Source organism: Abramis brama, assembly GCF_963993115.1.
Source record: "Abramis brama genome assembly, chromosome: 19".
Lineage (NCBI taxonomy): Eukaryota > Metazoa > Chordata > Actinopteri > Cypriniformes > Leuciscidae > Abramis > Abramis brama.
In genome coordinates this window covers 33,494,671-33,546,757 of record NC_139981.1, presented here as the reverse complement: position 1 = coordinate 33,546,757, position 52,087 = coordinate 33,494,671, and the positions used below count along the sequence as shown (strand labels likewise).

At 42.5% G+C, this 52,087-nt stretch overlaps 2 protein-coding genes across 2 annotated transcripts; one reads left to right on the top strand and one right to left on the bottom strand.

The window, feature by feature from the left end:
* Positions 1-6,865: 6,865 nt before the first annotated feature.
* Positions 6,866-35,051, bottom strand: gtpbp2a (GTP binding protein 2a). Its single transcript, XM_084093426.1, has 12 exons — positions 34,718-35,051; positions 33,393-33,419; positions 30,374-30,558; positions 28,063-28,171; positions 26,710-26,907; positions 24,231-24,405; positions 17,731-17,950; positions 16,091-16,226; positions 14,595-14,653; positions 12,450-12,621; positions 10,325-10,489; positions 6,866-8,726 (listed from the first exon to the last, which is right to left on the bottom strand). The coding sequence occupies exons 1-12, from the start codon at positions 34,865-34,867 to the stop codon at positions 8,559-8,561; spliced, it is 1,764 nt and encodes a 587-aa protein (XP_083949552.1). The 5' UTR covers positions 34,868-35,051; the 3' UTR covers positions 6,866-8,558.
* Positions 35,052-47,451: 12,400 nt separating this feature from the next.
* LOC311069246 (otoraplin-like) lies at positions 47,452-50,601 on the top strand. Its single transcript, XM_084092267.1, has 4 exons — positions 47,452-47,907; positions 48,755-48,894; positions 48,978-49,088; positions 49,180-50,601. The coding sequence occupies exons 1-4, from the start codon at positions 47,778-47,780 to the stop codon at positions 49,201-49,203; spliced, it is 405 nt and encodes a 134-aa protein (XP_083948393.1). The 5' UTR covers positions 47,452-47,777; the 3' UTR covers positions 49,204-50,601.
* The last annotated feature ends 1,486 nt before the right edge of the window (positions 50,602-52,087 follow it).

Below are 52,087 nucleotides of genomic sequence, written 5' to 3'. Positions count from 1 at the left end.
ATACCAATCTTTCATTTGAAAGCCACATTTCTTGCATCTATAAAACTGCATTCTTCCATCTTAAAAATACAAAATATGCTTTCAATGAAAAATGCGGAACAGTTAATTCTTGCGTTCATGACCTCAAGGCTAGATTATTGTAATGCTCTTATGGGTGGTTGCCCTGCACGCATAATAAACAAACTACAGTTGGTCCAAAACACAGCAGATTGAGTTCTTACTAGAACCAGGAAGTATGACCAAATTAGCCCTGTTCTGTCAACACTGCATTGGCTCCCTATTAAACATTGTGTACATTTTAAAATATTGGTGATTACTTACAAAGCACTAAATGGTTTAGCTCCGCAGTACTTGAGTGAGCTCTTAATGCATTATAGTCCTTCACGTCTATTGTGATCTCAAAATTCTGGCCAGTTGATGATAAAAACTCTGGAAATGTCTTCTTAACATTGTCCGGGAAGCAGACGCACTCTGTCAGTTTAAATCTAGACTAAAACTTGAAATAGTCTCCACCCTCTGGCTGGGTACCTCAGAGAGCTCCCATACAGTGGGGAGAACAAGTATTTGATACACTGCCGATTTTGCAGGTTTTTCTACTTACAAAGCATGTAGAGGTCTGTAATTTTTATCATAGGTACACTTCAACTGTGAGAGACGGAATCTAAAGCAAAAATCCAGAAAATCACATTGTATGATTTTTAAATAATTAATTTGCAATTTATTGCATGACATAAGTATTTGATCACCTACCAACCAGTAAGAATTCTGGCTCTCACAGACCTGTTAGTTTTTCTTTAAGAAGCCCTCCTGTTCTCCACTCATTACCAGTATTAACTGCACCTGTTTGAACTCGTTACCTGATTAAAGACCTGTCCACACACTCAATCAAACAGACTCCAACCTCTCCACAATGGCCAAGACCAGAGAGCTGTGTAAGGACATCAGGGATAAAACTGTAGACCTGCACAAGGCTGGGATGGGCTACAGGACAATAGACAAGCAGCTTGGTGAGAAGGCAACAACTGTTGGCGCAATTATTAGAAAATGGAAGAAGTTCAAGATGATGGTCAATCTCCATCGGTCTGGGGCACCATGCAAGATCTCACCTCGTGGGGCATCAATGATCATGAGGAAGGTGAGGAATCAGCCCAGAACTACACGGCAGGACCTGGTCAATGACCTGAAGAGAGCTGGGACCACAGTCTCAAAGAAAACCATTAGTAACACACTATGCCGTCATGGATTAAAATCCTGCAGCGCACGCAAGGTCCCTCTGCTCAAGCCAGTGCATGTCCAGTCCCATCTGAAGTTTGCCAATGACCATCTGGATGATCCAGAGGAGGAATGGGAGTAGGTCATGTGGTCTGATGAGACAAAAATAGAGCTTTTTGGTCTAAACTCCACTCGCCGTGTTTGGAGGAAGAAGAAGGATGAGTACAACCCCAAGAACATCATCCCAGCCGTGAAGCATGGAGGTGGAAACATCATTCTTTGGGGATGCTTTTCTGCAAAGGGGACAGGACGACTGCACTGTATTGAGGGGAGGATGAATGGGGCCATGTATCGCGAGATCTTGGCCAACAACCTCCTTCCTTCAGTAAGAGCATTGAAGATGGGTCGTAGCTGGGTCTTCTAGCATGACAACGACCTGGAGTGGCCTAGCCAGTCTCCAGACCTGAACCCAATAGAAAATCTTTGGAGGGAGCTGAAAGTCCGTATTGCCCAGCGACAGCCCCGAAACCTGAAGGATCTGGAGAAGGTCTGTATGGAGGAGTGGGCCAGAAAATCTGCAGTGGGTGCAAACCTGGTCAAGAACTACAGGAAACGTATGATCTCTGTAATTGCAAACAAAGGTTTCTGTACCAAATATTAAGTTCTGCTTTTCTTATGTATCAAATACTTATGTCATGCAATAAAATGCAAATTACTTAAAAATCATACAATGTGATTTTCTGGGTTTTTGTTTTAGATTCCGTCACTCACAGTTGAAGAGTACCTATGATAAAAATTACAGACTTCTACATGCTTTGTAAGTGGGAAAACCTGCAAAATCGGCAGTGTATCAAATACTTGTTCTCCCCACTGTATGTATTCCGCCTAGGTGGTTCATATGTGTATTCCTAAGTCCTCCCTATGGGTAGGCATCATACTTGCATTTTCCTCATGGAATTTGCCACCCGATGTACTTTGGTAACTCTTGCGTTTAGCCTAGCCCTTTGCTCGTGCTGGCCTCAGGACAGGGAGCTGTGGCTAGCGCAGGGCACTGGAAGAAAGCCAATGTGCCGTTTTGGACAGGACCCCATTCGTCAGACGTTCTGACGCAACGTTAGAACGTGACTGATTGAAAGGGAACTTCTTGGTTACGTATGCAACCCTCGTTCCCTGAAGGAGGGAACGGAGACGTTACGTCCCCTTGCCACAACTGCTGTCACGGGACACACCTCTCAGCTCCTCAGCGAAGAACTTAATGCGAGTATGCACACGCTGCTTCTTATATACCCAAACTGCGGGGCGGAGCTCGCAATGCAAATTCCACAGACCAAAGTACTTTGCGTACCATTGGCACGTTTTTTTAAACAGTGCTTTTCAGGTACAGAAATAATCAAATATAAAATCTATTCTTCATTGTATAAATTAAATATATAAAGTTACAAAAGTTATGTAGTCGAGTAGCGAGTGATTTTTTTTTTTTTTTGTGTGTCTTTTGTTTGATTAACATTAAAACACAGCAGTGCAGCAGGAATATTAGGCTGCTGTCACTTTAAAAGCTGCATGGATCCAATATACTGATACACAATTTACATCTCTACTGTTGACCCCTTAACCCACCCTTAAAACCTACCCATACCACCAAACATGTCCTAACCATAGACTGAATCCAAAATTGCCCACGTACCCTCAAATAGGGCACTATTCTAGTGCCAGTGGCGGAGCCAGGATTTTTTCATAGGGGTGGCCAGGCAAGGGCCAGCAACCAGTTTGGGGTGGCACAGAAATCTTAATTATTTTTTGATAAAAAATAATTTGAATATAATGTATTGGACTGTTTTAGTGCCTACACAACTGAATAAAGTTAATTTGTACTTAATTGTAATTGAGTTAGTAGTGAATTAGGAATAATGGAATACTGAGTGAATTTTATATATTTTTTTATTATTACCCACCACCTCATATTAAAATTAATTAAATAGTAATAAAAGGGCACACACTATAGCTAAAGTTCAACTTGCTTGTTCTACATTGTTGCATCTTCATGGATGAGATAGCATGCAGATAATACAGTAGTCCAAAGATTATTCAACCTTCAATGCGTTTATCAATGAACTCTTCAACCAATTCCGAGTTTGTCAAAAAAGTTTAACTTTCTATATTAGTTGTCAAAATAAATAATTGCAACAGTTCTATCATACCTAAATTAAAAAGGAAAACAAAAGTTCTCTTTTGAATCCCCATGTGCAAGAATGTGAACAAGGCGGAAGTCAACAGCACATAATGTAAAATTAACAAATTACAAATTTTAACAAATTAACACAAAATTAATGCATATCTTCTAGTACAAATGCACAGTGCTCACATTTATTTGGACATTAAAATATTACATATCAGTTTGTGCCTTATATTGTGATCTCACATTGCAGAATAATTTAATCCAGACACATGTGACGCATAGTATAACAAATACATGCATGCAGTTTTGACAGCTTTAATCGCCTTTTTGATTCTTACATGAGTTAATTAACGGCAACTATGGCTACAGCACACCGCATTTACCGCAAGCGCAGTGCAACAGCTGTCAGCCGTATGACAGAAAAGTTAGTTTTACTGACATTTGGCCTGATAACATCTCATTTTACCGAAGATAGCCAACTGAATAAGGACAACGCCGTTTTCTCAGCATCTGACAGAAGTGTCACAAGCTTTCACACACACCTTCTAAAATAAAAGTAGCATGAGAAAAAAAGAGAACTACGTTTGTTGTTGACTGCACTCTATTCGACTTACTCAAAACGTTCTTGCAACCAACCAGTTGAGAAAGATTGACTCTATATTTACTATGTGTGTGAGAAAAGTCTCACGTTTTTTGTGATCTTAAAGAGACGGTTCAGCGTTTTAAAAAACACAATTTTTGTCAATAAAAAAATAGACAGAAACAGCAGTTGTGAGAGGGGTGGCCAAGCTTAGACCAAGGGTGGCCACGGCCACCCCTGGCCACCCCCTAGCTCCGCCAGTGTCTAGTGCCCTAATCCCTCAAATAGGGCACTATAGTGGTGTCCGAAACCACAGTGTACGTTATTTAGTGCACTCACTTTATCCCACAATGCACCGCAATAACGAATGTACAGCTGATGTACGCTCAATGGCTGTCCGAATTCGCTCACTTGTTCTCATTCACTCCTTCAAATGTACAGTATTAGTGGACTAACGTGGGGAAGAGTGATTGAAGGTTTAGGGGGCGATTTATTTCGGATTCGGCCAAAGACTGTAAAAATAAAAAATTGGACGACGCAATGACGCGGTGAAATAAAAAATTGGACGACGCGGGGGGAAGGCCCCGCCCACACTCTTGCAGAATCCGTTAATACAGTTTACTGCAGAACAACTCATTATGTCTGTGTGAAATGATATCTCGGGAACCGCACTCCAGTGGTTCAAGTCTTACCTATCAGGTAGGTCCTTTAGGGTGTCGTGGAGGGTTGAGGTGTCTAAGACCCAACATCTAGCTACTGGAGTGCCTCAGGGCTCAGTGCTTGGACCACTTCTCTTCTCCATCTACATGTTATCACTAGGATCTGTGATTCAGAAACATGGCTTTTCCTATCACTGCTACGCTAATGACATACAACTCTACCTCTCATTCCAGCCTGACGATCCGACGGTAGCTGATCGTATCTCAGCCTGACAGACAGACATTTCTGGCTGGATGAAGGACCACCACCTTCAACTAAACCAGGGTTCCTCAAACTTGGTCCTGGAGGGCCACTGTCCTGCACAGTTTAGCTCCAACTCTGATCAAACACACCTAGCTGTGAGTTTCTAGTGATCCTGAAGACATTGATTACCTTGCTCAGGTGTGTTTGATCAGTGTTGGAGCTAAACTCTGCAGGACAGCGGCCCTCCAGGACCGAGTTTGAGGAACTCTGAACTAAACCTTACGAAGACTGAGCTACTGGTCCCGGCCAACCCAACACTCCATCACAACTTCTCCATTCAGCTAGGTTCGTCATCCATAACTCCATCAAGGTCAGCCAGGAACCTTGGAGTTGTGATTGATGATCAATCAAACTTCACAGATCACATTGCTAGAACTGCCCGGTCATGTAGATTTGCCTTGTACAACATTAGGAGGATCAGGCCCTTCCTATCAGAGCTACACAACTCCTTGTCCAAGCGCTTGTTCTATCCAGACTGGACTATTGTAATGCTCTCCTGGCTGGTCTTCCAGCTTGCTCTGTCAAACCTCTGCAACTGATCCAGAACGCTGCAGCTAGAGTGGTCTTTAACAAGCCGAAGAGAGCACGTCACTCCTCTCCTCACAAACCTGCACTGGTTGTCAGTTGCTGCTCGCATCGAATTCAAGTCACTGACGTTTGCCTACAGAACAACCACTGCTCTGCTCCCTTTTACCTAAACTCATAACTTCAGACGTGCCATCCAGAAACTTGCGCTCTGCAAATGAACGTCGTCTTGTGGAACATCATCTCAAAGAGGCACAAAATCTCTTTCTCTGACCTTTACCTTGACTGTCCCCTGCTGGAGGAATGATCTAACTCAACCAGAGCGGCTGAGTCCATAACCTCATGGCTGAAGACGCATCTTTTTCAGCAGCACTTGATCCAGTAATACTAACACGTTCTCTTCTTTTCTATTTATTAAAAAAGAAAAAAAGAAGGGTCATAGCACTTGCATATTGTTGTCCTATTGGTAGTTTCACTGCTTCTATTGTTCTCATTTGTAAGTCGCTTTGGATAAAAGTGTCTGCTAAATGATTAAATGTAAATGTAAAAATGTATAAATTAAAGTTAAAGCTCCAATCTCCTCCTCCTTAAGATCCAGAAAAAAGTCTGTTGGCACCTCAGTGAGTGAGTGACTACTACACTCAGAGAAGCTGTCAATCATGATGTCACACCCCCGTTTTTATCAAATATAATCAACTAAAACTTATTTAAAGAACGAACACTTGATTTAACATCAGCGTGATTAAAAACGACCTAAAATGACAAAAAACATCTTTGGAAAAAATTATTTGAAGTGATATTTGATTGATTGGTTTGTCTCACGTCCCATTACATGGAGAGGGCGGGGTTTAAGAGCTATACTGCATCCAGCCACCGGGGGCGATCGAGAAGAGGGCGGGGCTTAAGAGCTATACTGCATCCAGCCACCGGGGGCGATCGAGAAGAGGGCGGGGATTAAGAGCTATACTGCATCCAGCCACCGGGGGCGATCGAGAAGAGGGCGGGGCTTAAGAGCTATACTGCATCCAGCCACCGGGGGCGATCGAGAAGAGGGCGGGGATTAAGAGCTATACTGCATCCAGCCACCCGGGGCAATCGAAAAGAGGGCGGGGCTTAAGAGCTATACTGCATCCAGCCACCGGGGGCGATCGAGAAGAGGGCGGGGTTTAAGAGCTATACTGCATCCAGCCACCAGGGGCGATCGAGAAGGCAGACATTTTGAGGAATATGGGTAACCAGACAGTTGATGGACCCCACTGATGAATATAGTACAGAATATATATATATATTGTAAATCATGAACCGTCCCATTCAAGTTTATCCATTTACATTTAAGCAAGACCATCTACATTGAGAGTTGATAGAAAACAAGCATTTTGCATCACATCTCAATAAATCATTGTCAATCATAAACTTTAATACACTTTTATTTATGTACATCACAATATACAAACAAATCTGTACATAAATCCTCCAATTCACCAAAAAGTAAGGCTAAAATATTTTAAAATACCTAAAAAAAAAAAACCTTCAGTGACATTCGGTGTAAAAATGAGACGTCACTCAAAAAAACAAATGCATATTAGAAAGGAAATTATTACAAATCTATGAAACTAAAACATCCAGATTTTGTCCCCCTGACATTCTTTATAAATGTCCAATTCTTTTTGGTTCAAATTTTTTTCTTCTAAAACTGCACAGAGAGAGAACAGTGCTGGAGTAAACCTGAAAGTGGAGGTTAATGATGAGACGCTCTTCAGTACTGGAGCTCTTGGAGACGAACACGCATGCAATGGTTACAGGACAGATTTTAGGCAAGAACATTTATCTAACAAACTTTATCCTCCCCTTCCAACATTTAAAAACATGTAAATCAGAAGCATTAGCACCAAACCAAGTGTTCATGTGGGAAACACCGAGGGAGAAAGAACAGATAAACGAGTCATTTGCATAATTCGACAGTGATGTGTGTGTCTGAACGGAAGGAGGAGTGTAGTTCTCCAGTTTTCCTGAGCTACTCAAGGCAGGAACGAGCCGTTCTGTCTCTTCAAGACTGTGAGAACGGAGGGACACTTGGTGGTAAAGCAGCAGATTTATATCTAAAGGCTGTGCTGTTCACGACTGATGATGCCACTTCAGTACAAAAAACCTCGTTACACAACGATAAAATAAATTAAAAGATATCAGAGATAGTTTCTGGCATTTGGTGATGATTTCAAACTCTAGCTGCCACGAGAAGAAACCACTCTCCATTGACATCGGTTATAAAAATGTCCACTTAAAACAAAAGAATAATCTTTGGCAGCCACATTTAAATACACAATCTCTGTGCTTTGGTTACTGAATGATGTCATAAACTGTGACTGTGTGTGTGTGTGTGTGTTATTCAGTGCTGTCTGAACACTGAAAAGAAAGATATAAGCTGTTTGATATGCAGACACACTGCAAACACAAATCCTCAGCGTGTCTTTTCTGTTTTCCAGCACAAATATACAAACATTCTTATAGGAATAATTCACTTAAAAAATGAAATTTCTGTCATCATTTACTCCCCCTCAAGTTGTTTCAAACCTGTATGAGTTTGTATCTTCTGCTGGACACAAAGGAAGATATTTTGAACAATGTGGGAAACCAAACTGTTGTTGGACCCCATTGACTTCCATAGTAGGAAAGAAAATACTATTGAAGTGTTTCGTTACAGACTTCTTCTTCAATATCTTCTTGTGTTCAGCAGAAGAAACTCATACAGGTTTGAAACAACCTGAGGCTGAGTAAATGATAGAATTAAAATTATTGAGTGAACTATTCCTTTAAATCAAGATAGATTTACTGGAGAAGCAAAATGACTGAAGATATTTTTGTTTTGTGAAAATTAAAATGAAGTTTGTACTTAAAAAAAACTACTCTGGCAGATTTTGTTGTTTTTTTAAGCACTAAATTTGTGTCAGAAAACAGGACTTCACATCATTTAGCTTCTCCGGTGAATGTATGTTGATTTAGGAATATTTCCTGTAAAGCTAGACAGAAACAGTGAGAGATGCAGTGTTTGTGAGTGTAAAGGCATCTGTGTGTGTGGATGAGGCGGGTCTGCTGAGCACACACTCAGGGCTGCTGCTGCTGGTACTGGCACGCGGGCTGTAGTTTGGTCACCTGACCGATGCCTTTGGTCACTCCCTCTCGGAAGAGCAGCTTGGCGCCCAGCTTCAGATACTCCGGGTGTTTGATGAACCTGAACCCGACCACAGCTTTCTCTCCGGTGCGCAGCTCGTCCTGAAGCACAAGATCACAGCAGAACATCAGAGTCTCAGAGAACCTGATCTCTGCTTTCATCTGGGGGAGAGCGATACCAACAAAACCTTATAATCCCGATACTAGTCTCGAGTAAAATGAGGTTATAATAGTGCGTAAAGCTGTGTTTGTGCATCAGTAACCTGAGAAAACACTTCAACACACAGCGTAATGAACTACATCAACACACAACAGCAAACTGTAATTCAGAAACACTTCTACTCACGACATCTACATATTGATCATCAGAAACACCAGACGCTCTTGATCTGAGCGAGTGCTGAGCGCTCACACACACACACACACACACACACACACACACACACACACACACACACATGCTGAGCTCTTTCTGTTGACGGTGTTTCCAGCTGATAAACACACACACACACACACACACGCAGAGCTCTTTCTGTTGACAGTGTTTCAGCTGATAAACACACACACACACACACACACTCACTCACACACACACACACACACACGCTGAGCTCTTTCTGTTGACAGTGTTTCAGCTGATAAACACACACACACACACTCAGCTCTGACCGATGTGCAGGTTTGGTCAAGCGTGTCTGCATGATTGTTGTCTCTAACAGAGGGTTTGTCAGCAGGGAGAGTTTTCCCGCCATTTTTCACATTAACAACGCAGCCGTTTACACTGTATACTGGATAAGAACACTGTATTGTAACTCTAATTGTATTCAAACTTTTAAAGGTCCCGTTCTTCGTGATCCCATGTTTCAAACTTTAGTTAGTGTGTAATGTTGCTGTTAGAGCATAAATAATATCTGTAAAATTATAAAGTTCAATGCCAAGCGAGATATTTTATTTAACAGAAGTCGCCTACATCGAACGGCCCGTTTGGACTACCTCAACTCTACCGAAATTCGTTTATGTACTTTCGCACTTCTTATAACTTACTGTGTTTACTCAGCTCTTACAGTGATTTTCTGAAGTAAAACTGACGCTTCATCTTTTGTGTGATGTACAATAAACTTGATTAAACTCATCAGTATATGTTTGATCATCATTCAGACAGCAGACTTGTAGGCTATTAATAAATAATGGATACATACAAGCAGATGACAAATACGTTATAATAACCATAATTAAACTACTAAACTATACCTGTTTCATCTCTATACAGCACTCTGACTCTGTAGGCATTATTGTCCGACTCGAAATGAACACCGTTACTGAGAGTTTCTGATATTATCATCATTCCGTGAGATGAAATTGTCCTGAGAGACTGAGCGCGAGCTCATGAAGCTCCGCCCCCTGGGTCGTCCAGCAGCAGCTTATTTGCATTTAAAGGGCACACACTAAAACAGCGCGTTTTTCTGAGCCCCAAAAAATGACAATTTAAACATGCTGTAAAAAATGATCTGTTGGGTATTTTGAGCTGAAACTTCACATACACACTCTGGGGACATCAGAGACTTATTTTACACCTTGTGAAAAGGGGCATAATACGGGACCTTTAAATGTCATTTTGGTGATCGACCACAGCGGGACTACAGCGGGACTTTAACCGTTTATCTAACTATCTGTCAGACAGACGGATAAAAACTACTCACCTTTCCTTGCAGAGCCTCGACTGTGGCCGTCTGTCTGACGTTGCCCACGTGGACAGTCACCTGGAAGCCCTTGTGGAAAGTTTTGGCATGGAAGAGTAAAACGATCTCGGCCTCAAAGCGCCAGCAGATATCGGGGTTCATCTCGGGACTAACCATCACCATTCCCTGCCGGAGAACAAACAACTTACACCGGCTCCAACACTGAACGCTTCAGCGGGAACACTTACACAATCATCCTATGTTAAACCTAGATCAAATCAAGATTTATCTAATAATTCTGTTGCAACAAACTTCAAAATTAGTTTTAATTTCTCTTCTCTGATGATGTGGGCGGGGCTATAACCTGTCACTCACACGAGATCCTCTAATAGCAAACCACAACCATCCAATCAACTCCCCACGGACACAATCAAGCCCCGCCCACATTTGTTTTGGTTTCAAAAGTATGCAGATTTTGAAAATGTGCACTTACATTTAATTCATGAGTTTGATCCTAGTTTTAATGTACATTTAAGATGGAATGACTTTAATCCTGCTACTGCATTACTTTAAATCTCAATTATGGATTAACTTCAAACGTGCAGGTGAAGAGGTTTAAACAATAATAATACAAATATATCACCTACAGTTAAAATGTTGCTGACTGAAACAAAAACAGAAACTAGGAGTGGCTTCAGGTCTCAGAAAAGTGTTTATTACAAATAAACTTAAAAGCGCTTGATCATCCCTTTATTCTTACGATCTCTTTGAGTGGTGTTTTATAAAGACAGCTGGCGTTTTACACGTTTATTTCCCTGATCTGCAAGAGCTGCTTGTGCCAGAGAGAGAAACTCTGGTAGTCAATCGAAAATGGAACTTTATGATGTTTAATTATAATGATGAATTCTTAGATAAAGGTTTAATTGCAGATTAGAATTTTAATCTCTGATTTGTTAATTAGGGTTTAAATTTACAATCAGGGATTACATTTGTTAATTGAATCCCTGATTGTGTTAATGATAAATAAAGTGGTGCAACACAGCTTGAGTTAAATTGACAGACTGGGAAGAGACGAGCTGCAACAATGGAGAATATGTTTTTTGTTTTTTTTTAAGATTCAAGCATGAAAACCTGTTCTAGAAGAGCCCAAAAACAACATCAAGACTTTGTAAAAGAGCAGAATATGGCCTCTTTAAAGAATTAGTTCACTTCAGAATTAAAGTTTCCTGATGATTTACTCTCCCCCTCGTCATTCAAGATGTTCATGTCTGTCTTTCTTCAGTGGAAAAGAAATGAAGGTTTTTGAGGAAAACATTCCAGGATGTTCCTCCATATAGTGTCTTCAATGGGGTCCAACGGGTCGAAGGTTCAAATGTGAGTTTCAGTGCAGCTTCAAAGTCTCGACACGATCCAGCCGAGGAATAAGAGTCTCATCTAGACAAACCATTGGTCATTTTATAAGAAAATAAACATTTATGTACTTTTAACCACAAATGCTGGTCTTGCACTAGCTGAGATGCGACACACATTATGCAATCAGGTTGAAAGGTCACGTGTGTTCCGGTTTAGAAATGTAGAGTAGGGCGAAAAACTCATTCATCTCATTTTCTCCTTTAACTTCAAAATTGTCCGAAATCATTGTTTTACATTTATTTTATTTTTTTGGGTAAATGCCGTTTGACTTAGTCTTTGCATGTTGGCTTTGTAAACACTAGATCAGTTCTTCCGCCTACGTCACGCTTGACCTTTCAACCTGATTACGTAATGTGTGTCGCATCTCAGCTAGTGCAAGACCAGCATTTGTGGTTAAAAGTACATAAATGTTTATTTTCTTATAAAATGACTAATGGTTTGTCTAGATGAGACTCTTATTCCTCGGCTGGATCGTGTCGAGACTTTGAAGCTGCACTGAAACTCACATTTGGACCTTCGACCCGTTGGACCCCATTGAAGACACTATATGGAGAAACATCCTGGAATGATTTCCACAAAAAAATCTTGGATGACGTGGGGGAGAGTAAATCATCAGGACATTTTAATTCTGAAGTGAACTAATCCTTTAATAGTTACTGGTGCAGTCCACCCCTAGTGTAACAGCTCAGATTCAGATTCAGTATCTTCTGCATCCACCAATAGAAATGCTCACCTTTCGTAACAACGAGCGGTCGAAATCTCCGAGTGCGAGAGTAGCGGCCTGTCCCGCTCTGAGGACCCGACACCCGGAGCGATTCCTCTGGATACTGAGGACCGCCAGCTCCCGAAACTCCCCGTCATCCGTGGGTCCGACCACCAGCTGCTCCCCCTCGCGGCAGATCCCACTGCACACACACACACACACACACACACAAACACACACACACACACAGGCATTAGCAGTGTTGGCGGTAACTCGTTACAAGAACTTGAGTTACGTAATCAGATTATGTTTTCAGTAACTACTAACGCATTACTTTGTTTTCCCATTTATTGACTGACAGCTCTCCTGTCCCCATGTTGAGACAAATCAAGTGCAGAGGCGTTGTGTTTAAACAATGTTATTGTAGTTCTAGACTAAATGTAAGCATTTACTCATCTCACTGCAGAATCAGAATACTATACAAAGAATATATATTTTTATGCATTTAATCTCACTTTACTGACCAAAGTACTTGCTTCTGACCTTCGATGATTCAGTTAAACCATTAGCAAAAATTACTATAGATTTTTTTGTTTTTATTGGTAAAGTGTTAAACTTTCTTCTCCTGCATCTATTCTTCTGTTATCCAGAATAACACCAGCTGAAAGGTATGTTTGAGCCTCTACTGTACACTACTGTACTCTACCTCTACTGTACTCTACCCCTACTCTACTGTACTTTACTGTACTATACCCCTACCGTACTCTACCTCTACTGTACACTACTGTACTCTAGCTCTACTGTACATTGCTGTACTCTACTGTACACTACCTCTACTGTACATTACTGTACTCTACCTCTACTGTGCCTCTACTGTACTCTACCACTACTGTACTTTACTGTATTCCACCTCTACTATGCACTACTGTACTCTACCTCTACTGTACACTACTGTACTCTACCTCTACTGTGCACTACTGTACTCTACCTCTACTGTACACCACTGTACTCTATCTCTACCTCTACTGTACTCTATCTTGACTGTACTCTACCTCTACTGTACACTGTACTCTCCCTCTACTGTACACCGCTGCACTATACCTCTACTGTACTCCACCTCTACTGTGCACTACTGTGCTCTCCCTCTACTGTACTCTATCTCTACTGTACACTACTGTACTCTATCTCTACCTCTACTGTACACTACTGTACTCTATCTCTACTGTACTCTACTGTACTCTATCTCTACACTACTGTACTCTATCTCTACTGTACTCTACTGCACACTCCCTCTACTGTACACTATACTCTACCTCTGCTGTACCTCTACCGTGCACTACTGTACTCTACCTCTACTGAACACTACTGTACTCTATCTCTACTGTACACTACTGTACTCTATCTCTACTGTACTCTACTGTACTCTATCTCTACCTCTACACTACTGTACTCTATCTCTACTGTACTCGACTGCACACTCCCTCTACTGTACACTATACTCTACCTCTGCTGTACCTCTACCGTGCACTACTGTACTCTACCTCTACTGTACACTACTGTACTCCATCTCTACCTCTACTGTACACTACTGTACTCTCCCTCTACTGTACACTATCTCTACATCTACTGTACACTACTGTACTCTATCTCTACTGTACTCTACCTCTACTGCACACTCCCTCTACTGTACGCTATACTCTACCTCTACTGTACCTCTACTGTACTCTACCTCTACTGTACACTACTGTACTCTACCTCTACGGTACTCTACTGTACTCTACCTCTACTGTACACTACTTTACTCTACCTCTACGGTACTCTACTGTACTCTACCTCTACTGTACTCTACCTCTACTGTACAGTACTGTACACATGTGAATTTGCATTTCCTTCAGCCTTATTATTTCCCTTTCGGTGTAAAAGGGTCTTTACATTTGCCCAAAAATATAACTTTTTTGTTATAAAAAAACAAGCCCAGCCCAGGTGAAAAAAAAGTAACGTAATGCATAACTTTTCTAAAAAGGTAACTAAATAACGCAATTAGTTACTTTTTAAGGGAGTAACACAATATTGTAATGCATTACTTTTCAACGTAACGTTCCCCAACACTGATCATTAGACACGAACGGTGTGTGTTTGGACACCACAGTCAACAGAGGAGAGAAGAGGACGTACCTGTAAAGAGTCCCACCAACTACTGTCCCCACATCTGGCACGGTATAGATCTCATCAATCTACAGCATCACAACACACACACACACACACACACACATTCATCAAAGAGTTACACTCCATCTGTCTGTCTGTTGGGTTAAATATCTCTATATAGTCAGAGAAGACAATGAAATTTCAGTTTTGGCCAACAAAAAAAGTCATTGACTGAAATAGTGCTTCTCCAATGGCACGTTTTGACTCTGTTTCGTGCCACAACATGGAAACTACAACAGCTGTGTGGATTTTTAATTGATCTTCATCATTATGTGTAGCGCATACCATCCAATAATAGCTATAAGCTTTGTTACCTTGATATTGACATAAAAACAAAGTCTGAGCTTTTAAATTCAGTCCATTTTAATTTCAACCAATAACTGTGTTTGTGTCTCTTTAATGTGCGTGACAGATCGCTGTAGAACCGATCATCTCTTCCTCTTTACTACTAGTTACAGCAGCAAATGAACATCAATGAACATCAGAAATATAGTGCATATATTTATTTTACTTAACCTGTTTTTTTTAACCTCTTAACTGTCACTGTCCCGCTTAGCGCTCTTTTTTTACCACCTTTTTTTTAAATTGGATTTGCGTTACCATGGTAACAGTACTCTAATTTCTTTTAGCGGTGTATTTGTCACCCGGTGGCTATTTGTGGTATTACGCCTAAACAAAATCTTCAATCTTTGTGACATCAACTTCGTTCAAATTTGGAACACAACTTGGTTAAACATATGGCTTTGATTTTATAGTCATTTTATAGTAATTTTTTTTTTGTAAAATATATATTTTATAAACAATAATACATATTTAGTACAGTACATTGGATTTACAGTAAATTTAAACTTCCACTACTTTTTAATACTTTCATTTTTTGAAGTGCTTTCACTTCAGCGATAATCTGCTGAGTGTCTTCGTTAAAATAAGACCAGGTCTATATTCCAAAGCATTCTTGAATTACATCCAATTAAGTTTCGATTTCATTTTTCATTTTCATTTTCACGTCTTTTCTCAAACAGTTGACAGTTGATGTGTGTCTGAATAAATTAAAAGAAATGAATAAATGTCTTGAAAATAAGTTATTATTACAGTCACCACTTAAATGTGTACATTTCCAAAAATTGGAGTAGAAACATAATTATATAATTCAAAAAGTTCATATAAAATGCTTGTGCTCAATTTACATTTTTTAATTTAACTTGTATACAAGTTTGTATTCGAGTGTAGATCATTAAATCTGACTAACTATCTTTGCCCTTTTTTTGTTTTTGGCGAAATAAAAACTTTCATATTGGTTTTTAATATTTTGGTTAAAAAAAAAAATCGATGTCTCCGCACAAGATGTACTTGTGTTCAACAGAAGTAAGTCAGTCACACAGGTGTGGAATGATGACAATTTTCAGGATAAAGTCCCACCATCAGCGAGGACATCTGAGCTGTTATTGGGTGTAAAGCTGTACCTGAAACTCGGTGAGCTGTTGCATGAGCTCCTCCTGCTCCTTGCTGTTGCTGAGGGGAGGTAGAATATTAAGGAAGACCTTCAGCACATCGAGACTCTCCCCCGATACGCTGGACAGGGTGAAGATGGGGGTGATGCTGGGAAGACAACAGACTTTAAAGCCATGTTCTTCTTTCATCTTTGTGATTGAAAAGCTAGGTTTGTCGTTCTCAGTAGGGGCTTTCGCTCCGGGTAGTTATAGTTATAGCCTCCAGGCCAGGGTGTTTCCCCGAGAACTAATGGTTCCCTTATGAACGTTTTCCTGGTTGCGTTCGCACCGCCAGTAGGAACTCTGAAGTGACGCGAGTCTCGCTTGTTGTTGTGACTTTTATTTTGACGGCGCTGAGAACGACTGAACATACAGCGCTCGCACTCTCCGTGTTCATTAGTGTATGATCTGTCTAACACTCCTGTCTCATACGTTATTAGATACTGTTATACATAGAAAGTAGACCGTAATGAAGAGGTATTAGTGTGTGTCGTGTGGTTGATGTCCAGTTTTGCTGAGCAGAAACACATAATCATGTTTCTCTTGGTCTCCTCAAAGTTGGGTTGGGTTTTCTCCTCAGCGTAAAGGTCAAGAGGTCCATCTATCACTGTTTTCCATGTTCGTAGAGTTAGTTTCTGGAGTAAATATATAGGCTATAATCTGTGTGTTTAAACAGCCTTTTTTAAAATGGCGTGTGCTGGTGTTTCGCGAGCGTTCGGTCAATCAGCGAACACTAACGTCACTGTAGATCCTATAGTGCTGGTTTAGACCGACTCTGAAGGAGGAGTAATTTAGTTCCTCCAAAAAGAGTTCCTAGAACTAAAATCGTTTCTAGTTCCTGCGGTGCGAACACGCCGACATCCGGGAACTATCAATCAATCAACTTCAATCAATCAAGCACAATAAAAGCAACAGTAGTTGACCATTGTGCTGTACAACTGGATAAATATCCAAAAAACAAGACCGCAAAACAAATGATAAAGGGAGTTTACATCAAAAACACCAATCAGAAAATGTAAAGGTTCCTCCAGAGAGAAAGCCTCTATAGTCAAGCTTTGGTGTTACTGTGGGTTTATATGCACCTCGGGGACTGAGCATTTTTTTAAAAACTGTTTATACACACAGATTATAGCCTATATATTTACTCCAGAAACTAACTCTATGAACATGGAAAACTGACAGATTGACCTCTTGACCTTTACGCTGAGGAGAAAACCCAACGCAACTCTGAGGAGACCAAGAGAAACATGATTATGTGTTTCTGCTCAGCAACACTGGACATCAACCACACGACACACACTAATACCTCTTCATTACGGTCTACTTTCTATGTATAACAGTATCTAATAACGTATGAGACAGGAGTGTTAGACAGATCATACACTAATGAACACGGAGAGTGCGAGCGCTGTGTGTTCAGTCGTTCTCAGCGCCGTCAAAATAAAAGTCACAACAACAAGCGAGACTCGCGTCACTTCACAGTCCCTACTGGCGGTGCGAACGCAACCAGGAAAACGTTCATAAGGGAACCATTAGTTCTCGGGGAAACACCCTGGAGGCTAGATCCTAGAACTACCCGGAGCGAAAGCCCCTATAACTGTGTTTATATGTACCTCGGGGACTGAGCGAACTTCTGCGCGGCAGTGACGGCGTCGTCGGTCGAGGACACTAGCATGGGCACCTTGTTGCAGCCGGGCTGCTTGAGGATCCGCTCCAGCTGTCGGACCGTTCGCTCCACGGTGCCCTTGGCGCACAGGTCCACTTTACTCACGACAATGAAGATCGGCACCTTCAGCGCCATGGCCAGACCCAAGTGCTCACGCGTCGTACCCGCTAGGAGAAGAACGAGAGGGTACGCCAAACATCAGCACGACCCTTCTCAACATCAGAGGCGTTTAAAGAGTGTGGATGACACAAGAGGTTCAGAAAACAAGGAACCAAGTCTTAAAGTCCCCCTGTGATGAAAATCAAGCTTTTAATGTTGTTTATATGTCTATGTGGTGTTTTTAATAATACAGTGACCCGTTTCGGTGCATGTCTCTTTAAATGATAATGAGCAACTGCTCACTCATTATTCAGTCTCACTTCCTGATGAACCTGTAGGGTTGTGACTAATTTGCATAATGCCAGCCTATGGCTTTATTGGCTGATCAGCGTCTCTTAGCTCCGCCCTCAAACACTGTAGTGTATCTGAGACTGGAAGAGTTCGGTTTGTGTTGTTCATGTCGAGAAGACGCTGTTTTCTCAGAAAAACTGAATTGAGCTGCATAATGTCCCTACTGTCTTTCTAGAGCTGCTTTAAAGCAGAATTTGATGAAGTTTGAGTCATTAATTAATAGTTATTTTCCTTGTTTATTACTGTGAAGCTGCTTTGAAACGATCCGTATAGTGTAAAGCACATAAAGGTGACTTGCCTTTAAAAGATACTCTGTGGCCATTAACTAATTCTCACAAACCAAGACTCAGCATTAGTTAGTGCAGCAGGAACAGCATCTCGTCTGTCAACTCAGCTTTATTTATACAGCGCTTTTTACAGTACAGATCGTTTCAAAGCAGCTTTACAGAGATAACAGGAAAATAATGCAACAAAGTTTGTTTCCAGAAGAAAATAGCGTCACAGTCCAGCTTAAGTAAGTTCAGATGGTCTGTGTGTGTGTGTGTGTGTGTGTGTGTGTAAGTGTGTAGGCATTGACAGAAGGACGGTTGTTATGTATGCAAAAACAGCAGCAACATGTAAACAAAGATGGAGGTCAAGGCTGACGTACATTATGATACATAAATAGATGTTCCAGAACGAGACACAGTCTGACCAGGTCAAGGTTGAAGTGATACCACATCATCATCTTGTGGGAAATTCATGGAACTTTATATAATTATTAATATTGACTACATTTCAGAGTCCTGTTCAGCATAAGCATACTATGGACTTATTATGTAATGACAATAACTGGGAAATAACCCTGAATCTACACGTGCAGTTGCCTTATATTACTCACTACTTTGAGTAAGTGCACAACACATGTAAGAAAAGAAAATGCAACTAATATTTTAATATCGTTTAGGGTCACTAGTTTATCACCTTTTTTTTCAAATGCATATACATTTAATCATATTTCATGCAGCCAACAATCCCAGCTATACACTAAAGTGAAAGTAAAACACTTGTATATTTGAGGTAGTAGCTTCATAGAAAAAGATTTGATCTATAAATAACAGTGAAGTGTGCAATTCTGAGCAGAATCTCAATATAAAAATAAAGATATTCCAAGGCACTTGAATAGTGTTGAAAAAAAGTTAAAAAGCCTTTATTTCATCATGGCTTTATCATTTAAAAACTGGTGAAAAATACACACCAGAATCTCAATATGTTTGATTGAGAATGACATAGTATCGGCTCAACCAATGGCGTAAGTTTGGGGGCGGGACTCTTGGTTTTTCCACAATACTGAGTAAAGGTCCGAAATTCTCGCACGTTAAAAAATAAATACGACCTCATGTTGTGTCAATCACGTTTACTCTGCCTCCGAAACTTTCGTCCATCATAAAAAAAATAGGATCGGGTTAAATTTTCTGCGTTTTTTTTGCATCCATAGCAAGCATTGACATCTCAGAGCCACCGTACAAGCAAACGCCAAAATCCAGAACTGTTCAGGATCAATTGGTTCATGGAAATTGGTGTTCTTGTTTTTAATGTGTGACTCCAGTATCGCTAGCAAAGCATCAAACTGAGCCTCTGACATCCTGAAGTAAACTTTGAATCTCTCGGGATAATCCCTCAGCGAACTCTCCTTCCTCTCTACGCAATCAGGATCTGATGGACCCAATGTTTCCTCTTTTTTAGAAGAGAGAGGGCAACAAAATCATCCTCACTGCTTGAAAACTCCATTTTGTAATGTTGTGCGCAATTTTTTATTTATTTATTAATTAATACGCATCAGACTCAGTGTGCAATGTTGACAAATTTTTAGGAGGACGAATACGCATACGAAAAATTCGGACCTTACGTGTTTATTTTTTGCTAAACTGTTTGATGTGTTCAGGCCAAAGCAACACTCATGAGAATGTGAAAAGGCCTTCGTTAAGCATCACTTGTTTTGACAAGCCCACATCAGCTGATTCACACACACACACACTCAAGAGCATGAAGATATGCAGTGCAGGTCACGTCCAGCTGTCTCACACACACACACGCGCACACACACACACCCACACACACACACACACTCAAGAGCATGAAGATATGCAGTGCAGGTCACGTCCAGCTGTCTCACACACACACACACGCGCACACACACACACACACACACTCAAGAGCATGAAGATATGCAGTGCAGGTCACGTCCAGCTGTCTCACACACACACGCGCACACACACACACACACACACACACACACACCCCCACACACTCAAGAGCATGAAGATATGCAGTGCAGGTCACGTCCAGCTGTCTCACACACACACGCACACGCACGCACACACGCACACACACACACACACACACACACACACACACACACACACACACTAACATCTGTCCAAAGTTCACCCGTCATCTGAGGTTAATGATTGGAGAACTGGCCGAGTCTGTTTGCATGGATTTGCTTATGGAAAAGTCAAACTCGGGGAGTTCCAGCAGACACTGTACACCACGTCTGTGTGCCGTTGCATAATTTAGGGTCATTCTGGTGTCAGTCACGCTGCACACCGGGTATCGTGTTCTCCTTGAAAGACTTGCATGACCCACTCGCTCAAATATCTTCTCCTATTTCTGACACGCTACTTTCCACCAAACAAAACAACACAGCGATACGTCAGGATCACAACACACGCACACCTCCTGTAGACACCTCACAAATCTGCAAGAAATTTGCACAATATCACTGTTAAAAACCAAATCGGACTGCTTTGCATATGGAAATGCTCCATGATGCGACACAAACACAGCCAATCAGAACATGTTTGATGTTTAACACAGCAGGGTTTGGGCTGATGTGATGTCAGTGTGAATGGATCTACGCTGCAGAAACTGAAACCAAACGGAGGGCAAAACGGGAACGGGACACAGATTCTGCAACACCATGTTCTCCATCGTTAAAAGTCAGAACATGATGTTGCTGTAAAGTATATTTGGTATTCTGTGGTGTGTTGTTTTTCTGACTGCATGCACCCTAACTTTAACACTAATATCTGAAAGTATTTATCTTTAAAGGTTTGATTTCTGTGCACTAGCATTGCCAAAGTAACCCATGTCCATTTTCAAACCTTTTTCTTGAACATCTGCCTTTGTTTTGCCAAATATATAACTCACGCCATTGGTTGAGCCAATGTTGTCCAAACGCTCAAACAACGCAGTATTCGGATAGCACTACAAAGCCTTGTCTTCACTCTTTTCAAAGGAATACTTCAATAAAGTCTGGCTGCCTATACAGTAGAAAAGCAGAAACAATTTGAAACAGAGAAAAAGGCTGTTGTCCTCCCTTTTGCCAAATAGATAGGAAAACTTCAACACCCATAATGCACTGGGCATGTTGGCGTCCAAGGCCACTCCCACCAGTCTACTATATTTATATTTGACTATATTTAGCCAAACACTGTCCTGCTTTAGTAGGAAATACATCTTAGCAAACTTTTAGTCACAATAGTGTCGACTGGCATTGATCCCGGGTGCGAGAATTCAAAGAGTAAATGTTTAACATACGTGAGCGAGTTACTTTCGGCTTTAGTGAAGGATCCAGTAGGCAGAGGCTTAAGGCTGCAAAGAATCGTGAATACAGTGAGAAAGCCACGACGGACAATCTGAGAAACCTCTGTGTGTGTAGTCAACATTTCAAACTGGATGATCACAAACCATAGACTGTATAAAACACTGGACGTAGTGTGCGTGACGTCACCCGTAGTGTTTCTGAAGAGCATTTTTGAAGCCCAAAGTGGGCGGAGCCGGACGCCGAACACGTGCAGCGAGTCGAATTAGCTGAGGTGACATGACGCTAACAGACAGCAGACAAACGGCTAGTAGTGACATCAGCGGCAATCCACCATTCACTCAAGTGGCCACGCCCTTAATAATGCAGAACTTTAAGGCTTAATAAATTCTAAACGGATGAGTTATAAAAAAGTTTACCCCCCTCACAGTCGTCATGAAGGGCAACAGTAGCTATATAGACCAAAACCACTTTCTGCACCAGACTGTAAACATGTGTTTTTCTGCGGTAAAGTTGGGCATTTTAACATGGGGGTTTATGGGATTGACTCTCTTCTGGAGCCGGTCTCTAGTGGCCAGTCGATGAACTGCAGTTTAAGTCACTTCCGTGTTGGATTCACGAGAGAGACCGGAGGGTTGCCGCTTGTCATGAACACAGTGTTTTAGGCCAAACGAAGGTGAAAAACTGAAAGAAACTGCCGTTCCATCAGTTCCAGCCGAAGCAAAACGCCATCGCGTACAGGGCGTACGAGAGCTGTTGCCTTAGCGTTTCATTTTTACCATTATGTCAATGTTAAGCTGTGTTAATGTTAGTTTCCTTTCTGTTCTCCTGAGTTTTGTCATTAAATAGCGTTATTCCTATTCTCCTTCGTCATCGTGCTTTTTACTACACGCTGTTACGTGACGCCTGTTTCATGGTTTAAATTTTACAAAATTTTATAATCAAATCTAAACTTTACAAAACACATAGGGCCCTATTTTAACGATCTGAAACGCAAGTATTAAACGCAAAACGCAAGTAACTTTGTGGGCGGATCTCGACGCAAATCTAAAATGGGTTGGTCTGAAGCAGCTTCATTACTCATAGGTGTGGTTTGGGCGTAACATGAAATAAACCAATCTCATCTCATCTCGTCATCTCACATTCCCTTTAAGAGCAGACGCGCTTGTTCCATGGCGGATTGCTATTATAACGGCGGATTTGCCAGGCGCACGCCAGGAGCGGTTCACAGCCGAGGAGACCGACGTTCCCGTCAGGGCCGTAAAACACAGAGAAGTGACATTGAAGATGGAGAAACACACCCAAATTAGCTTCAGTTAAACAGGCGTATAATAATTTGGGTAAATGTGTAAGCTAGATTTATGCCTATTTTCTCACATCTTCATGGACACAACAATGATTTCCCTCGTGTGGAATATTTTTCCTTGTAATTATGTATGATTTGCAAAAATGAAAACTGCTGCGTCTGTGTAGATGAGAGAAGCAAAGTGTATGTGCGTTGTGCACACGCTACATTATGGCCAAGCATGCGCCCTTAAAATAGCATCTGAATAACATGCGCAATGTACCACTGACTTTAGACGAGGTTTCTCCTGGTCAGTGGCGGAATTGTTTTCTAAACCTGCAAAATAGCACCAGGGAATGTTTGCGCCGGAACACGCCTCCTCTTTGCGCTGAACCGCCCCGGGAGCGCAAGTTCATTCCCTAATTTACCGACGTGCGTCTGTGGAGGGAAAAGTCCGCTGTGCGTCGGGTGCAGAAAAGGAATGATACATGCGTCAGTGTACAAAGTCAATTGCGCTGGGTGAGAGATAGGGCCCGGAGTTAGAAAGGTCTGAGACTCAAGGTTTCATATTTGCCTGCTGTTTTCTGATATAAACAATTTTGTGCCAAAAAATTTGTGACAGGAGAACACATCAAAAAACATTTCAATGGAGTGTGTTTGTCACCCGGTGCCTTAAACAAAATCTCACAGGAACCTCGAACACAATTTGGAAATTTGGAACACAACTTGGTTAGAGATATGGCTCGGATTTAATTTTTTTTGTAGGGCGACTTTATAGGGGGTGAGAGTTAAATGACACTGTGGCCCGCAGTCACAGACAGACTGACGCGTCTCAGGTTTCTCCTGGTCCTGGACCAGAGGTATTTTGGGGTGTGGAGGACAGAAGGAATGGGGGCGACACTGAAGAGGGCATTACATAAGATCATATGCTGGGATTATTGAGTATCCAGGAGAACAGCTGATTTAAGATTGACGTGTCCAAACATTACGAGGTTTATTGCCCTGCATGATCTGACATTTATCAGGGCCGGCACTAATCTAAGATAAAGCAAATCTAGGTTAAAGCAAACGGCAGTCCAACATTGCATAAAGCGTTACGCAACCCCAAGCGTGCTGTAAAGCTCACCGATGCCCGTGTTGGCACTGACGACGAGCATGGCGAAGTCTGGACAGTAGCTGGTCAAGCCGAAGATGGTGGTCTTCAGATATTTGTGGTGGCCGGCCAGATCTATGAAGGTGATCATTTTTGAGGCACTCTCACAAATCTCCTCTGCTGTTCGGGACTCGCTGTAGTTCACCACCTAGATGAAAGACACCAGAGGCTAGTATTATCATTATTTTAATTTTATTTGCCCTTTATTTAACCAGATAACCAATAGTAACACGCATCATGCAAAGTGGCACCAAAAACCTTTCAATGAAAATTCTGTCATCATTTCCTCACCCTCATGTCGTTCCAAACACATGAGACTTTGGTTAATCTTAAAAAGACAAATTAGGATATTTATAAATAAACCTGAGAGGTTTCTGTCCCTCCACTGAAAGTCCTTAAAACTTAAAATGCCCCTATTATGCTATTTTAAAGGTTCATGAAGTTGTTTCGGAGTCTCCTACAATATGTTTACATGCATTCAAGGTCAAAAACACTTTAATTAACTTTAATTAATAATCACTGCAGCATCAGCTCTTTTCTCTCAGTGTCTGAAACGCTTCGTTCAAAGATTCAGTCTCTCTAAGCCCCGCCTCTATGAGATCTGCTCTGCTCTGATTGGTCAGAAAGCAAACACTCATTATCATATCTGAATCTCAGATCTTGATATACAGTGATACGAACAGTAACGATGGTGAGGGTTTTACCGTATCAATCTCATCAAAGTGGATTTGCTTTGTCTGCAGAAAACAGCGTCTTCTCGACATGAACAACACGAACCAAACTCTCAGATAAACTACAGTGTTTGAGGGCGGAGCTAAGAGACACTGCTCAGCCAATCAAAACCACAGGCTGGCATTATGCAAATTAGTCACAAACCTACGCAGGTTCATCAGGAAGTGAGACTGAATTACTGATGACTCGTTTCAGTTCAGAATCACTTCTTTCTTTTGGGAGTCAATAACTCCATTTATCTGCACTTTTCAGACCTTTTATACTCACAAGCAGCTTTATTACACACAACATGAAAGGTATTATCCGAAAAGGCATAATAGGGGCACTTTAAAAGGTCTAAAAAGGTTATAAAGGGATCATAAAATTAATCCATATAAATCGAACAGTTTAATTATTTTAAGAACACAATTGCTTTATATGATGAACAGATTTAATTTCGATGGTCCACTTTAGACACTCTACTAACTACATGTCAGCTAACTCTCATTAGAGCATTAGTAGACTGTTAGGTAGTCTACTAATACTCTAAAGACTGCTAGTTGACATGTAGTTGCAAAGTTACTTATAGTTAGTGGAATGACTAAAGTGGACTATCAAGTAAAGTGTTAAGGCTTTTATTCACATATAGAGCGCATCGCGTGTGGAAAACAAGGAGGCTTGAGCGTGCAAAACCAATGAGACATGTTCAGACACGGGACACTTCAGTGTTTACCATGTGCTTTTTTATAGATGTTTTAAGGTTTGGTTACCTGGACATTCAATGGAGGGACAAGAACCTCTCAGGTTTCATTAAAAATATCTTGATTTGTATCATGGGTTTGAAACGACATGAGCGTGAGAAACTGATGAGAGAGTTTTCATTTTAGGGTGAACTTGTGACACATATGACATGATTTACCCTGTTCAATATATTACAACAGTTTTACGTATACTGGAGTTTTAATAGGTGTGCATGTTGTCTTAGCCATTTTAATCCTCTTATCTGTTTTAATGTGTGTATGTCTTTAAATGATACTGGGTCTGCCTGTCATTTGACTGATCACATGACAGGAAACAGGAAGTAGACCAGCATAAAGGAGGCAGCATGGCAGTCAAAGGAGGGTCACAAACTTGGACTTTCCTTTCCAGAAAGCCACACTTTATCGGACTATCACTTCTGTGGATTGTATACACACCGGTGGACACTTTCACATCGGGACTGACAAGATGACACTTATGAGTGTTTATTATGGTATGATGCAAGTGGAAGCTTTTCTAGTTTTATAGTGTTGTTTTAAGTTTCATGTGAATAGTATAAACACTTCATTTATATACGTTATTACTGTTGTTCATCTCATCTTTTTAAACGCTCACAACCTCACACAGTATTTTTGACTCATGCAACTCAACTAATTTGCTGATTGTAACAAACTAATCTTTTAAGTTCATGTCATGTGCTGATGATAATCCATAACTGCAGAAGTGTGGCGGTAAGAACATCTGCTAAAATACAAATCGGGACACGTCCCAAACAAGTCCAGGCAAGAGAGAACTTGTCAGTAAGCAGTATTGTGTAAAGTTGAGTTGTTTACAATTGCCAAGCAACATCACAACTTGACATACTAACTCTGATTTCAATTGATTTGTGTGTGGTCACAGTGTTACGCTCTTCAGCCAATCAAGCTGACCGTTTTTCCAAAGCCATTTTGAATTAAAATCACTTTAAGATTGTTGAACCCACCACTCCTTTGCTGTCAAAGCCCAAGATCTCGATGCTGATGCTGGAGGTTCGTCCGGTCTGGATCTCGTGAAGGTGTCTGAAGAGGTTTAGCCTCGCCCTCCCTCTCCCGTTGTCCAGCTCTCCCTGTGTGAGGACACCCAGCAGAGTGGACTTCCCCGAGTCCACGTTTCCCAGCACAGCCACTCGCAGGTCCAAGAACTGGAGGCGCATCAAATAACACCATTAAAGGAGTGGTTCACTTTAGAATTAAAATTTACTGATAATTATGCATGTCTTTCTTTGAAGTTTTTGAGTGAATCATTCCAGGATGTTTCTCCATATAGTGACTTTAATGGGGTCCAACGGGTTGAAGGTCCAAATGTGAGTTTCAGTGCAGCTTCAAAGTCTCGACACGATCCAACCGAGGAATAAGAGTCTTTTTGCGCCGACGCTGGTTTTTTTTGCGCTTGTTCCGTCCGTTAAAATTAACTTTTGCAAATAACAATCGCGGTCCTGGACAGTGAGTGACCTTACACATTAAGATTTTCTCTAGTCATTGATAAAGAAACAAGTTCACAAAACTTGCTAACTAGCGTTAGTGAAGCGGCCAGGGGAATCGTTCTGCCTCCACCTAAGCTCCGCCCACAAAAAACATCACAATGTTTACTAACTGAAAAAGGGTTTATAAGAGTCGTCTTTAGCCAAACCATCAGCCATTTTCTAAAAAAATAAACATTTAAATACTTTTTAACCACAAATGCTCGTCTTGCACTAGCTCTGCAACACACATTACGTAATCAGGTTGAAAGGTCAAGCGTGACATAGGCGGAAGAACCGACCTAGAGTTTACAAAGCAAACGTGCAAAGACTGAGTCAAACGCCATTTACAAAAAATAAATAAAAGGTAAAACAACGATGTCGGATGAGAGAAAATTAGATGTTTTCGCCCTACTCTACATTTCTGAACCAGAACATGCATGACCTTTCAACCTGATTACGTAATGTGTGTTGCAGAGCTTGTGCAAGACCAGCATTTGTGGTTAAAAGTTTATAAATGTTTATTTTGTTTAGAAATGTCCGCTGGTTTGTCTAGATGAGACTCTTATTCCTCGGCTGGATCGTGTCGAGACTTTGAAGCTGCACTGAAACTCACATTTGGACCTTCAACCCGTTGGACCCCATTGAAGACACTATCAAAAATCCTGGAACGTTTTCCTCAAAAACCTTCATTTCTTTTCCACTGAAGAAAGAAAGACATGAACATCATGGATGACGTGGGGGAGAGTAAATCATCAGAAAACTCTTCAGTTCATTCTGAGGTGAACTACTCCTTTTACACACACTTTAGACAATCAAACACAAATAAACACACACCTGCTGATCATCGGGCACTTTCCTGACCAGGACCTCGGCTATTCTGTGCGTCTCGTCAGAGTCGTAATCGACCTCCCTCTCTCTGAGAACTGTGATGTCTGCACCCACCCTGAACACACCACAAAACACAACATTACACTCGTCTTTATCCTCACAAAACAGGCCAAGAACACTTCAGAGAGAGGTACACTATCATACATTTTAAAAAGATCGCTTATTACAGTAATATTACACTTAAGTGCCGACTAAATGTAATGTTTTCGGACACTTAATTGCATGTTAAGTGCAATTAAATAAATGCATTATAATTTAAATCTATATCAAATGCAATAACCCACTTAAGCACATTTATTTGTCATTTCATACTTCTATTGTTAATATATGTTAACGTCACTGCTGAATGTACTGACAAGCGTTTATGGTTAACTACAATACACTTTAATGGCATGTCTAATGAAGCTTGTATTCCATGTACTTTGTAATTACACATTTGTAATGATGAAGTTGTAATTTAGTACATTTAAAATATTTCAACTTTAAATGTCATATTGAATAACACGCTAGTTAAAATTATAATCAAGTACTTTACACGTGCTTTAGCATGTTTGTCAACATTAGAGCTGAAGGATTCTGGATAAATTGAGAAGCACAATATTTTTTTGTAGTCGTTTCAAATCGAGATCACGATTCTGAACAGACAACTAAACAAAATAACGTAATTTACTAGAGATTCTGACTAACTGGTAATTGCTCCAGTCTATTGAACTAATTTGAATGAATTATTCAATATATTGTATTGGTTTGAGTGAACGATTCAATGACTGGATAAATCAGTGTTTTTGAACGGATCTCGAATGATTTAATGACAAATAGATTTCTAACAGTCACTTGTCGCCACCTACTGGTGTAACGATGTAACTGATACAATCTTTATTTCAAGCGTCAAGTTACTTTCAAAGGGTTATTTGCTCTATTTTCATCGCTACCTCAGACATCAGTTTTTATATTCGAATAATAAACTTTTATCCCAGTACTTCTGTGATAATATGAATTATTGTAAGTCAGAAATAATGATACTGTGTGAAGCTGTTGCATATCTATACATGAATGTTCACTGTGATTGTACTCGTCAAAGGTTTAATAGACATGGATCCGAATCGCTGTCATTTAGACATAAGATTGTGCGGGAACAAGGTCATGAAAGTCTACTCTCATTAATTACATTTAAAAGGATAGTTCACCCTAAAATGACAATTAAGTCATTATTTACTGACCCTGGTGTTGTTGCCTTTCTTTCTAGTATGGACCATAAAAGTAGAATAAAATAAAAAAGTCCATATAATGGCAGTGAACCGCGACCACAGCTAAAGCGCAAAAGTATCAAAGAACGTGTCGTATATACCAAGTGTTCTGGGGGTTTATTAAACTTAATGTATTTAATAAAAATAAAAACGCGATATGAAATCCAACGCCTCGAAATCCCCAAAAAGTGTCCCGTGTGCTTTCCTGGAGAGTTGAAATCCTCCGGTTGTCAGTGGATTGTATTGGATTTCATGTCACATTTTTCTTAGTCTTGATTTCTCACAATTTGTGTGTTTTTCTCGGCGAGTCGGAGTGAACTGTGGCGCAGTCGGTTCACTCAATTCTTGTTAAATACAACATTAAATTCCACTTTTTTAAACCCAGAACGCGTGGGATATACGACACGTGTAACATCAGATCATTCGGCGATCGCACTGCCATTATATGGACGAACGCAAGCGGGAAATGTAAAAATTCTCTTTTATTGTGTCCATAAAAGAACGAAGGGCGACAACACCAGGGTGAGTAAATGATTTTCATTTTAGGGTGAAATATCCCTTTAACTTTTTATTTCATTATGTTATCATAAATAGTACAGACAGAAAAAAAAACTCGTTTTGGAGTAAAATATGACCGAGATTCACCCAAACAGGATGCTATATTTTTCCTAAATGTCATAATCATTTGTTAACAAACAAGTATTCATTACTTCAATGAGCTTACTGTTTCTGCATTAAATTATGATATTGTTTAAATTTAAAATTTTCGCTAACTGTGATTTATATGTACACTTCTGAAATGCATAACTTCGACACCTCTGATAACAGATCACTGTAAACTGTAATGTGGACTCATGCATTTTCTGTAAAGCTGTTTTGAAATGTGTATTGTGAAAACCACTATACAAATAAATGTGAATTGAATAAACAGAGCTAGCATTTGATAAATTCATCAAGACAAAATCAATTTTATTGTCATGCAGTGTGTGTGTGTGTGTTTACGCTCGCACTTCTCAGCCATCCTGCGGAGTGTTTTGAGCGAGGCGTTCATGTCTTCCTCGGACAGGCCCACCAGCAGACCGTTGTCCTCCACGCCGATCTGATACACGGCCTCGCCTCGGCCCTCCTGAAGCCTCCACTTCATCTGTGTGGCCAAGTGCTCGAAGCGGTACTGGGTCGGGTTCACCAGCTTCAGCTGATCACACACACACAGACACAAGTTAGCACCACCGTACTCTGTATGTATCTCTGAAAGTCTTCTCTACTGACTGACTCGCTCATAAAGACAGTCGTTGCTGCCATCTAATGGTGAAATAATGTGTGTAACTTCTGCTGCTGTTCACGGTCAGGGACTATTTTTTCCAGTGGAAGGAAGGCTTTTAGTGATTTTACTTCATGAAAGTTGCAAAGTCTGTATCGTGAATCAGTCACGGCGGAAGGGCGTTGTTAGGCACGACGCGACTTATTCACGATACAGCACTAGCCTCTCGTACCTTATTGCTTTTATAGAACGGTTACCACACAATACAAATATTAAAGCCAAAAAACATGCATCAATGCAACTTTCATTAAGTAAAATCACTAAAAGCCTTCCTTCCGCTGGAAAAAATAGTCCCTGACCGTGAACAGCAACAGAAGTTACACACATTATTTCACCATTAGATGGCAGCAAAGACTGTCTTTATGAGTGAGTCAGTCAGTAGAGAAGACTTTTATATTGAAAGGACTGAAACTTGTGAACAAGAAGCAAAATGCAACTGACAAATGACTAGCATGTCACAGGAAAGTCCTTAACTGTTAAAGGGATACTCCACTTTTTTTGGAAATAGGCTCATTTTACAACTCCCCCAGAGTTAAACGGTTGAGTTTTACCGTTTTCGAATCCATTCAGCCGATCTCCGGGTCTGGCGGTACCACTTTTAGCATAGCTTAGCATAGATCATTGAATCGGACAAGACCATTAGCATCTCTCTCAAAAAAATGACCAAAGAGTTTTGATATTTTTCCTATTTAAAACTTGACTCTTCTGTAGTTACATCGTGTACTAAGACCGACGGAAAATGAAAAGTTGCGATTTTCTAGGCTGATATGGCTAGGAACTATACTCTCATTCCTGCGTAATAATCAAGAAACTTTGCTGCCGTACCATGAGTCCAGCAGGCGTAATGATATGACGCAGCGCCTGAAAATAGTCCCCAGCTCAGTAACTTCCAACGTGACCGGGACTAAGTTTGTCTAACCTATTAGACCTATTTTCAGGCGCTGCGTCATATCATTACGCCTGCTGGACTCATGGTACGGCAGCAAAGTTTCTTGATTATTACGCAGGAATGAGAGTATAGTTCCTAGCCATATCAGCCTAGAAAATCGCAACTTTTCATTTTCCGTCGGTCTTAGTACACGATGTAACTACAGAAGAGTCAAGTTTTAAATAGGAAAAATATCGAAACTCTTTTGTCATTTTTTTGAGAGAGATGCTAATGGTCCTGTCCGATTCAATGATCTATGCTAAGCTAAGCTAAAAGTGGGCGGTACCACGCGGAGACGCGGAGATCGGCTGAATGGATTCGAAAACGGTAAAACTCAACCGTTTAACTCTGGGGGAGTTGTAAAATGAGCCTATTTCCAAAAAAAGTGGAGTATCCCTTTTAAAAGGACAAGATATCGCAGCGGACATTCAAACGGATTTATCACGAATATATGACTGACCTGAAGGGAAATGCTATATCTACTGTAAATGCAGGTACACTCGCTTACTCGGTCTCTCACAATACTCTACTCTATAAGCTTATCAATGAGAACATATGTTTACGTTGCTAAGAGTGGTTGCTAGGGGTTTTGTGTAGTGATACACAGAACTGTTGGGTGAAGCGGTCTTTATCGTGAATAAAACACAGCTATTGACCAATCAGAATCAAGGACTGGAACTAACCATTTTATAAACAACAACACTGCTCGGCTGGATGCAGAAACGGGAGTGTTTCGTTGAGATTCAGGCGTCAGGAGCACAGAGGTAATGATGGGAGTGTGTCCGTGTGACTAAATGTGATGCTGCTGCTTTGTTTGTAGACATTTAAAGGGGACATATCATGAAAATCTGACTTTTTCCCGTGTTTAAGTGCTATAATCGGGTCACTGGTGCTTCTACCAACCCTGAAAACGTGAAAAGTGAAACCCAGTAACTTTGTTCTGGTGAGCCTTTCTCTGCAAGCATGTCAAAAAATAAGCCGATCAGATTTCGCTCTCCTTCTGACGTATGAAGAGGATCTTATTATAATATTACCGGCCCTTAATCTGCACGTTTACACACACGACAAGCGACAGCAGAGACCAGTTCTAACGCAATGGCAGAAGATCCAGCAAAGTATGACCAGAACATGTCACCGCTGTCTTATAAAGACCTCAGGAACTGTGGACACTTGTGGAGAAGTTAAACATGATGATGAGATGATCAGTGTAACTCCACAAAAACTACAGAAATGTCTCCACTAACATTCAGAAACTCTTCCTGAGTCTCTCCGTAAGGCTGCACTCGCTCCTGGTGATTCTGGGATTCTGGATGAGTGAGATTGGCCTGTGTTGTTATTGCTGGAGTTTCTGAAGCTCGTGTAAAGACTCCGCCCTCTTCTGGATGGAGGCGGAGCTAAAGCTCATTTGCATTTAAAGGGACACACACTTGCATTTTTTCCTCACACCCAAAAAGGGGCAAATTTGACAAGCTATAATAAATGATCTGGTATTTTGAGCTGAAATTTCACAGACACACTCTGAAGACACCATAGATTTATATGACATCTTGTGAAAAGGGGCATAATGTGTCACCTTTAAACAAACAACAGCTGTAGTTTATAAAAAGCACTGCTAATCTACTGCCGCCCGCTTGCGTGTACAGAAGCGAGTCTGAGCGTTTACACCTGCTAGATACTGACTGAGCATGAAATACAAAACATTATTAAACAAATATTCCTGATAGATTCTGAACAGCGCTGTGATGTGCAATACAGAGATGTTGGCTTGCCGAGAGTTTACCTTGTACTCAATGTTTCCCTCTTCAACCTGAAACAAAAGACAGGACAGAGTTGATGCTGAATGGAGCTCAAAGTCACACAGTTCAGTTTTCAAAAGCACAAAGACTCAGAAGAGAAAAGAGCTCAACGAATCTGTCGGCTCATTCAGAATAGGCTCTTTCTATACATGTCTTGTTGCTTTTATGCCGTGTAATGAATCTAAAATTATGTCAAAAACATTTTCTTATTGCATTTTCATGGCACATCAGATACGATAAAAGTGAGTTTTGTCATTGCAAACAAAAGTCAGACAAAAGTGCAGTGAGTGCACGTCACAAACTCATTTCAACAATCCTGTTCAACAAGTCCAGCTAATGACACATCAATCATCTGAATGACTTCTAGTGTGGAAGAAACACTGAATCATCTTTTCCCGCCTTTATTTCTCATATTTACAAACACTGCGGTTTCATATTACAGTCTCTGACAATAAAACATGGATGTCGTCATAACGACAGCCCGACGCCTCTGTTTCTGTCGTCTTTAATGATAGTTTAATGATTTCTTTCTACAGAAACTCGCCTTCATTGCCAGACAAACAATCAAAGTGAAAACCGTGCATTTCCATGAAATGTAAATTCACTTTTATGAGCTGACAAACTAAAATAAATGTACTTTAAGAATTAATGTTCAAACACAGGGCTCTTTAGAAAATAATGTGAAAATGCTGCTCATTTTGTTTAAATTATAGTATATTTTAAAAGTCACATGGAATTTTACTGTAAATTACTTTACATTTTATAAGTAAATTATATGAATATTCAGTGGGAAAGCACACCATGATAATATTTCTTTATATTTTACTTAAAATGCATGTTTTTTAACGCTATAAGATTGTTTTATTTTCATATGATTCAGTTTAGTGTTTATAGGGTAGCAACAGACGCAGTTAGAGGCTAATTTTATCAAGAGTCTTTCTGCTGTACCACCCGTGTTATTATAATTATTACATCTTACAGTAATAACCCTAATAACAGTAACCTCAAATAGGTTGGTACTGACCTGATATAATGTAATATTTATACTTAATAGTTCTATATATTGTATGTCATCAACATTTCATGACGCAACGCTTGCAACAGTCACTGTATTTTTGTAAACAAAATAATAAATAAATAAATAAACAAACAAATAAATAAACACATAAGTGAAGTGAAGTCCAGTGAAGTCCAAAAACTATATACACAATATAAAACCGTGTTTGAAGGAACTACTGGGAGTTACAGTATAGTAAGGATCAGCTGTTTGCTTTAAAACAGACAGATGTTATTGCCCGAGTTGGCTCACCTCTGGAGGAAGATAAGGAGGATTATTGCTGGGTTTCTGATGCCGGGCTGAGCGGTTTTTGAACTTTTTGCTGCCATTTTTTGCTGTTTTCCTGCTGGGAGCCCCAGTGCCCGCCGCGGACCCGAACAGCTCCGACACCCGCGAGTCCATTCCTGCTCAAACCCCGAGATAAAGTGATGAACTCCCGGGTCTGTCCTACGCCATTCGTCGGTTCGGGTTCGGGTTCAGGTTCAGAGAGGTAGAAACACAGGAGAGCGAGTGAAACATTATCGTATATAAACTCGAGCCGGTAAGGCTCAACCCCCCTACACTCCCAACAATAACAACTCAACTTCCGGTTTAAGTTTGCGGAAGCGCGTCATGCGCAGAAGAAGGGGAATATACTTTCTTATTTGGTTCTGTACTGAATAAAGTTAGAGTTATAGTGTATATAGAATCGAACAGAATCAAACTGAATGAAGTGGAATAGAATAGAATAGATCCTGTGAACACCAGAACAGTGATTCGGAAGAAGGAAGTCACTGATGAATATTCATATGCTGCAATCACTGTGTAACTTTACATGAATAAAAAGTGAAACAAAATATTGCACTGCTTTTGCATCAGCTTTGTTTTTTTGTTTTTGTTTTTTTAAACAACTAGCCTAATAACACGCATAGAGTCGATAAAAGGATCACAACTTTTTCTCCAGGGATATTTGGCTTTCAATTCACAGAAGCCGGAAGTGACAACATGTCTTTATTCTGCTTTCTGAAAGCGTTTTGTAGGATAATTCGTCAAAAACGGTTGAATTAAATGAACTGATCGGTGCCAGTAAGAGGAATGGGAAACATTTCGTATTCTCTGTTTTTTGTTTGTTTGTGTTTTTCCCCCAAGCAATAAGCTACATATTTGCACCAAAACATGTTTGGCTTTTATTAAATATTATTATAACATATTCCATAAATGTTCTACAAGATGATGATGAGTTACAGTGTCAGCCCTCGAATATGATTGGCTGATTCCACAAGTTGTTGTTGTTGTTGTTGTTTTCAGTCATCAAGCATCACAGTCTTTGACATGAAGTTAAATATAATCATTTTTGCTGTTCCTGAGTGATAATTGAAAGTTACTTCATTTACGCCTCAACAAATGATTCATGCTGATGTTACTCACTTTATTTGTGCATTAAATCAGTTATAAAATGACAGAAATAAAAGTGTAGGCTATTAGTGTAAAGTATAGTGAATGTACACAAACAGTGTTATGAAACTTTCATTTATGAACTCAATATTGGTATCTGAAGCATTGTGTAAATGACGTGTATTACACTCTTGACTTTTTTGTTCCCTTTCGTAGTCACTCCGAGTTACGTCGGATGACGACGAATGGGGTTTCGCTTAGAAAGCCTATCATCTTCGAGTATATAAAACGAGCCAATGGCAAAGAAATGCCATGGGTCTGCGGAATTTGCATAGCGTATCTCCGCCCCCCCGTGGGGGTATATAAGGAAGTGCGCTGGCAACATGCAGATATGTTTTCGCTTCGGAGCCAAGTTGATGTACTTCACTCCACAAGCCAATCCTGAGATTCATCTCTTCTCTTCGAACGAGCCCCTCTCCAAGTGTTGGTGTGACAGCGAGTTCCAGCAAGTGCACATTCCCTGCTTATCTGTGCAGTGATTTGCCAGTGTTTGTGTGTTCTCTCCCTGGTCGCTTCAGCATTTGCGGAGAAATCTCCTTTCTAAAAGAGCTTGCACGCGGCACGTCTTTTTAAAGATGCCTCGCCCGTGCACTTCTGGTTGCGGTCTTCTCATTTCTGACTCTGATGGGCACAATCGCTGTCTTGTGTGTCTGGGTATTGAGCACGCTAAGGCAGCGTTTGTGGATGAGTCATGTTCCCATTGCGGGAACATGCCCATCGCACGGTTGCGGTCTAGACTCAATGACCTTCATGGTAGAGTCCCCTCATCCGCACCCCGATCTACGGGCTCCGCGAGAGCTAGTACTTCGGCTGGTGGCCAGGGTGACCTGAGGGTTACGGTGTGGAACAAAGCGCCGACCATTCCACGCTCCACACCGTCCGCTAGCGCGTGCAACCCGCGAGCGTTTCAAATGAGCCCGCTGTACAGTCCTCTGACTTGCCGCGGGTCTCATTTGGCGCTCCAGAGGAAGATGTGATGTCGATCGCTGCATCACAAGGTGGGCAGGAGTCCTTCGGAAGTGAGGATTCGGCTGTGCTGCCACCTTCGGGTGTCCCAGCATTGCCCGAGTCTGATCCCGAGATGACGGCCATGCTTTCCCGGGCAGCCGCGGCCATCGGGCTTGAGTGGTCCCCGCCACCTGGTCCGGTGCGCTCGCGGCTGGACGATTGGTTTTTGGCTGCCGCCGCTGATCCTCGTCAGCGCGTGACCCCAATGCCTTTTTTCCCGGACGTGCATGAGGAGGTCACGAGGTCCTGGAAGGCACCCTTGTCTTCCCGTGATTGCTCGGCGACCTCCTCCGCCTTGCCTCCTCTCGATCAGGCGGCCGCCAAAGGGTACACTGGGGTTCCCCGGGTTGAACGCTCTGTTGCGATGCAACTGTGTCCTCAGAGTGCGTCTTCTCGCGGCGACCCTAAGCACCCCTCCAAGGCCTGTAGGTTCTCCTCCACACTTGTGGCTAAGGCCTATAGAGCTGCGGGGCTGGCGGCCTCCTCACTGCATGCCATGGCGACACTCCACGGGCCGGTTTCACAAAGATAGACTTTGACTATGGCTTAGATATAGTAGATAGTCAGACTTCAGATAGACATCTAAATCAGACCGTTGCACAAAGCACTTAAGACTCTGACTATCTTAAGTAGGACTACACTGCAATGCATTCTGGGTAAAATAAGACACTTTTCAAAACAAAAAACATGGCGGATCGAGTAAGCGCATTCAACCGCTCAGTGCAGTTTACCCCAGCGGAAAATATGTGTTTGTTGGAGGAGTATAAATGACGGAGTATGTTTTTATGTTTCCACTGTTCGATCGCGCCCGTGCCTCTCTCTCTCTGACACACACACACACACACACACACACACACACACACACACACACACACACACACACACATCAGCATTGCAATCTTGACATCGCAGCCTGTTATTATGCAGCATTCACACCAAACACGAATACAGCGTCAAATTCGCGTCTATCGCGTCTAGTTCGACGCTTGAACATTTTGAATCCATTCGCGCGTCCAAGGCGAATAGGACGCGCGTATAAAGCGAGCGTTTGAAGCGAAATAGACGGGCGTTCAGAGCTATGACTCCATATGACTCTACTAAGTTACCCCCTGTTGCGTGAGTGGTGTATTGCATTTCACGCATCGCCCGTGACGCTTGCGTCTACTGTTTGAAAGGGAGCGCGTCGATCGTTGCTCGCGTTGACTATGTAACGGCCCTACAGTTACGAGGACATTTTACTTGGGAATGTAGTAACAAGAAGAAATGTTTAAATTATGAGCCATTTTCCCTTTTCTTTTGGCAGTTTGTAATGTAACTGATTGTTACTGCTGGTTGCCAAGGTAACATAGAGTCTTAGACCTAAGTTAGCCTGGGGGTAAGGTGTCTAATTTTTTGGTCTAAATTATGTCAGTCTTTATTTTTGTGAAACAGTCTAACTTGCACTAGACTAGTCTATGAGCAAATTTTAGACTTGTCTAACACTATAGACCGGTCTAAAATAGCTTTGTGAAACCGGCCCCAGGTCTACCAGGCCCAGATGTTGCGTGACATGCACGAGGGGAAGACTGACCCAGGGCTCTTTGATGAGCTGCGTGCCGCCACCGACCTTGCTCTCCGAGCAACGAAGGTGACCGCACGCTCCCTGGGTCAGGTGATGTCCACTTGCGTGGTCCAGGAGAGACATCTGTGGCTCAACCTGGCCGATATGCGTGAGGCCGAGCGGACCCGGTTCCTCGACACTCCCATATCCCAGGCTGGCCTCTTCGGCGGGGCGGTTGAGGACTTTGCCCAGCAGTTCTCGACCGCCCAGAAGCAGACTGAGGCTCTCAAACACGTCCTGCCCCGACGGCCAGCTGCTGCCTCCACCCAGCCGTCGGCTCAGGTGCCTCAGACTGCTCGCCGCCGAGGGCGCCCTCCTACGGCTCCCGCCCCTCCCGCACGGCCCCAGCAGCAGCCTCCATCCGGGTCGCGTCGTGGAGGACGTCGTAGGAAGGCGCCACAGCCCTCTCCCGCCCCGTGCCCCGCTAAACGCCAGGCCAAGCGGCGCTCCTGAGACGGGCTGCTCAGAGATGGCGTTGAGTTCTTCCCAGGAGACGGTAGCAGGGCCGCTCCTTCCCCCGGTGGAGGGCCGGGGGAGAATCCTTGGTTTTCCCCACCCCGCTGCTCGTCCAACGACGGGCAGCACCCTAATGTGGTTAAAGAAAGAACTCACTTCCCCATCTCTGAGCACACAGAGTGTTCGGATGACAGTGCGCGCCGCTCACGAGCCTCGCCACTCTCGTCCCCCTCTGTCACCAGTTCCCTGCCAGAGCACGCCCCCGTGGGACGCTGGTCCTCCCCTGGCCTCCTCTGGCAGGACGCGGCTAATGACCGTGCCCCCGCATCGGGCCGCTATGCCACCCACGCCTGGGCCGGTCATTCCGCCTCGCTGCACCACCGAGGGTACGTCTGTGGTCCGCATGACCCCGCTGGTACAGTTCCTGGAAGCCTGGTTAGAGCTTCCCAGGCTGTCCCGCTGGGTCGCGAGGACCATCAGGCTCGGCTACGCGATTCAGTTTGCGCGGTCTCCTCCCCGTTTCAGGGGAGGCCGCTTCACTATGGTCGGTGGCAATGCCCCGGTTATGAGAGCGGAGGTCGCTACCTTACTGGCGAAGGGTGCGATCGAGACTGTCCCTCCAGCCGAAATGAGGTCCGGCTTTTACAGCCCTTACTTCATTGTACCGAAGAAATCCGGTGGGTTACGACCAATCCTCGACTTGCGCGTCTTGAACCGCTCCCTTCACAGGATGGCGTTCAAGATGCTCACGGCCAAACGCATTTTCGAGTGCATACGGCCGCAGGATTGGTTTGCAGCGATCGACCTGAAGGACGCCTACTTTCATGTCTCCATTCTTCCTCGACACAGACCGTTTCTACGGTTTGCTTTCGAGGGGCAGGCATACCAGTACGCGGTTCTCCCTTTCGGGCTAGCCCTGTCTCCTCGCGTCTTCACGAAGGTCGTCGAGGCAGCCCTTGTTCCCCTACGAGAACACGGGGTTCGCATCCTGAACTATCTCGACGACTGGCTGATCCTAGCTCACTCTCGAGACCAGGTTTGCGAACACAGGGACCTTGTGCTCCGGCACCTAGCTCGTCTGGGCCTTCGGGTCAACTGGGAGAAGAGCAAACTCTGCCCCGTGCAGAGGATCTCTTTTCTCGGTATGGAGATCGACTCGGTCGCCATGTGCGCGCAGCTTACGAGCGAGCGCGCGCAATCACTGCTGGCTTGCCTTCGTCAGTTCGAGGGCAAGAGTGTGGTCCCACTGAAACTATTTCAGAGGCTCCTGGGGCATATGGCATCCGCAGCTGCTGTCACGCCGCTCGGGTTGCTTCATATGAGACCACTTCAGCTTTGGCTTCGCGATCGAGTCCCGAGGTGGGCATGGCATCACGGCATGCTCCGAGTCCCAGTGACTCCGACCTGCCGTCAGACCTTCACCCTGTGGTCGAACCTCAGTTTTCTTCGGGCCAGAGTGCCCTTGGAACGAGTGTCCAGGCATGTTGTTGTGTCAACAGATGCCTCCACCACGGGCTGGGGCGCCATGTGCAATGGACATGCTGCCGCGGGATCCTGGACAGGACCCCAGCGCCTTTGGCATGTCAATTGCCTCGAGTTGTTGGCTGTACGTCTTGCCCTGCACCGCTTCCGGGCGTTGCTCAGGGGTCAACACGTACTAGTCCGGTCGGACAATACCGCGACTGTAGCGTACATCAACCGTCAAGGTGGTCTGCGCTCCCGCCGTATGTCACAACTCGCCCGCCACCTCCTTATATGGAGTCAGAAGCATCTGAGGTCGCTTCGAGCCATTTATATCCCGGGAGACCTGAACCAGGCGGCCGACGAGCTGTCTCGGTTTCGGCCTCTCGCTGGAGATTGGCGACTCCATCCCCAGACGGTTCAGCTGATTTGGGATCAGTTCGGGGACGCACAGGTAGACCTGTTTGCCTCCCACGACTCGTCCCACTGCGGCCTGTTTTATTCCCTGACCGAGGGCACGCTCGGCACGGATGCACTGGCGCACAGCTGGCCGCGGGGCCTCCGCAAGTATGCGTTTCCCCCAGTGAGCCTTCTTGCGCAGACTTTGCGCAAGATCAGGGAGGACGAGGAGCAGGTAGTTTTGGTTGCCCCGTATTGGCCCAACCGCACCTGGTTCTCAGAACTAGTACTCCTCGCGACAGCACCTCCCTGGCCAATTCCTCTGAGGAAGGACCTGCTTTCTCAGGGACGGGGCACCTTATGGCACCCTCGTCCCGATCTTTGGAACCTCCACGTGTGGCTCCTGGACGGGACGAGGCAGGTTTGAGTACCCTACGACGCAGTTGATGGTAAGTCCTTGGGAAAGCACGACCTGATCGTCAGGTTCCTGAGGGGAGCCAGGAGACTGAATCCTCCTCGTCCTCCCCTCGTACCCTCTTGGGACCTCTCAGTGGTTTTAACTGCCCTGCAGAGTGCTCCCTTTGAGCCTCTGCAATCAGTGGAGCTTAAGTTCCTGTCAATGAAGACAGCGCTCCTGGTTGCATTGGCCTCCATCAAGAGGGTAGGGGACCTGCAGGCATTTTCGGTTGACGAAGCGTGCCTGGAATTCGGACCGGCTAACTCTCACGTGATCCTGAGACCCCGGCCTGGATATGTGCCCAAGGTTCCCACCACTCCCTTTCGAGATCAGGTGGTGAACCTGCAAGCGCTGCCCTTGGAGGAGGCAGACCCAGCCTTGGCACTGCTCTGTCCAGTTCGTGCACTTCGTACTTACGTAGACAGAACGCAGTGTTTCAGGACCTCAGACCAGCTCTTTGTCTGTCATGGTGGGAAGCTGAAGGGAAAGGCTCTCTCCAAGCAAAGGTTGTCTCACTGGATAGTGGACGCCATTGCTTTGGCATACCAGCAGCAAGGTCGACCATGCCCCCTTGGTGTGACAGCCCACTCCACTCGGAGTGTGGCATCCTCTTGGGCTCTAGCGCATGGCGCCTCGCTAACAGACATCTGCAGAGCTGCAGGCTGGGCGACACCTAACACGTTCGCGAGATTTTACAATCTCCGAGTAGAGCCAGTTTCTTCTCATGTACTCGCTTCAACTAGCCGGTAAGAGATTCTGCTCAGGTGTCTTCGCTTGCTCGCCATTCCTCTCCACGGACGGGATACGTGCGATATTCTTCTCAGGTGAGCCTAATAAGCCCTGAGTCTCCTCCAGCACTGACGACGTCAACGCCAGAGTTATGCCACGGGCAGCTTTCGTGCTTGGCTAGGTGCTTCCATGTGCATGGTTCCCCCTCTGGGTGACCCCCACATGTGTATTCCACTGTAAGCCTCTCTGAGCATGTGTCTTTCCCTTGGCAAGCCACCTTGCCACCCCTGGGGTTGAAATATTCCACCTGCGGCTGGACACCCCAGTGATACTCCATATGCAGCCCTTCGGGTCATATGTGTATTTCAAGTCCCCCCCTTCGGGCTGGGCATAATTGCATATTTCCACTGAGATATGCTTCCCAGTGTACCTTGGTATCCCTGTGTTAAGTAGGACTCCTTCGTCCGTGCCAGTCTCACGACAGGGAGCTCAGACTTACGCAGGGCACTGGAAGACAGTCGAGAGGTGGCGTGATTACACTGGGAACCCCATTCGTCGTCATCCGACGTAACTCGGAGTGACTACGAAAGGGAACGTCTCGGTTACGTATGTAACCCTCGTTCCCTGAGTAGGGAACGGAGACGTTACGTCTCCCTGCCACTTCCGCTGTACCGCTGGAACGCCTGAGTTCAGTCTCGGCTCCTCAGCGAAGACATATCTGCATGTTGCCAGCGCACTTCCTTATATACCCCCACGGGGGGGCGGAGATACGCTATGCAAATTCCGCAGACCCGTGGCATTTCTTTGCCATTGGCTCGTTTTATATACTTGAAGATGATAGGCTTTCTAAGCGAAACCCCATTCGTCGTCATCCGACGTAACGTCTCCGTTCCCTACTCAGGGAACGAGGGTTACATACGTAACCGAGACGTTTTCCAGTGTGAAAATATATTACACATTCAAATACAAAATACCTCAGAAATGTATATCTGATGCATGGAGGAGATCCAGTCAGATGATTAAGTCAAATTTGATTTCTTAACAGCAGACAATCAAATAATAAATGAAGAGTAAAATTAATTTATCCATAATCAGGATTAAAAGTAATAAAGAAACATAAAATGAACAGTTAAAATCCCTTATAATATTTCTAAGTAAAAGATAATGAACACACTCTGAGTATAATATTCTGAGCCTTATGTCTGAGAGATCGCTCTTTGAATGATCAAGGTCTGAGTCAAGGGAAGACTGACCTGTACAGAAATGTTATTATAAATATTATATTATATTATAATAGAAACATTATACAGTTGCTGATCGGAACAGAGCTAAGTTCCTCTTTAATAGTATATCGCATCAGAGCAGACACACGAGACACCAACATACATCTAGTGTTCGTGTTTCACACTCGGAGGTGTTAGCCGTCACTGCAGAAGTTCAGAGAACATCCGTTTATCACTTTATTCTGAGACATTCGAGCATCTATTGGAAACTTAGAGACTCTTACGCTCATCTAAACAGCCCTAAGTCAATCACTTACTGATATTGATTATCACTTATGATAAAACAAGAGAAAATTCTGATTCATCAGTATCAAAATAAAATCAAAATGTTTTTAAATACAAATGCAGGATTTAGCATTTTGAAAAAACACAAAATGCATGTGAGGTCGGACATTCAGTGAAGGAAACAGTTAATAAGAACAAACAAACAAATGACAAGCAATAGGACAAAATAAATACAATAAAACACAGATTCAAATGAAATAAAGAGTGTTTGTTTTTTTAAATACACACTGATATTTATTAAAGCTAAAAGAGCAGTGAGTGATTTTCTCTGTTTCTGCTGTCGTTTGATGAACATTAATGACAGAGTGTTTTAGGTTTCTGTCACGTTAATATACTCATATACTGACACACATGTGATCCTCTCAACAGTTCACCTTCACTCCACACATAAACCCACTGTTAGATCCTGACATATTTTGTGTGTGTTTGAACCGCACACAGAAATCTCCCTGTTAGTGTGCGAATACTGCACTTTTAATAACTCTTTTTAACATCAAGCACGTCCCGCTCTTTATTACTAAAGTTTCTTTATGACTCTAATATGTCGATAACTCCTGTCTACTCAAATCTGCATGGCTATATTTCCATACCGCGATATATAAACAGAAAAAGTTGAACCGATTCACACTTTATATCATCGCCATGATAGATATCTTCATATCACGAGTCCTAGCAGTGATTAAACACATTACACTCGCAGGATGACAAAACCAACGACCCAGTAACTATCAGGACTTTCCCCCGTTACTTCTGTTCCTCATGTTAACTGAAGATCTGAATGATGTTCGGTTTTAACTTTAAACAACCAGCAGAATCGACCAGACGTGAAACACTGCTCATGTGTGTATGCAGAACCTTATTTCATGTTTTATCTGTGACTTGTATGAGAATTTCCATGATTTTGCAGAGAGGATTTTTCAAAACAACATACAGTGAAACCAATAATTATTCAGACACCAGATATAATTTTTGATATCATTTCACTAGTGTGATCAGGACACTATAGTTCATTTCTGTAAGTGAGGAGAGCAGAATAAAGTAAACTGTGACATATTAAACCCAAACACTCTTCATACAGCGACTACCAGTGACATTTATACACATTTGGGAGCAGAAATGATTCGGACACTTTGAGCTGATCATGTTTTGCTGAAGTGTGTTTTCTTTAATTGCTAATGCTCTTTTTACACACAGACTGAACACAATGAAGCATTGCTTGGTGATTGGTTGAGCTAAACTGGTATTATCTAATTGTGTAGTTAAATTTAACAGCTGACAGATATTCAACATAATTCATGTGTGAGACAGTCTAACAGAAGGACGGACAAAACCAGTCAAATATCAACTGAGTTCATAACTCTGAGTTCTGCTCATATTTTATTACCATTTTCTAAAACTATAGCGAATAAACTGATAATGTGAGAAATGTTGAAGGTGTGTGAATAATGTGTGTTTGACGGTAGAGAAGTGAGAGTTATAAGAGAGATAATAATGAGAAGTTATTATAAAGTGGTCTACTATAGTATAACCCTGCCGTTAATAATGAAACAGTGATGAGAGTCAGTGTAGATCTGGTGTGTGTGTGACTCTGGTGTGTGTGTGACTCTGGTGTGTGTGTGACTCTGGTGTGTGTGTGACTCTGGTGTGTGTGTGACTCTGGTGTGTGTGTGACTCTGGTGTGTGTGTGTGACTCTGGTGTGTGTGTGTGACTATGGTGTGTGTGTGTGACTCTGGTGTGTGTGTGTGACTCTGGTGTGTGTGTGTGACTCTGGTGTGTGTGTGACTCTGGTGTGTGTGTGACTCTGGTGTGTGTGTGTGACTCTGGTGTGTGTGTGTGACTCTGGTGTGTGTGTGTGACTCTGGTGTGTGTGTGACTCTGGTGTGTGTGTGTGACTCTGGTGTGTGTGTGACTCTGGTGTGTGTGACTCTGGTGTGTGTGTGTGACTCTGGTGTGTGACTCTGGTGTGTGTGTGACTCTGGTGTGTGTGTGACTCTGGTGTGTGTGACTCTGGTGTGTGTGTGTGACTCTGGTGTGTGACTCTGGTGTGTGTGTGACTCTGGTGTGTGTGTGACTCTGGTGTGTGTGTGACTATGGTGTGTGTGTGTGACTCTGGTGTGTGTGTGACTCTGGTGTGTGTGTGTGACTCTGGTGTGTGTGTGACTCTGGTGTGTGTGACTCTGGTGTGTGTGTGTGACTCTGGTGTGTGACTCTGGTGTGTGTGACTCTGGTGTGTGTGTGTGTGACTCTGGTGTGTGTGACTCTGGTGTGTGTGTGTGACTCTGGTGTGTGTGTGACTCTGGTGTGTGTGACTCTGGTGTGTGTGTGACTCTGGTGTGTGTGTGACTCTGGTGTGTGTTTATCTGGTGTGTGTGTGTGACTCTGGTGTGTGTGTGACTCTGGTGTGTGTGTGACTCTGGTGTGTGTGACTCTGGTGTGTGTGACTGCAGTGTTTATCTGGTGTGTGTGTGACTCTGGTGTGTGTGTGACTCTGGTGTGTGTGACTCTGGTGTGTGTGACTGCAGTGTTGATCTGGTGTGTGTGTGACTCTGGTGTGTGTGACTCTGGTGTGTGTGACTGCAGTGTTGATCTGGTGTGTGTGACTCTGGTGTGTGTGTTTATCTGGTGTGTGTGTGACTCTGGTGTGTGTGACTGCAGTGTTGATCTGGTGTGTGTGACTGCAGTGTTTGTCTGGTGTGTGTGTGACTCTGGTGTGTGTGTGACTGGTGTGTGACTCTGGTGTGTGTGTGTGACTCTGGTGTGTGTGACTGCAGTGTTTGTCTGGTGTGTGTGACTCTGGTGTGTGTGTGACTCTGGTGTGTGTTTATCTGGTGTGTGTGACTCTAGTGTGTGTGTGTGACTCTGGTGTGTGTGTGACTCTGGTGTGTGTGTGACTCTGGTGTGTGTTTATCTGGTGTGTGTGACTCTGGTGTGTGTGACTCTGGTGTGTGTGACTCTGGTGTGTGTGTGTGACTGCAGTGTTTATCTGGTGTGTGTGTGACTCTGGTGTGTGTGACTGCAGTGTTTATCTGGTGTGTGTGTGACTCTGGTGTGTGTGACTGCAGTGTTTGTCTGGTGTGTGTGACTCTGGTGTGTGTGTTTATCTGGTGTGTGTGTGACTCTGGTGTGTGTGTTTATCTGGTGTGTGTGTGACTCTGGTGTGTGTGACTGCAGTGTTGATCTGGTGTGTGTGTGACTCTGGTGTGTGTGTGACTCTGGTGTGTGTGTGACTCTGGTGTGTGTGACTGCAGTGTTTATCTGGTGTGTGTGACTCTGGTGTGTGTGTGTAACTGCAGTGTTTATCTGGTGTGTGTGTGACTCTGGTGTGTGTGACTGCAGTGTTTGTCTGGTGTGTGTGACTCTGGTGTGTGTGTTTATCTGGGGTGTGTGTGTGACTCTGGTGTGTGTGTGACTGCAGTGTTGATCTCGTGTGTGTGACTCTGGTGTGTGTGTGACTCTGGTGTGTGTGTGACTCTGGTGTGTGACTCTGGTGTGTGTGTGACTCTGGTGTGTGTGACTCTGGTGTGTGACTCTGGTGTGTGTGTGACTCTGGTGTGTGTGACTCTGGTGTGTGTGTGACTCTGGTGTGTGTGTGACTCTGGTGTGTGTGACTCTGGTGTGTGTGTGACTCTGGTGTGTGTGTGACTCTGGTGTGTGTGACTCTGGTGTGTGTGTGACTCTGGTGTGTGTGTGACTCTGGTGTGTGTGTTTATCTGGTGTGTGTGTGACTCTGGTGTGTGTGTGACTCTGGTGTGTGTGTGACTCTGGTGTGTGTGACTCTGGTGTGTGACTCTGGTGTGTGTGTGACTCTGGTGTGTGACTCTGGTGTGTGACTCTGGTGTGTGTGTGACTCTGGTGTGTGTGACTCTGGTGTGTGACTCTGGTGTGTGTGTGACTCTGGTGTGTGTGACTCTGGTGTGTGTGTGACTCTGGTGTGTGTGACTGCAGTGTTTGTCTGGTGTGTGTGACTCTGGTGTGTGTGTTTATCTGGTGTGTGTGTGACTCTGGTGTGTGTGACTCTAGTGTGTGTGTGACTCTGGTGTGTGTGACTGCAGTGTTTGTCTGGTGTGTGTGGCTCGGGAAGCAGGTTTTCCCAGCGGTAGGAATGTGTGTGTGGACTCTCTCTGATTGGTGGAGTCTCTGAGTTCTGCTAAACACTGAGGAATGTGTGTGTGTGAGAAGAGATTTCTGAGGATCTGAAGATGGACAAACACCACGGCCTGACGTTCCTCTTCGTGTGTGTGGGACTCGGGTGTTTCACGACACACACACACACTGCTCTCGTGGAGAAACTGGCAGACCTGAAGATCTGTGCAGACGAACACTGTTCATGTGAGTTTACACCGTTCAAAACATTCATGTGGAGAAGAAATGTGGGAAACACTTTACAATAAGGTTCATTAGTTAACATTAGTTAATGCATGAACTAACCATGAGCAATACATCTGTTACAGTATCTGTTAATCTGCGTCAACGTTAGTTAAAGGGGTGGTTGATTATGATTTGACTTTTCTAACTTTAGTTAGTGTGTAATGTTGCTGTTTGAGCATAAACAACATCTGCAAAGTTACAACGCTCAAAGTTCAAAGCAAAGGGAGATTTTTGCTTTTACAGAAATTGCTTTTTAAGGACTACAACAAACGGCTGGTAGAGACTACACCACATTCCTCCCGGGTTAGTGACATCACTGACCCTAAGATTTACATAATAAACCCCGCCCCCGGAACACGATTTATAGATTATAGACAGAATATGCTAATCAATGACTAGAAAATAACTCCACATAAGCTTCATAAATTCATCAACTAACCATTCAGAACAGAAATGTTGCTCTACATGATGTCACTTCTGAATCTGGTTTGAACATAAAAGGCTAAAAGTTTTTGAAATGTTCAGTGTGTGTGTGTGTGTGAGGTAAAAGGACACAAGCTGTTGAAGCTCCGCCCCCTGTGCCGGGAGCAGCAGCTCATTTGCATTTAAAGGGACAGACACAAAAACAGCCCGTTTTTGCTCACCCTCAAAAACTAACAATTTTAACATGCTATATAAAAATATCTGTGGGGTATTTTGAGCTAAGACTTCACACACACACTCTGGGGACATCAGAGACTTATTTTACATCTTGTGAAAAGCACATTACACCACCCCTTTAAATATATGTTGCATGTTTCTGCCTCAGATGTGATTTCAGAAGCTCAAGCTCTCGAAGACTACGTGGCTTCAGACTGCAGATTCATAAACCTGAGGAGAGGCCAGAAGATCTACGTGTTCTCCAAACTCAAGCCTGTGGAGGGCGCTGGAGTCTTCTGGTCTGGAAGTGTGCGTCTCAAACATTCATCCTCCACTTCACATGTATCTCAGCTGATCTGAGACCAGTAAATCACGCAGGTTTGCGTTTGCAGGTTTACGGGGAGCGCTATGTAGACCAGATGGGTGTCATGGGATATTTCCCCAGTAACTATATCAACGAGACACACGTTTTTCAGAAGAAAACTGTTGAGATCCCAACGACTGTAAGTACGATTCAATCCACTGACCTTGAAAAAATAAAGTTCAAATGATACTTTTTATTCTGATAATGCATTATATTCTCTCTCTCTGTAGGACATGGACTTCTTCTGTGCTTAAAGACAGAAGCGGTTGTCAATCTTTTACCCCTATTAATATCCACAACAACATTTCAAGATCCTCCAGCTCTAGTTAGTGTTGTATCCAAAACTTATATGAACCTATAGCCACTTCTACTTTATATAAAGTTAAATAATTCTTTAAGTTTTATTGATTGCAAAAAAGACTTGAAGCAATGAGAGCATTGGAATAAAATACACAGTGCCTGTAATTAACATTCACACGCAACATTTCTCCAATTCAAATGTTATTTTGGTTACACTTTATTTTAAGGTGTCATTGTTACAGTGTAATTATATATTTACGTACTGAGTAATAATAATTAACTACTATTGGGTTAGGGTAGGATTAGGGTTTGGTTGAGGGTTAATTTCATGTAATTATGCATAATTTACTGTTATTACTACGGTAATTACATGTAACATATGTAACAAGGACACTGTATATAAAGTGTTACCGTTATTTTTAATGTGATGACCAAAGACATTATTTTTTCATCCGTCTGACATTGTCTCCATTTGTAAAACCGAACGTTTCTCCAACATTTGATAGAAAACACTTTTATTTAAAAAATAAAAAGACATGAATTACCACTGTAACCAGTAGATGGCGGCAGAGGAGCATTTACTGTCTTCCAGAAATAATGCTCTTCAGTGAATTCACTCTTTATAACCAATGCATTTGCATGACTTTTCCAGTTGTTCATGATAAGGATTGAGGATATTTAAAAATATTTGTACTTTATTTGTACCCAGTAAAATATTTTAGAGCTTGGCATAAGAAAAATGTATATTCTTTACAAAAATGCCCACAGCCTTTTAAAGGGGTCATATGATGCTATTTTAAAAGTTCATTATTTTGATCATTGGGTGTAATAGAATAGGTTAACATTAATCAAAGCCTATGAATGCATTATCTGCTAGACAACACTATAAATACAATGTAGGTAGATCTAAATCTGGATGATTATTTATATCATTATTATATATCGTCATAAATCCCAGCCCTTAAACTGGGTAAAGCATTACATAACATTATGCAAATTTACAGATCTGAATTGACCCTTGGCCGTACTTCAAGATAGGATTTGCTGGTGAAATTAAAGTGACGAGGACATCAGTGGATATTCTGGTTGATTCAGTGTTGTTCTTTAAAAAAATTTTTTTATTTTTTTTAAATAATCAGAAAGTATTTGATTATTTTGAGCAGATTATTAAATGAAGGATGTGACTAAATGGCATTGCCTGGAATAGGCAGCAACTCATGTAGAATTTAAAAGTTGCACCTATTTGGTTTTTCTATAGTATTATGTATGACTATGTACACAACCTTACGTGAAGTCCATTGAATAACAGAATTGTTAAAATTCCACTTAATAAACTTAAAGTTGACATTAAAGTGAAGTTGTGCTCGTCTTTTCTCCTCTATTGTGTCGTATATCAGTGTGAAACGCTTCAGGAACAAGAACAAACTTATTCTGATTCAAGATTACCAGGAACATCAATTTATAAACACAGATAAATCATTTATAATAAACACTGCAGTATTTCATAGAAATGTTGTCAATTTTAAATTCATGACTTTAACCTAATGCCATAAATATCCCTTTTAGCTTCAAATTCGGGCTACGTCTATTCTTATGATTCTGAATGTTCATGTATGAAGTTGATGTCAAATACATGATGTTCCTTTGTTACAACATACCACACTACCAGGGTAGTGTACGTAACACATGCTGGGGTAAGCTGTAACAATAGACAAAAGAAGTAAAAGTGGATGCCATACCATATGATATTGTTCAAAAACAGATTTATTGAAATAAAAGAACAATGTCTTATTAACTAAACAAACGTACTTAACAGTATACTTCATAAACACTACTACAATGTACCAGATTAAAGAACATCTTTGAACATCTTTAAGTCTAACAGAAAATAACATGTCAATGTGCGTGTGTGTGTGTGTGTGTGTGTGTGTGTGTGTGTGTGTGTGTGTGTGTGTGTGTGTGTGTGTGTCTGTGTATATTCTTAATCAGAGTCACAGTTCTGACAGATGAATGATGCTGGTAACCAGCGTTGGGCAAGTTACTTTTAAAAAGTAATTAGTTACAGTTACTAGTTACTTCTTCCAAAAAGTAACTAAATTAGTTACAAATTATAAAAGTAACTAGTTACTTCAGAAACTACTGCATTACTTTCAAGTCAATTTTTAAATGCTCAAATGTGACCACACCTCCACCCCTCTTTAACAGAACTTAAAATACATGTGCATGTTCAATTATTTATGATAAATCTGAATATTATGATGAAATGGACACTTAATACAATACATTATTAATAGAAACAATGTACACAAATCTAAACAATTTTAATGTTGCTGTGGGACAAAGTGAGACTAGCCTCCAATCAAATGCCATGTATGTAGATGTTATGTTTATAAAGTGGATCGATACAAATAACACAATAGGGCCCTATTTTAACGATCTGAAACGCAAGTATCAAGCGCGAAACGCAAGTAACTTTGTGGGCGGATCTCGGGCGCTGTTGCTATTATACCGGCGGGATAAATGACTCTTGTGCCCGACGCAAATCTAAAATGGGTTGGTCTGAAGCAGCTTCATTACTCATAGGTGTGGTTTGGGCGTAACGTGAAATAAACCAATCAGAGCGACATCTCACATTCCCTTTAAGAGCAGACGCGCTTGTTCCATGGCGGATTGCTATTATAACGGCGGGTTTGCCAGGAGCGGTTCACAGCCGAGGAGACCGACGTTCTCGTCAGGGCCGTAAAACACAGAGAAGTGACATTGGGGATGGAGAAACACACCCAGATTAGCTTCGCTTAAACAGGCGTATGATAATTTGGGTAAATGTGTAAGCTAGAT

Coding starts and splice junctions, on each gene's coding strand:
- gtpbp2a (XM_084093426.1), bottom strand. CDS start 34,867: ATGGACTCGCGGGTGTCGGAGCTGTTCGGGTCCGCGGCGGGCACTGGG. Junction 16,227..17,730: donor AAGTTCGCTCAGTCCCCGAG/GTACATATAAAC, acceptor TTGTCTTCCCAG/CATCACCCCCATCTTCACCC. Junction 12,622..14,594: donor GTTGGTGGGACTCTTTACAG/GTACGTCCTCTT, acceptor GTGTGTGTGCAG/TGGGATCTGCCGCGAGGGGG.
- LOC311069246 (XM_084092267.1), top strand. CDS start 47,778: ATGGACAAACACCACGGCCTGACGTTCCTCTTCGTGTGTGTGGGACTC. Junction 47,908..48,754: donor TGCAGACGAACACTGTTCAT/GTGAGTTTACAC, acceptor TTTCTGCCTCAG/ATGTGATTTCAGAAGCTCAA. Junction 49,089..49,179: donor CTGTTGAGATCCCAACGACT/GTAAGTACGATT, acceptor CTCTCTCTGTAG/GACATGGACTTCTTCTGTGC.